The 72,089-nt window shown below is 32.1% G+C and overlaps 2 protein-coding genes across 2 annotated transcripts in view; one reads left to right on the forward strand and one right to left on the reverse strand.

The window, feature by feature from the left end:
- The first annotated feature begins 25,586 nt into the window (after positions 1–25,586).
- LOC131644691 (IQ domain-containing protein IQM3-like) lies at positions 25,587–28,871 on the forward strand. The gene is made up of 9 exons (XM_058915244.1): positions 25,587–26,075; positions 26,207–26,315; positions 26,776–26,841; positions 26,934–27,022; positions 27,259–27,346; positions 27,508–27,654; positions 27,730–27,822; positions 27,936–28,037; positions 28,209–28,871. The coding sequence occupies exons 1-9, from the start codon at positions 25,792–25,794 to the stop codon at positions 28,716–28,718; spliced, it is 1,488 nt and encodes a 495-aa protein (XP_058771227.1). The 5' UTR covers positions 25,587–25,791; the 3' UTR covers positions 28,719–28,871.
- Positions 28,872–70,271: 41,400 nt separating this feature from the next.
- The window catches only part of LOC131644692 (uncharacterized), a 12,341-nt gene continuing 10,523 nt past the window's right edge, over positions 70,272–72,089 (reverse strand). Inside the window, exons 12-16 of the mRNA XM_058915245.1 lie at positions 72,000–72,077; positions 71,742–71,914; positions 71,478–71,524; positions 70,808–71,060; positions 70,272–70,719 (exon numbers count right to left, since the gene is read on the reverse strand). Of these exons, the coding sequence (XP_058771228.1) occupies positions 70,403–70,719; positions 70,808–71,060; positions 71,478–71,524; positions 71,742–71,914; positions 72,000–72,077 (868 nt within the window). The 3' untranslated portion in view covers positions 70,272–70,402. The remainder of the gene's footprint in view (positions 70,720–70,807; positions 71,061–71,477; positions 71,525–71,741; positions 71,915–71,999; positions 72,078–72,089) is intronic.

Genomic DNA, 72,089 nt, shown 5'->3' on the forward strand with positions numbered 1-72,089 from the left:
TGATGATGCTGAACAAGATAGAATCGAGCTATTTCACAAAGAGTACTTAAATTAGAGAAGTGAGGTTCAGGAACTTACCTCTGAAAATGGAGGTCGTGAGGATGATTGAGAGCACCTGGGCTTGAATGAATGATCTCAATAGCTTCCCTGAGACTCAATGATGCTAACTGAATGCTTGTTGGAGCTTGAATCCTCCTGAATTGCTCTATGGTCCTCCCTCGATTTCAGCTTCAAGTGAACATGGAGGGTGTTGATTCTTGAGTTACAGATGAGCTGCAGCCATCTGGTTAGCTTCACTATGACCTGAGGAATGTGCCTGGATGATTGGCTTGGCTCAGAACCTCCTGAATTACTCCATGGACCTCCAACTGCAAATGCTCCAAAGTGAGAGCAACAATGGTGTTCCTCCACTTACAGAAGTGATCCAGGTGCTTGGATCACCTCAAATGACCTCCCTTGAGATGTTAGAATGCTTACTTTCCAAAGATGAGCTCTGGTTTGAAGAAAACGATTCTTCTTGCCAAAGAACTTTGAAAAACAATAAGCATGAGAAGAGAAAGAGAAAGCAAGGAATTGAGTTGCTTTGGTGTGTTTTCTGAATGAGAATGAGGCCTCTATTTATAGGGAATTGGTTCAGAGTAATTGATCATAGTAAGCTTGCTTAATGAGGTGAGTTTGGTTTCTTAGCCATGAAGAAAGTTTGAAAATATCCCAAATGCAATGATGCATTTTCGGGCTAGCTTCCCCAACCATTGATCTTGCATGATCTTAGGGAACATTTCTGATTCAGAGGAGAGTTCTAATTGGCTTAGAGCAAGATTCCTTGATGATTCACCATTTGCCATAAATTCAAAAATGCAATCATTACATAATCACATGCCTTTGTTTTTGGGAATCTTCTCTAATCCTTATGCAATGATGAATTTGAATGTATGGCATGTCTTCAGATGTATTAGAGGTCGTGTAGCATCATTTAGTGAAGCAAAATGCACAAAATTGCAAAGTTTCAAATTGTACATGACCTATAATTTCACTTCATGAGGCCAACTTTGAACAAGCATAACTCCTAGCTCAAATTGAATTTGGAGAAGGTTGAACACAATTTGGAAAGCCCTAAACATCTACTTCAAATCATTAGTTTATGTCTTCTTCAGAATCATTTGGGAAATTTGTGAAAAATGAGCCCAAAGTTGGATGAAAACTAGGTTAAAACACTTAGAAAAATTTCTAAGTGTTTATGACCTAAACTTCAAAATTTCCAAAACTTCATAAATGGTTGATCTTTTGAAAAAAGTTCCTTTGTAAGATGTTGTTTTATTTTGCAAGATCTACAACTTTCATGTTGGAAGTTTTTTGAGTTGTGTAGGTGAAATTTTGAGTTCTCACCATGCCTTCAAAAACCCTAATTCCCGACTTTTCGCTCCTTGATGAATTTCTTTGAATTTCTTTGGTCAAATGACTTTGACATCCATATATTGATGATATTGATCTTTGAAAGTCATTTTTTGACCAAAAACCTTAAAAGTCAATGATGATCCTTCACAGTTGACTTTTTCCTGACAAAGTGAATTTTTGGGCTTTTGTGTAGAAACAAGATCTTTTCCTCAAATGAATGATGTAAATGGATTATATTGAGGTAGTAGAGATTCTTGAATCATGTCTTGAGTTTTGGATTCATGCCCTGATTAAAAGTCAACTGTCTTGGTGAATTAGGTCAAAACCCTAATTTGTCGACCATGTGAAAATAATGACTGTAGACTTTGAATTGAAGTGTGATGTCCAGTAGATCTTGTAATATGAGTTATTTGAAGATGATTGATGTCTTTGAATGGTTCCCTGAGGCTTTTTAGGGTTTCCCAAAAGTGATCCCTGATTTTAGTCCTTGATAGACTCAAAACCCTAGTCTGGTGACCTGAGTAAACCTGTACTCATATGACTGGATGTCTAATCAATCATAGATGAGAAAAGTGAAGTCTTTGAGCCTCATGATTGTATTAGGGACTAATCCTTGTATTGATTGATCCTTTGCCTGAGCTTTCTTGTCTTTGAGCATCCTTGATTGGATACCAGATGGAGAAGTGACTGCTCTGGGAACTTGTCTTGACCTGATGAAAAATCCTGAAGATATGCCATCTCAGGGGGGTCAAAAATTAGGGTATGACAGTATTCTCCCCCTGAGATGTATAATCTCCCCCTGAATTAACTATTCCTATTTGTTTCTGATTCAGCCACTCCTGAGTTCTAACAATCTCCCCCTGAGATGAATATCTGAAAGGAAAGTATGCTACTAGCTTCTTGAGAAATTTTCTATTTTGCCTATTTCTTTCGGAAGATTGTAGGTTATAGCATTTTGTCAGTGCACAAGTCTTCTTTTAGGAGTTCTGACAAGAATGATGCTTAGAATACAAACTTCTTTTATCATGAATTCTTAAACATAGTTAGTGTTTTAGTTTTACTTGAGTCATGTCAGAGTCTATTATGTTCAAAAAAAATTTAGAAGATATAGTGATCAGTATACCAGAGCATGTTTGAGCTCAGATTAACAGATTCTTATATATGTATCTTTTATTCTCTGCTTAAAGTTTCAGACTTTGTCTAAATTAGAATGAGGATAATGCTTCAAACTCAAGCGGATATAACAAGGACAAGTTTTATTAAGAAATTCAGAGTTAAAGGAACAAAAGATCACATCTAAACATAAAAAGCTACACAGTCTTCTGAAATTAAAAGGTTGTCATTTTTCTGGAGATTGTGCGTCACGAATTATCTGAATAATATCAGCTGATTCGAGCAATGCAGAGAGAATCCTTCCATAAGGAATATGAGAACTTTGACCACACCTGAAGGCTATGAGGGAATCCCTAAGATGACAGAAAATGATTGCCGGAAGATTGAGAGGACTGCTACTTTCGAGCCGGTGAATCAAAAACCGATCCTTGCATGATACAAGATGAAGAAAGCTTCCTCTGGGAGTCAGGTTGGTCAGAACAAACCTGGAAAGAGCTTGTCTAAAGGGAGTCAGAAACTCGGCATTATTAAAAAGGTGATAAAAAGGAAGATGATAAAAAGGTGTTAGCCATTTATGATGATACATTTGTGAGCATGTAGGAGCAGATAAATGGTGTAGACATACGCTTAGAGCACGGAGATAGATTTTAGAGACAGCTAATAAATATGAATAGAATGTAGTAATTAATGTTAAAAACAGGGATGTAGCACATGCATGGATAATGTGACAGATAGTAGAGTAAGCAGTAATTAAACTAAATATACCGAAGAAATCTATGTACATAATCAATAAACTCATTTAGTAAAATTATAAAAGAGAGAGTTTTAGAAAGATATGACCATATTAGGTGATAAGCCTTCCTTCTTGTCTTTTTCTGAGCTTGAGCATCTTCTGATGAAGTCGTTCTGTCTTTTTCTTCTTGAAGTATCTTCATTTCTTGATCTTGATCTTGACTGAATGGACTCGATCAATCTGACTTGATTCAGCTTTGCTTGTTTATCTCCTGATTTTGAATATCTTCATTAAATATTAAGCACACATTCTTCTTTCTGATGTCTTGACCTTCTTCAGATTTGATGCTGATCCGCAAAACTTTTTATGATGAGAGATGATGTGCACAGAGTATTGAGGTCTTTGCTTTGACATCTTATGATTAAACTGAGTCATTCTACTTGCTTAGAAGATAACTTCAAAAAATCATCAAGAAATTACACATCACTTGTATATCACTAGCCGTCACATCGCTCTCTACTCCTAGAGATACGAACAACACAATTACCTGAACATCCCCTCTCAAGTACATTTTGACCTGGCCGTTATATCCGAACCTCGAATCTGCATTCTCTTCATAAATGGGAAACAACATAGTTTCACCAACATTTGCACTTTGCCATCCTTAGCACACTAAACCATCTCCTCACACGTTGCAATCAAAACACCCTGAGAAGCAACAGCCTCTCCCTCACTTGTTTCAATCTCCTTCCTGCAAACAAGTGATTAAAAAAACAAGAAAGCACTGACAGTGTTTCACACACATGTCGTGTACTAAGGAACAATATGTCAACAGTATTCCATTGTCAAACCACACTATTGACTCAACAACTTGGCCGGACGGACCGATCTGCTCTGATACCAATTGTAACACCCTAAATTCCCCGATGTTTATTAATATAAAATCAGAGTAAATTTTTCAAATAATAAACATGTAATTACGATGTCACACTTATTAAAACATATTAAACTTGCTCAACTATTTAAATAGAAACATGACACATTATGCGGATGAACCAAAATAAAACTTCATAATTCTCAACTTCCCATTTTATTAGGCAGCATAAAAGAATCACATAATGTTATCAAAATAATCTGCATCTAGCATAAACAATATTTATTCAAATAATACGGAGTTCAAAAGACTCCAAACAAACATCACAGACAACAAAAGTAACTAAGCATTCATCCCCTCGGTGTAATGTATCAGAGCATGACTTGACTCGACATAAGCAACAGGAAGATCAACATCTTCCAAGCTACTCCAAAAGCGCATTAATCCTCTTTACCTGTATGTTACCCACGTGGAGGCAACATTCAAATAGAAAGGATGAGATATCATAACAATATAAACAAGCGTATGATAACAAGTATATGAAAATAAATTCATACACAATTCACCATTTCACAACACATCAACATCATTTATCAACTAGTATACAATTATTCCACAACATACAACTCATCATCACATCATTAGTTATACAAGGATTCATCACCATACAACTCATCATCATTCATCATCAGGTAAAATGCATTGAGACCAATGACTATACAAATGCATGTGGTACCAACAGGGCATACACCCCCATCTTAATTGCCAATAAATAGAGGCAACAACAAGGCATAAGCCATCATCTTAATTTACCAATCCAGGCCATCTTACAGAGCATAAGCCCCCATCACGAATGCAATGTATGCGACTCAACATGTAACAGCAACAATTATACAACCACAAGGCAGAAGCCTTCAACATTTGCTAATCCAGGCTAACAACAACAACATCATCATACAACAACATAATTATGCAACAGCAAGGCATAGGCCTTCAACATTTGGCAATCCAGTTCATCGCTTCATCGTCATCGCAAAGCCACAACAAACACTCATAAAAAAAAGTTAACAAACAAGATTAAAAAGTCTTTCTCAAGCAATCAACTATTCCAATGCATAAACATAGCAAATTCAAGTATTCGGTTCTCATCAAAAATCGACTCAAAGGCCATTCAAACGACTCTAGTAAATTCTGAAAAATTCACCTAAATTCTTGATAATTCACTATTGTCCAAGACCCAATTCAGTTTTGTAAAAATGAAACTTCTCATGACAGAGCTCGCTAAGCGGACTCAGCTTGCTAAGCGAACTATCGATTATGCAGAAATTATGCTACGGTTTAGCTACTGCCCGAGCCACTTTCTTCATCAAAAATTCATCTTAGACAAATCGGTTTTATGAAAGAATCATATATCCATGTTCCTCTATTCATATAACATCTATTGGGATCCTAAAAACGCAATGAAACCAATAACAAGACCAAATTTCATGCAATATAAGTCATACAACACATATACAACACATAGCAACAAGAATCGTCATCAAACATGCATCAATTTATCAATTTTATGGAATTCCTATTCGACATCATTTCTCAACATATGCATATACACACATACATGTCATTTTACACAACTACACAATGATTAAATCATCTACTAGCAACAAAACTATTTTTATTGAAAAGAATATTACGCTAGCTTTCCAACGCTTTCAACGGGGACCCAAACGGAGTTATGGTTCAAAAGTTTTGAATTTTTGAATTTTTACAAAAATTTTGTTCCAAGGCTTTTTGACTTAGCGAGCTCTGCGAGTTGTAGAAAATCCTGCACGGACAAAATGATCCCTTGTACGATTCGTTCACTCAAAATATGTTTTAACACCAATTTTTATGCAATTTAAGGGATTATAACCTATATCTAACATGTAGGTTCAATTGCAAACATCAAAACATGATTCAAGAATCAATTTCATGGTTTCTCATTCAAAATCTAAGTTATCAATATAAACCTAAAATCCCATTCCTACATACAAATGATCATACCTAACATTATAGAGTTATAACCCCACCCTTACATTGGATTGAAGTTCCTCTACTCTTTTAATGGAATCCTGTCCCAAGCCTCTTTGTGCCTCTTCTCCTCTTTTACGATAAACTTCTCTTTTCATGTTCTCTCCAAATCTTTCCCAATTCTATTTTTCTCTCTTATTTTAGTTAACCCTTTACTAACTTCTACATCACTAGTGGGCTCAACACAGACACACCCACTATTCCTTATGCTAACACCATAATAGGCCCAACTAATTATTTAATCATCTATTCTATTATTATTATTATTATTATTATTATTATTATTATTATTATTATTATTATTATCCAACTATATAATAAAACTAGTAACAAATTCGTGCGTTCGCACGGATTCTGGTACGGAACACACATTTGTTTTTAGATGTATATTTTTAATAGAAAAAATATGTATATTAAAAGTAATTAACATTTTATGGGAAAAAATAAAAATAATTAACATTAAATTGTATCTAAAAATATCAGAAACAAAATTGAAAGCACCAAAATTAATTTGTGTCTAACAGCCTTTTGTAACATGAAGTTCCCGTTAATAATCAATATGTTAATCACTAACTTCATGTTCCCGTTAATATTTAATATTTGTCCTGTAACTTCGTTCCCGTTAATTTCAAAATATTTTGATCAGTAACTTCATGTTCCCGTTAATATTCACTATTGTGATCAGTATTATGAACTAAAAGTGGTGCAGCAAATGATAGAAAAGAAATATTCCTCATACTTTGATCATATGTACATGGCAGTATATATATACAATCTGCATGGAACAAGATAAGCTAATGTGGTGATACTGTATAGTAGTATAACACTAGTAACTGAATAACTGAAAACAGTTAGGGTAGTTACTATTACAGTTAAGAGGCCCCCTCAATTTGACACTTGATAAATGTTAATCAAGTTCAAATTGGACATGAGAAAGTTGAAAGGTTGTGGCAACAAGGACTTGGTAAAGAAATGAGCTAGTTGACTTTTGGAGGAAATAGGGAGAAGTTTCATAACACCAGCCATGAACTTTTCACGAACGATGTGACAATCAATCTCCAAGTGTTTAGTACGCTCACGAAAAACGGGGTTGGCCTCAATATGAAGAGCACTCTGTTTGTCACAATATAGGACAGGCGGTTTCTCACAAGTAACACGTAAGTCATGAAATAGGTAAAGGATCCACTAGAGTTCACATGTGGCAGCAGCCAAGGCACGGTACTCTGCTTCAGAAGAGGATCTGAAGACGGTTTGTTGCTTTTTGGTGCGCCACGAGATGAGTGATTGACCAAGGAGGAAGCAGGAACCAGAAATAGAGCGACGAGTATCTCAGCAACAAGCCCAATCTGCATATAAGAATCCAAGCAAACACAATTTGGAGCTGCATGGGAAAAACAAACCTTTACCAGGACAAGACTTAAGGTATCGAAGCACACAACATGCAGCATTATGGTGTGTGGTTGATGGTTTTGAAAGGAACTGGCTCAACTGTTGAGTGATGAAGGTAATATCAGGACGTGTGGTATTTAAGTATAAGAGACAGCCAATGAGTCTATGATAAGTTGGGATGTCAGGAAAGGGATCAGCATCATCAAAACATAGTTTAATGGAAGGATCAGAGGGGGTTGAGGTAGGTTTGGAGCCAAGTAAACCTGAATCCGTGAGAAGGTCTAGGAAATACTTTCGTTGACATAAGGAAATGCCCTGAGAAGAGTGTGCAACTTCTAAGCCAAGAAAATACTTCAAAATGCCAAGATCTTTGATTTTGAAAGCTGTATGCAATGTGTTCTTAATGAATGTGAATTCTTCAAGAGAATTCCCTGCACGTTGAATTGATCGAGACCATGAGAGATAATTGGAACCGGTGAGAAGAGGAGTAATTTTGACCGAGTTAGGTCCTTCGCTAGGGTGAATGTAGTACACAGAGTCAGCATCATTGTTAGATAGATGTTGATTTCGCGGAGGCGCCATGGAAATGGATCGAAGAGGAGAAGAAGAAGAAGAAGGTGCATGAGAAGCACAGAAGGAAGAGGAATAAAGGAAGAAGATGAGGAATTAGGTTTGAGGTGATACCATATTAAGAACAGAAAGTGGTGCAGCAAATGATAGAAAAGAAATATTCCTCATACTTTGATCATATGTACATGGCAGTATATATATACAATCTGCAAGGAACAATCTAAGCTAATGTGGAGATATTGTATAGTAGTATAACACTACTAACTGAATAACTGAAAACAGTTAGGGTAGTTACTATTACAGTTAAGAATCAGTAACTTCATATTCTCGTTAATATTCAGTATAACTTCGGGTTTCCATTAATATTCAATATTGTGATAAGTAACTTCATGTCCCCCTTAATATTTACTATTTTGATCAGTAACTTTATGTTTCCGTTAATATTCAATATTTTAATCACTAACTTCAGGTTCCCGTTAATATTCAATATTGTGATCAGTAACTTCATGTTCCCGTTAATATTCAATATTTTAATCAGTAACTTCAGGTTCCGATTAATTTTCAATATTGTGATCAGTAATCTCATGTATATGTTCCCCGTTAATATTCAATATTTTGACCAGTAATTTCATGTTTCCATTAATATTCAATATTTTAACCAATAACCTCATGTTCCCGTTAATTTTAAAATATCACGTAAAAAATTACTTTATAATATCCAAATTTCATGTTCCCGTTAATATTCAATATTTTAATCAGTAACTTCAAGTTTCCGTTAATATTCAATATTGTGATCAGTAACTTCATGTTCCCGTTAATATTCACTATTTTGATCAGTAACTTCATGTTCCCGTTAATATTCAATATTTTAATCACTAACTTCAGGTTCCCATTAATTTTCAATATTGTGATCAGTAACTTCGTATTCCCGTTAATATTCAATATTTTAATTAGTAATTTCAGGTTGCCCTTAATATTCAATATTGTGATCAGTAATCTCATGTATATGTTCCCGTTAATATTCAATATTTTGATCAGTAATTTCATGTTCTCGTTAATATCAAAATATCGCGTTAAAAATTACTTTATAATATCCAAATTTCATGTTCCCGTTAATATTCAATATTTTAATCATTAACTTCAGGTTTCCATTGGTATTCAATATTGTGATCGGTAACTTCATGTTCCCGTTAATATTCAATATTTTAATCAGTAACTTTTGGTTCCCCTTAATATTCAATATTGTGATCAGTAATCTCATGTGTTCTCATTAATATTCAATATTTTGATCAGTAATTTCATGTTCCCGTTAATATTCAATATTTTAATCAATAACCTCATGACCACGTTAATTTCAAAATATCACGTTAAAAATTACTTTATAATATCCCAATTTTATGTTTCCGTTAATATTCAATATTTTAATCAGTAACTTCAGGTTTCCGTTAATATTCAATATTGTGATCAATAAATTGTTCCCGTTAATATTCACTATTTTGATCATTAACTTCATGTTCCCGTTAATATTCTATATTTTAATCACTAACTTCAAGTTCCCTTCAATATTCAATATTGTGATAAGTAACTTCATGTTCCCTTTAATATTCAATATTTTAATCAGTAACTTCAGATTCCCGTTAATATTCAATATTGTGATCAGTAATTTCATGTTCCCGTTAATATTCAATATTTTGATCAGTAATTTCATGTTCCCATTAATATTCAATATTTTAATCAATAACCTCATGTTCCCGTTAATTTCATAATATCACGTTAAAAATTACATTATAATATCCAAATTTCTATTCATTATCACATTAAAAATTACTTTATAATTATAATACAACATTTATATTTTTCATGTAATATCTAATATACTATTTATTAGTCCTTTTGTTTCTAATTTTTTAATTTCTTTCTTATTTATTTTTAATGAAAGATGATATTATAAAATAATATATAATTTTTTATTTTTTATATTCCAAATTAGTCCTGCTTCTTTATTTTTGTGAAATACTTAAAATAATTTATAATTTGAGACACAGTGAATATTTATAAAATTATCTTTAATTAATGATATTTAAAATTATTCAAAAATTAAAAAATAGACAGTAATAAATATTTTTATGGGTTTTTCTAACCTATGCAACATTGCATAGGATAAGGGACTATTAATACACCACTTTTTTAATTATAAATTACCATATTGATTATTATTTATGTTGATCCATTAATTGAGTGGGAGAGAGAATATATAAAAGATTACTTTTCAAAAGAAAAATAATTAATATGATAATTTATATGGAAGGAAATAATGTATTAATTGCCCTTATCCTATGCAATGTTGCATAGGTTAGAAAAACTCATATTTTATAATACCTCATTAAAAAAAATAATAAATACTTTATACTCTTTATATTTAATCAAATTCTTCATTTTAATGACCAATCATTTTTCTTTTATAATGATTTTACCTTCCATTTTAATATAGCAAATAATTATTTGTATATAGTTATCCGTTTTTAAAATTGATTTTATTTTCCATAATTTGTTATTAATGTCAATAAGTAAAATATAATTCAGATTCGTTTTCCATAAAAGATGTCATGATTTCTTCCTATTAATTAATTGTTTAAATTGAGGGTCTCAATGCATAGGTTGATGAATCTAACTTTATCTAATAGATACAAATTATAGCATATCATATATCAAATAATAATCAATATAATAATAACTGTGTACCTTGTATATATTGGAGAGAGTGTCGGTTGAGGCGAGAGATTATGAGAGGATTACTATCCTCATTGCCGTTTAGGGTTTTCACAGTATGTTAATCGTCTAATGGGGCAACGCTTAAATAACTAAACGGTTGAGGGCAGAGACCTCTCATTGGGCTTAACCGAATGGTCCAACCCATCACGGTCCATTCAGGCACAAAGCCCAATCAAACAATCCATCAAGAATTAGTGTTTAATAACATTTGACCATAATATATTTAATTAATAATTAATTATTTCAATCCATATTTGATTAATTAAATAATTAATCTAACAATCTCCCACTTGGATGACAATAATTAATTATTAAAAATATTGATTCTAATATTAGAATACCAATAATGGTCAAAACACTAATCAATCCAAAGAGGAGTAAATTTCAACGCTGTAGAAATTGTATCCGATAGGGAAGACAAATCATACAAGTTTAAACTCACAACTTAAATCAACAACGATGAATTTAGAGTAACATATTTAAGTTAAAAGTAATATGTTATAAACAATGGCCCAAGCATATGAAAATGCTATTAATAAACTCCCACTAACCCAAAATATCATAAGGCTTACTCATGTGTATAAGTCTTGGGAAGTGATTATACTAATGAGTTTTAAATTATAGGTCATAGAATATCCACATAGGTCTACGAATAGTAATTACATATAGGAATATCCTATTACAAGAGTAATTACATTTAAGCATAAGTACATTCATAATACAATATCATACTCGATAGGAGTATGAATATTTACTTGTACTTTCATATTATGACCTGACAAGAGTGGACTATTGAAGATAGAATTACACAATATCATTGCATGCTAAGGAATTATTGTGTCTTTTCAATATCGACCCAAACATCCAATTATGATGTTTCCTGAGATTAAGAGAATAATATATATCTCAATATACTAGAATAAGACTTAGAGTTATTGTACATTTTGAAGTCTTTTTAGAATATGTCATATTTTATATTGCATAAAAGAATATATGATAATATGAGTATAATAATATATTTCTTTTTCTTTTAGATTATATTATTTTGTGTACACATGCACTCCCACTTATTCAAAATAAAACAATGGATATACATTTATCAGAGCCCACTAATATTAAATACTCTGATTATTCAATGGGATACTAATTTTATTTTTTTTCTTTTGGATTATATTATTTTGTGTACACATGCACTCCCACTTATCCAAAATAAAACAATGGATATACATTTATCAGAGCCCACTAATATTAAATACTCTGATTATTCAATGGGATACTAATTTTATTTTTAGTGCAAAATTATACAGAGAAGTGGTTGTATAATATATCATCACTAGAGTTTTACAAACTCAACCACATATTTTGCACATAAATAGAATATATCATTATAGATATAATTTCACATGAAACAATATGATGGTTATATAAAAGGTTTTCCATCATTTGAGTGACATCAAATCCATATAATTTTAAATATAGGATTATATACAACATCTTAATAATTCACTCAAAACTCAAATGCTACAAATATAATTACACACATTTGAGAAACATATTATGTTATACGCAGCGGAAAGGATATGAGACTTTAATTCAATTAATATTGAGGATATAACACAAATAGTCATGAATTTCCATGAATAACATATGACTACATTATCCTCAATATAAGTCTCCATAAAACAATATTATATTATAAAAATAATATTTATTTCTCATTTCTATACAACTGACATGTTAAATTCTCCCACTTGATAGAGAAAAATAGTTGAATTATTAATCTAAGATTTTAAAATATGTATACAAATACTCAACTATTTTCTTTATCACACACTAATCATGTCAAGTACTATCACACCGATAGGGTATGTCCATCACTTACATAATATAAAAGAGAATTGAAATCCATTTAAAAAATACTGAAAACAATACATGTCTTTAAAAGAATTTCTTATTTTCAAATAATACTTTCAAGAATATTAAATAAGAAATATAACAATGTACAAATAGTATATCACCAAAAATTCTAATACCGATAGGGTACTCGAACCATAATTTACATAATCATACATTAGAAGTACATTGAATTAAAATTACATTAGTAATAACAAACCCGATAGGGTATAAATATAATATTTATTATAATTTTAATTAAAATAATTTTAAGTATTTTAGTAAACAAAATTTATACAATTATACCCACGATAGGTGAGTTACAATCATACAAATTAAGATTGATTATATTTTACTCAAAATAGAAAAATTTGTATAATTGTATCCACGATAGGTGAGATTACAATTATACAAATTAAGTGGTATTATCTAGAATAAAACTCTCAAATTAATAAGATTTCAAATATACTCATAAGATTAAATTTTATTTATTTGAGTATATAACAAAAAATCAATTTATGATAATAAATAGAGCTTTAATTTTCACAATATTCTAGACAAATAACAATTTTATATAAATGCATATTTTATATTTTTTAAAAGGAGTACAAAATATTAGTAACAATTTTCTCCTTATATGCATTATATAATATGTCACAAAATATTTAAAAATAATAATTAAATTATAACTAACCCCTTTAAAGAGAATGTGACATTCATCTTTGTCCGAGCAACCAATAAATTTTAATGACTTATAAGATATCAAAGTGTCATCTTAAATAATTCATAAATTAATAACAAATCATAATTTAACTTTATAAATAAAATTCTTAGAAATTTTATTTACTAGAATATGATTAAAATCAATTTATTGACACATAACAGAAGAAAAAATATGTATCCAATAAACAAAGAATACACACTAAACATTATTAACATTATATTTAATTAACAAAATTAATATAATATTATTGCAATATTAATGCCAATAAAGATTAATTCAAGAATGTTACCATTTTCTTTCATCACAAATACGGTGGATTTAGAAAAACCTTAAAATTTCCTAAAATTATGCTATAAATTAGCATAGACTTACCGTCAATAAAATATGTGTATGTATCCAAATGGATTTCATGGTAGAATTATTAATTATAATAATAAAAAACAAACCTTTTTGAAAGGCTAGAATATTAAAAGATGATGGTTTTAATAATCAATAATATAAATACCAATAAATCAATAAATATAATTTATAATTAATCACACTATTTATCATATACTATATTTGACAAGAGAATCTGGAATAAAAGTAAAAATCAAGAAATACAATGATTTCTTTAATAACTAGCAAGCGAATTTTCTCCCAAATGATTTTCAACGCTACCAACATTAATCAAATCTAAGAAAACACCGATTCATAGCCAAGCATTCATGTTCTCTTAGAATTGGCAAAAATAATACAATAAATTTCAGGCTGAAATTTTGAGAATATGACCCAAAAAAAATTATATTCTCGAATAGAGTATTATTAAATATTTATATATGTCACCAAAATTCAAAATAATAATAATATCTCTGAAATAATTTTTTTTTGACGAAATAAATAAAATTTGCACATAACCGACATGCTCTTGAGCGCAATCTTTTTGACCCGTTCAATTTATATTATATCACAACTTAAAGCATTGTCAATCCAACTAAGAAAATTCAAATCGAAAAGAAAACTGAAGTTTTGCAAATCTTTTACATAAAATGCAGTTTCTTCATTTTAATTTATTTTATTATTATTATTATTTTTAATAAAATAAATGTACAAAGAATTGACAGAAAAATATAAGATGAAATTTTCGATCTTCCCAAATCATAAAGTGATTTCGAAAAACTATTGTGTACTATATCATAGTAAAACAAAAGACATGATGCAAAACAAATTTAATTTCACCTTTTCAATTATTCATAATGCATAGACATATTTCAATATCGGTGATATATAATCTCAAATAAAATCAATGGCAGATTGATATGATACGAAGATAGCCATAAAATGTATCTAATCAGGCTCTGATACCAATTTATGAATCTAACTTTATCTAATAGATACAAATTATAGCATATCATATATCAAATAATAATCAATATAATAATAACTGTGTACCTTGTATATATTGGAGAAAGTGTCGGTTGAGGCAAGAGATTATGAGAGGATTACTATCCTCATTGCCGTTTAGGGTTTTCACAGTATGTTAATCGTCTAATGGGGCAACGCTTAAATAACTAAACGGTTGAGGGCAGATACCTCTCATTGGGCTTAACTGAATGGTCCAACCCATCACGGTCCATTCAGGCACAAAGCCCAATCAAACAATCCATCAAGAATTAGTGTTTAATAACATTTGACCATAATATATTTAATTAATAATTAATTATTTCAATCCATATTTGATTAATTAAATAATTAATCTAACATAGGTATGTCATAGTAACAATTTTTTTCTTCTGCAGCAAAGGATGTCATGATTTCTTCCTATTAATTAGTAATTATTTAAATTGTTGGTCTCAATGCATAGGTATGTAAGTAAAAAAAAAATTAAATTGTGGGTCTCAATGCTTTTTAGCCTTTGTAGGCCTGTCATTGAAGTAATCATTTTTTTCTTCATACCTATCACATAATAATGACAACATAGAACATGACATTTAAGAATATAATCTATGTGCTATTAAGCAACTACAAAATCATCATGACTAATTTAAAAAATATTAGAATAAGGAGAAGGATAATTAGAGACATGGCTAAAATTATAAAAAAAAAACATTAAACAAAATAATATGAATGTATATGTTATTTTTCTTAATATCAACATAGATTAGTGACAGGGTACAAAATGGAAAGAAAAAAATAAGTGAAAAAGACGTTTAAACATGAAAAAGAGAAAATAAAAATTTATGTTCAAACTTACATAGTTTTTTTTACGGGTCAAACTTACATAGTTGAAGAAGAAAGAAAAAAACAAATAGAAATGAGAGAGAAGCAGCAAATAAAGAGAGAAAATAGTGAAAGAAAAGTAGTTGGAAAATAAAGAGAGAGAAAATGAGTAGTAGGTAGAGTAGAAAAGTAAAAAAATGTTGAGATAATAAACAAATCGAAAGGAGGAAAGTTAAGCCAGCCACGTGGCAGGCTGTGTGACCAGTAAGGGCAGGTTGGGAATTTCTATAGCCTATTCTTTTCTTATATGATAGATAGCATAAATACCCATAATTCAAAAATAAACCACCATTTCATCAAATAATTCACAAACATCAAATTAAATAATTAAATAAATAAATGGGTGTTACACCTTTGCTTCTAAAAACGCGACTTCTTAGAAAGAATGCCCATTGCAGGTCAGATTAGAAAAGGTCCCTAGTGAGTTTGAGGGTTGCAGCTTCATTGATGGATCTTATAGGTCTAATCCCAAGGCCCCCTTCCTCAAATGGTTTGCAAACTTTGTGACATGCTACTGTAATGCTCTTTCTTGATAGAATATTACCGGTCCATATGAAATTTCTTAGCTAGAGGTCTATGACATTAAGAAGAGAGATTGGCCATGTATAAACTATAAAGTTGTAAATCAACATACGTGGAATTACACTTCTAACCAACTGCACTCTTCCCTCCATTGAGAGGAGAGAAGTTTTCCAAGCTGAAAGTTTGGACTTAATTTTGTCTGCTATAGGTTAGAGATAAGCAGTCTTAGGTTTGCCTTTAAAAATCGCGTACATTTGCTGAGTTTTTGCTTTGGCTTGTGTCCAATTGGTCTTGCTCAACAAAACACAAAGATACGACCACACCTAATAAAAACGCATCATTATTCATCGTGTTCATCTTACCTTATCACAAGCTTCATACTACGCACATTATAACATCAAGATCATCATAAAATCATACATCAATTCACAACAAGGCATAGTTAACTCGGTTCACGATAGAAACCACGCTTCTTAGTATATGATCACTAAGCGTCATTATCTCATCATAATATAACTCCTAGAAATCTGAGTCCTATGGTTCATTTTATTTTAATAAGTTATAGATTACTACTCTAGCTTCGCAACGCTTCGAACGACACGTCAATCGGAGTCCTGAAACTCAAGTTATGAATTTTACAAATTTTTCTGATTTAGGAAACATTTGCTCGACAAGCCCTCTCATTCGCCCGACGACTAAACCCAGTAGCCTCTGCCTCCACTCGCCTCCTCTTTCTCCCGGCGCGTCTTGGGCGAGCTCATTCGCCCGGCGAGCGGGTCGATTCGCCCGACGAATCTGTGCGAATAGGGTTTTTCTGTTGAGATTTCCTGCATAAAACCAGTCTCAATTCTTGCAATTCCAACATATTATAGGTCCTAAAACATCCCTTAAACACCAGGCCTCATCATCTAATAATATCCCTATGTATTCTATATTATGCGTACTATTCTATCGCAACTCAGCACTTCTAATTCATCAACATTCATCACATTATCATCTAATCCTCATAAACAAAATCCCCAAAGCAATCCTGCAATTATATAACACTTAAGCCAATTATAATAATCAAAATAAACTCCCCTAACATTATATTTGGAGCTTGATTCTAATTCCTCTTTGCATTCTACAAATTTCTCCTTTAGTTCATCTCTATGCCCTAGCTTCTCTTCACAGTGTTTCTTCCAAAAATCTCACGATTGCACAAAATGAACTCTAACACACACTTTTCCTTGGTTAACCCTTGGACCTCTAATATGGCTTTCCTCTTTTTGCCCTCACTTAGCCCTTTGAATTGACCATTTTGCCCTTATCATCTCTAACACCAATATTATTCTATTTTACTAATTAAATTAACTTCTACTAGTTATTCTAATTATTCTAAAATACTCTTAATTCCCAATAATCCTCATAACACACATGAACATCACATAAATCACCAAAATATCACATATCATCATCAAAATATCAAATACCTCATAAGGACTCATATAATCATGTAAATCAATTAAATAATTAATTAAATAATTAATCTAGATTTTTGGGGTGTTACATCAATCATATCCCAAGGAATCACATTTAAAGGTTATCAAGCGCATACTTAGATACCTTTGTGGTGCCTCAAAGTATGGGCTTTTGTTCTTCATTCCATTCTCATTTGCATCCTCTACCTCTCTCACACACTACTTCACAAACCCTAAAACCTCATTCCTCAAATCCTCTCAAGTGTTTCCTCTCCATGGCTTCATCAAGAGCTACAGGCAAGATAACCATAAGGGGGAGCTTGTCTCGGTCTCATATAGACATTCCACTAACTGCTCTCTCTTTACTCTCTGATAATCTTGTTGAAAGTTATGAAAAGAAAATGAGTAAGAGGTCAATTGTTAAGCAATACGTGTTGTATACTAGAACGACTAAATGCATGCATATTCCAGAGAATATGGAAATGCTTAATTTTTCAGAAATTTAACCTGTTTTTAGAGTGTGATACTAAGTATAATCAGGATCTGATTAGGATGTTTTATACCAGCATTCAAGGGTCTTTTGAAGGTTATAAAATCAAGTATAAGATAGGGAATAAGAATTTAAAGTTTGATTCAAATGTCTGGAAAGATCTATTTCAAATGTGGCCACCCATGTCTCCTATCCACAAGGTATCTGACACCACCTATGCTCCTGGATACAAATTCAAAACGGATTTAAATTCAATGCTGAAAAATACCCATCCTACTGAGGTTGTGGATAGTGACCTCTTTCCTAAGGCGATTACCATTGGCTGCTTGAAACCTCTTGACCAGAACCTACAATGGATTGTTTGCCATATTCTACGTCCCAAGAAGGGAGGCTACTCACGGGTTGACCAACCTGAAGTGCATTAGATCTATATCATGAAAAATAAGATACTGATTCACTGGCCACACTACATTGCTAGCATGATATTTTCTATAAAGGTATCCGGTAGAGGTACTGTTGGAACAAGATTTGGTTCTGCAATACATCTCTGAGTTTTGATGATAACAATATGTATGAAAAATTTTGTTATTGTTATGCTAACATTTGTTATTATTGAGTACTTAACAAAGAGGTTTGATTTTGATGAGAAGGCGTGGCCAAAACATCATAATCCATCAGGTTATGTTTCCGCGCTACAAAGTTCTGATGAACAGTAGCAACAACTTTTGAAGCAAAAGCATATGATGATAGAAGTTCTGAAGAAGACAGTTCTGATTATCAAGTGCTAAAGTCCTCTAAAGACGTGGTTTTGAAGACTCTGAAGACTTGAAGCTCTGAAGACTCAAGTTTCTGAAGACAAAAGGATTCTTAAGAACAAGTGCTGAAGACTCTGAAGATGCGGTTCTAAAGACTCTGAAGACTTGAAGCTGTGAAGAATTCAATGTTCATTATTTTTCTTCCAACTCATGCTGAGAGCCTTTGAAGTTCAAGAAGAAAAAGTTAACGTTACACTGTAGTACAGAAGTACAAGTTACAGAAGAATGTTTTGCTCCACTCCAAGAAAAGGACGGAGTCACTTGTGCTTGGACTCACTTGTTCAACAAATGGCATCAGAGCCTAACTCTTGTTAAATACTAATCGTCCCAAGAGGAAAAATGACTTCAAGTTATTAATTAAACTAACCTCCATCCTTTAATGAGAAGTATATAGTCTGTGGAAACACAAAATTAAGTTTTTCATAGAAGGGATGGTCCGTGGTATTTGGAAACTTTGAAGGAAGGCCCATTTTTACTACACACGATGTCAACAGTGTTGTAATGAATAAAACTAAAAAGGATTTGACCAAAGATGATAGAGAAAATGTGTAGTGCAGTTTGAAGGCGAGAATTGACGTCACTATCGCTCTCGGTCTTGATGAATTTTTATGAGTTTCTCACTGCAAGACTGCAAACCAAATATGAGACATCCTCCAAATTACCCATGAAGGAAATGATGAGGTAAAAGGGCATGGCTGAGCACATTTACTCACGAGTATGAACTTTTTAGAATGAAACCTGAAAAGAACATAAATTAGATGCAAACACGGTTTACCCATATCGTTAGCCATATGATAACTATGGGAAAAATACTTTCAAATGAGGAGTTAGTTGCGAAAATTCTTATTATACCATTTGAAACTCCTAGTTGTGTTGGTTTTTGTGTATGAGGTTCTTGTTGTTCTTCTTGTGTTGGAAGAATGAAATTTATAATAGGAGGGATGTATCCACTTGTTGTAGAAGAACCAACACGTGTATTGTTTCTTGTGTCACTTTTACTTGCCATTTGCCTCAATCTTCAATTATCTTTAAAAAAAGTAGTAAGAAAACTAAATTTGACCATAAATTCAATAAAGATGTGTGAAATTAAAAAATAAAAAGTAAGTAGCAGAATCACACTAAAATGATGACAAATTGAATGAAAAGTATATAATGTATACAAATTAATAAACCAAAAACGTTATAATTTTAAATAAGATAGGTGACAAACAAGATATATCATGGAGTTTACTGAACTAAATTAAAACAAAAAAATAAAAACTAAAAAAAATCTAATTCTAAGTCAAAAGTCTTAGTTAAATAATGATATATAATGATTATTTTGTAGAAAATACGGTGTATTCATATTATGCTAAATCCATTAAAAAATAATCACAAGGAGTTTTTAATGAGTTAGCTTCCATTAAGGAGTTGCTCTTGCATTTGAATAACTATAAATTTTATTTGACAAGGCAACTCTAGAAAAAAAGTATTCATTTAATTGAGTGGTGGCATGTTACTAAAGTCCAAAATCATGGAGATATTATGGTGCAAACTTTTAGAGAAGTTAACATGTTTAAGTACCATCTAATTTATCATGTCAAATAAAACAATAAGATGTAGAATTATTCATAGTAAATTTGAATTATTAATAATATCAGAGATATAATTTGAAATAAGAGTGTAGAGTTGATTGAGACACCAAGAATCATTGAAACATACTGGTACTGCATCCATACTGAATTATGAAAGCAAAAGGTCAAATAATATATATTAAGACATATAGTTGATCACATTTAACTTATACAATCCCGATACATATTTTGAAAACTTTATAAATTACTTTTTAGAATAATAAATTAAATAATTGGAAGTATAAAAAACTAAATTAAATGTGGGGTAGTTAAGAGATACAAATATTAATTATGAGATGAGTTGTCAATATTTTCCTATATTTCATTTAGGAACGAGTAAGTACGTACTTATGATTTGAGTATCTTGAATAACCATAAAATCCTCTTTATTTATAAATGACTCATTACATGACTACAAATTATACCAATACATAAATTTACCATCACCAATCATGTGACAATAACCATCCTTTTTAACATCTATTTGACCTTAAGAATAGAGTTTCAAAAATGAGATTCATATAACCTACCACAGTTTTAAAAAAAAATCATCATGGAGATATTTATATTTAATCATGTTAGGCTTGTTATTGTCTTATTGAATATCCCAAAATAAAATATTGACATATACCTCTAAAAAATTTTAAAAAATTATTTAGTGTCTATCATAAAATTATTTACACAATCTCTTTGATAAAGAATACAAATATATCTCAATTAAACTATTTTTTGCTATTCGCACCAGTTTCGACCCACCACAGGTGGACCACTAATCCGGCTCGTGCGTAGAGGCATGCGCACTGGCCAAGCAAGATTGTTCCGCCTGGAAATCGAATTCGGTATTCCCCGAGTACGTCCTTGGACGGGGATCCTTGCCAATGGAGCTCAACCGCCTGGTTTCAATTAAACTATTTTCCTAAATATCAAAACTATGAAGAAATTATGCTTCACTACATTCATGATTGTACTTTTTCTATGAGTTTAGGAAACCCTTAGGACTCATGGATGTGAGCTTGTTCATCTAATTGAATATGAACGATTGACTAAAAATAAATACCACTACAAATTATCATTAGTGTTTAGCAGAATTGGAGATCTATACATTACAACAAATTGTACATTTCGTAACAGACTCTTACCTCTACCATTTATGTCATTGAGGTAATATTTATTCATTAGGCACTTTTGTTTTTTAATTTTTAAATCCCTTTTTCCCCATAGTTAAAATTAACAACCTTGGTGAAAGGTGAATGAGGGACACACTTTAAACCCCAACACCATCAATTTTGTGTTTTATTCATTACAAAAATGGTGCGTTCCCTTTATTTTTATTTTAAAATTTAAATTCAACAACTTTTTACCATGGTTGAAAGTAATAACTATGGTGAAAAGTACCTCAGGAAAATGCTTTGAAATGTGTCCCTCAGTGACATTTTCTCACAGTTAATACATTCAACAGTGGTGAAAAGTTTTCTCTTACTTTTTTTTATATTAAAATAAATTACATATATAAGCAAAACTTTTTTCACTTCTGAATAGTACAACACCTTAGCTTCATAAGTGAAACCATATCCTCTCACGCCTTATCTCAATCTCCATAAACCTAGACACATCATTTCTTCGCAAACCTCTATCAAATCTTCTCAAACTCGTATATATCAAGGAAAGGTGACACGAAACTTGCAAATAGGAAACACGAAACTCATTTCTTTGACTTCTTTTTCACATTTCTGATACGTGAAACATTTTCACCATTGATGTTATGAGTTATTTATTGTTGTTCAAACTATTCGTCCTTTAGGGTTTGTTGTTTTTCTTGTTGTCGAAACTCTAAATCTTATAGCTTTTATGTTGTTGTTTTTGTTGAATCACGTTGTTGTTTTCATTGAGATGATAAAAAGTTTAGTGTTATTGTTCTTGTTGTTAAGATGTGATTAAAAATTTTATGTTGTTGTTTTTGTTGAGTCATGTTGTTGTTTTTTGTTGATGCAAGTAAAATGTTTGAGTTCTTGTTGTTATTTTTGTTGAGTTATGTTGTTGTTTTTGTTAATACAAGTAAAATATTTGTGTTCTTGTTGTTATTTTTGTTGAGTTATGTTATTGTTTTTGTTGATACAAGTAAAATATTTGTGTTATTGTTGTTGTTCTTACTACTTATGTTGTTGTTTTTGTTGAGTTATGTTATTAGAGTTTGACCTAACTCATCCTTACAAAACTGGTTGGTAAGGTGAGGAGTGTCCCTCTATATATATTCTTTCAATGCTCTATCTCCAACCAATATGGGACTTTAGGATCTTCCTAATACACCCCTCACGCCCACCACTCTTTTGGGCTTGGTGCGTGGATATTAACGGTGGGTGGTCCATGGTCCGATCGATAGGCTCTGATAGCATATTAGAGTTTGACCTAACGCATCCTTACAAAACCGGTTTGTAAGGTGAGGAGTGTCCCTCTATATATATATATATATATTCTTTCAATACTCTATCTTCAATCAATGTGGGACTTTAGGATCTTCCTAATATATGTTGTTGTTTTTGTTGATATAAGTAAAAAATTTGTGTTGTTGTTGTTGTTTTTGTTGAGTTGTGTTGTTGTTTTTTGTTGATATAAGTAAAAGATTTGTATTGTTGGATTATGTTATTGTTTTTGTTGAGATAAATAAAAGATTTAGTGCTATTGTTATTGTTTTTGTTAAGTTATGTTGTTGCTTTTGTTAAAAGTATTAAATTCCTTTCTACATGCAAGGAGATGACTAAAATTCTTATAAGGTAGTGGTATCAATAGATGATTTTGTGTCGGGTATTGTTCAATATTGTAATTCTATGGTAATATGTTAGATTTATGCAACAAAAAAAAAAAACATCTTCCATCACTTTATCGCGTTATTAAAATTTTGTGCTTAGCAAAATGAAATTTATTTGAATCAATAAATATTTGGTTTTTTTAATAAATTTAGTTATATCGTAAAATCATAAAAATTTGTTCAACAAAAAAGAGATATCATCATCTAGAGAAGAATTGAAACATAAAAATAAAATGGTAAATCGGGTGAATTTGAAAAGGAAACATAACTTTGTATTGATGGAATACAAAATGTTAAAATATAAAGTTGTGTTGCCTAACATTTTTTCGTAGTATTGCTCAATACTAATTAATAAAAAATAAAAAATTATTTGATTTATTTTACTATTCATATTTTCATTACATTAAAATATATTTATGTTATTTTTAATTTAAAATTGAAAATTAAATTAAATTAAAAATTAAAAATTAAAAATTTATTTTGATTTTATACTTTTTATAATATTTAATGAAATTTAAAAATTAAAAATATAAAATGTATTGTTTTTTGTCAAAATAAAAAGATAGTATAAATTTTATTACAAAATGATAAAAATAAAAAATAATAGAATCAAAAAAATTTCAATTGAATATAATTAATAAGAAATTATTCTTGAAAAATTTAAAGGGAAATATTAATTGTGAAACGAGAGAAATAAATATTAAAAACTAGAACAAATAAAATTAATATATATATATATATATATATATATATATATATATATATATATATATATATATATATATATATATATATATATATATATATATATATATATTAATCTTTAGTTATTCATATGAGTGCAAGTTATTGATTCTTAGTTTATTCTCTAAAGATAATATTTATTTATGTTGATATATTAATTTGTGTAAATTTATATATATATATATATATATATATATATATATATATATATATATATATATATATATATATTAATTTTTAATTATTCATATGAGTGCAAGTTATTGATTCTTAGTTTATTCTCTAAAGATAATACTTATTTATATTGATATATTAATTTGTGTAAATTTATATATATATATATATATATATATATATATATATATATATATATATATATATATATATATATATATATATATATATATATATATATATATATATATATACTAATTTTATTAAATATTACAACTTGAATCAACTAATTTATTTATTATAAACTAAATTATAAAAATCATTTGTTGTAAATTAGTTTATTATGGGAATAGATTTGTTACTTTTGAATTTCTATGCCTTTCTTACTTTGTCTGTATTTTTTAACAAACAATTTTCCCATGTTTAAATAGTTTATTTTATTTATTCATTTACAATCATTTTGTACTAAAGATACCAAAAATGCAACGTAGTCAGTTCTACCGCGTTTATTACATATCTCATATGGTTAGATTTAGTAAAACAAAACCAATTTCTTAATTATATAAAAAGGCTAATTTTAAATAATTAAAAAAGGTAAATAATTAAATTAAATACCAATTTTTTAAATATATAAAAAATATAATCTTAAATAATTAAATTAAAAAATAAAGTAAAAATTAAAACAATTACTTAGTAAAACATAAAAAAAAAACAAATCAAGTTTATTCATTCAAACAGTCCATCTTACTTAAATGAAAAAGTTGAAGTAGTAAACAAAAATACCCGAAGCGACTGAATTGAATAACATTTATCTCTTACAACTATAACGAAATGAAAAGGAAGAAGAAGGCGAGATCAGAATTAACTGCAGTCGGCAACTCACCACATTCACTACTCATCTATTTTAAACCATCTGATTAAAATCGACGGTCCTAGTTACACAGAGGTATTTTCAGAGTTATAAATAAAAAATTAAATCTATTTTTTACAAACTCTCTGATCAAAATCGGACGGTCATTGATGTCATAACTGTGTGAATGCATTAAATCATATTAAAGAATGCGAGTGAGAAGCGAGTCCTAAAATAAGCGCGTAGCGGTAGATAGATAGATAAAAATAGAAAACAATAAACACAAATAAAAATAGTAAAAAAAAGTGGACAGTTGGGTTTTCTCTTCACCCCATATATAAAAACCACCTTAGCTGGTACTATCTCCCCTCCTCACATTCCATCTCAGCTTCTTCCTTTCTTATAACAACTTCAAGAAATCAACAATTTTAGTTTTGTGACAACACAAAAACACTGTTTAGTCCTACTCTTCAAAAACATCTTCAAACTTCTTCAAACTATCTGGTGTTTGTTTGTTTTTTGAAAATGGAAGTTGAGACTCACTCTGCCTTTGATCTTAACGCGAATTCTAAACCTTATGACATTCACCCGTCGGGTTTTCGGACCTCCGAGTACCCGGACCCGACATTCCGTCTCTCGCTTCACGATGAAGCGCCGTTATCCGAAACTTTTCAGTTGTCGGAGGAGTTGCACGCGCTTGGAAGCGCGTGCGCTGAGTCCAGCGCTGCTGTTCGTGTTCAGAAGGTGTACCGTGGGTACCGTACGCGACGGAGGTTGGCTGATTCCGCTGTTGTCGCTGAAGAACTATGGTGAGACTTGCCTACAATCTGCATGCAACCTCTCTCTCTTTGTTTATATGTTACCGTAATTTTTTATTTTATTTTTATTTATTTATTTGATGTTATTATATTTTAGTGATTTGGTTTTGAAATTTGTGTAGGTGGCAAGCGATAGATTTTTGGAGGTTGAATCGCAGTACAATTTCGTTCTTTAATTTGCCTGAAACGGCAGCGTCTCGCTGGAGTCGGGTCACACTCAATGCTTCCAAGGTCTCTCTCTAATTTCGCATTTTTTTTCCTGTATTTTTTATAATATTTTCGTAATTTTTTATTTGGATGAGATGATAAGAATCTTTTCGTTCTTAAAGGTTCTGGATTCCAGGGTTAAATTTGACATTGTTAAATTTTTTCGAAGATATTTTTTTTCCTTTGATTTAATCTCTCCAGTTGCATGTAGAAATTATCTTGATTTCTACCATAAAAATTTGTGTATAAAATAGTACTTGTACACGGCTGAATTTATATATGGTGCTTTTATTATCATTTGCTTTATTGAATATTTGGTCCCGAACCGTTCACAATAAAACTCAAACGGTTGTTGAGCGTTCTTCACCATAGTCATTAGATCGAGATCAAACTGTATGGATTTTTAGTTAGGTATTTTTATATTGAAACGGTCTGATCTCAATCTAAGGGTTGAATTCTAAAGTCAACAATTTTTTTGGGACAGGTTGGTAAAGGACTGTCCTTAGACGCCAAAGCACAAAAATTGGCTTTTCAGCATTGGATTGAAGCTGTGAGTATGATTGTTTTATTTTTTTTAATGCATGATTAATTATTAATTGTTTAAAGTTTTTCAAGTTTAATTGGTCTTGACATGAATTGTAGATTGATCCACGCCATCGCTATGGACACAACTTGCATTATTATTATGAAGAATGGTGCAAGACTGATTCTGGTCAGCCTTTCTTTTATTGGTAAGATAATTTTTAATCTAAAGCTTGAATAGGTTGTGACTTGAATAATCTACTATTGATATTAGCGTGTGTTTGGTTCTGGGGCGAGGAAAATTGATTTTGAACGGGTTGATTTTGTAAAATTGATTGATTCTGGTTAACATGCAAATAGGACTCTGAGTAAATAATAAGTGCAAATTCAGAGGATACAGTGTTCAGTTTCTTTAACTTAATTTTTCTTTCTATCTGTTCTACAGGTTGGATTTGGGAAATGGGAAAACTCTCGATCTTGAACGGTGTTCCCGATCAAAGCTTCGAAAACAATGCATAAAGTATCTTGGACCTGTATGTGCATGCAACTTCTGATTGAATTTAGTACTTTTTTTTGTTTTGCTTGTTGCAGTTTCTTTATACTATTGACATATACTCGTAAGGTGCATAATTTCAAAAGTTCAGGCATGTTCTGCTTTTCTTACTGATTTGTTCTTCATAATTTCGTATACTAGCAAGAGAGAGAGAACTATGAATATATTGTCTACGATGGAAAGCTTATCAACTACCAGAATGGAGATTTTCTTCATACCAAGAAAGATTCTGAAGATGCTAAGTGGATATTTGTAATGAGCACTGAGAAGAAACTTTATGCGGGAAAGGTAACAATTAGTTCAACCTATGTTATTGTTTCTTTTTCAATTCAGTCCTATTAATACATTGTTATAACCTCGCAGAAAAAGAAGGGGTTGTTCCATCATTCTTCTTTTTTGGCTGGTGGAGCTACCGTGGCTGCTGGACGGCTCGAAGCTGAGGATGGGATTCTAAAGGTATAATTAACTTGGTAATGTTGCATGATCGATTTTTTTCACCGTGGTGTATATATGACTATGCATGCCGTGTTATATTTCAATGTTTGATTCTTAGTTGTTCGACTTTTCAGTCCATCTCTGCATATAGTGGACACTATCGGCCAACAGATGAAACACTCGACACGTTCTTATCATATCTCAGGGAAAATGGTGTCAATCTTGACGAAGTTGAGGTAAATGATTACCTTCAAAACATGTTTATGACTTGACTAGTGTTATCATAGTTTTTTGCAAAATAGTTGTTAGGTCCTACCTTTGTTGCTTTGATTTTTGCCTTCTATATCTGCAGATTCTATCCGAAAAATCTCATGCATTTCCTGCTGCTTTGATTTTCTTGTTTTTAGATACGAAAACCAAATGATGACCTTGAAAATTATGAGGAAGGCAAGCTTGGCGAGAGATCCTTAACAACTGAAATCTCTATCACTTCCGAGATATCTGAGGAAACCAAAACCGAAAACACTCCGCCTCAAGATAAGGAAGACCCTCCTCAGCCTGAAACCACGGTTGGTAGTTACAAAAGGACTCTATCAGGCGGTCTTCAAAGTCCACGCTCAACCGAGGTGTCCAAGACTGCTATATTGCAAAGAATCAATTCCAAGAAGGGTTCACAATCCTACCAATTGGGACATAGCCTTTTGCGTAAATGGTCGACTGGAGCCGGACCTAGAATCGGGTGTGTTAACGATTACCCTGTGGAGCTTAGACTTCAGGCATTGGAAATGGTTAACCTATCTCCAAAACTTCCACCATCTCCATTGACATACATTTTAAGGGGCGGTCTTGTTTCGCCTACAGCTCCTCCGACACCCAACACGGTGCGAATTAACAACGATGAGAGTCTGGTTAATTGAATTGAAGTACTACTGATCTTAGGATTAAGCTTCCAGCTCAGTTTAGTTATGCTTTATATAAATAAAAGTGATGCTTTAATTTTTCTTTCTTAAATGTTGAGGACTTGATGTTGTGTATTAAAAATCAAATCAAATTTTATTTTCTTCTTATCATTACATCATGCATGTTTTCCTCTTAAAAGGAGATGATTGAAGATGTGTTTAATGTGACCCTTAAGGTAGTATAGATTGGTTGAAAAATTGAGATCTAGCCACTATTTTGTGGCCAAGGTCATGTCATGACACCAAATTGAGATCTACCCTTACCATAATTTTCATGTACTATCAATTAGCTGGTTTACCACTTATCTGTTTCAATTTGATTTTGAGAGAGATAGATGTGATTCTTGAAGTACAAAATTGGTATGTATAATTTGAGTTCAATTTGGACTAGACAAAAAATGATTTTGTAAGTTTAAAATTAATTTTGATTTGATAGGTGTTTTTGAGTAGAATTAGTTTTACTTTCATTATTGATTCAAATTAATTTGAAGTCAAGGTTTGGAACTTTTGCTTTCAAAAATAATTCTAAGCATAATTTATTTTGAAGTTATTGTATAAAAAATCATTTTAAATAAAATAATAATATTGCCCTTTAAAATTATTATTCATCACGGAGCACTTTAATGAGATTCATAGAATCTCTTTCCAATTAAATTGAATTTTAAAAATACAACAATATTAATTTTCTTTAAGAATGTATTTGATGCCCAAGAAAAAATAGAAGCATATATAGTAAAAAAAATTAAATAAAAATATGATATGATAATAATATGATTAAATTAGACAAAGTTATCGATACACTTAATTTAAAATAAAAAATTATTAGAGATATATATGGGTTGGATAAACTCAATAAACTCAGAGAAGTTCATCCAAACTACCAAAAAAATTGGATTGAATTGGATTATTTGGTGAATATGATTTTCAATAATGAAAAACCATTTTAAAAAAATTTGGTTATGGTTAAGCTCACACCCAACCCACAAAATTCATGAGTTTTTGAGTTTTTTTTTTTAATTTGACGAGTGATGATTTTGACGTCTTTAATCTTAGGTGCGTCAATTATAATTTTTTGAACATATTTTATTTTATAAGTAGTGATTTTAACTTATTTAGCATGCCGCACTTTAATTATGTTGATGTTAATTCTTACCGGTTACAAGTATTTTATGTCATTCTAAGTATTATCATAATTTAACTTTGATTTTTGCAAATAAATTTATGATGAATTTTATTGTGCATTGACACATCATTTATAATTATATAAAGACAAAAAAAATTGGATAATCCACTACCCAACCTATAAATTTGTGGTTTCACCAAATTGACTTAATGATATTGTGGATGATTATTTTGTTTTACTTCTGATGTAACCTTTATAGGTTGAGTCATTGTTTTGGCTAAATTTAAACCAGACCGACCCCTCCTAAAAAAGCACCATTGTAAATAAATTGTATATATTTAAAAATTTATTTTTAAAATTTTAAATTTAATAAAAAATTAACCAAACTAAAAAATTTAAAAGTAAATAAATAAATTTAGATATTTTTAAAAATAAAAAACTAATTTTAGCTTTAGAACAAATGTTTAAATAGATCATTTTATTAATATTATTATATGTGTGTGGGCATTTGACAATTTAATATTCAATCATATTTTTAAAAAGTTAAGAATAATAATTTTAATTTAATATGTTCTAATTTATATATATATATATATATATATATATATATATATATATATATATATATATATATATATATATATATATATATATATATATATATATATATATATATTTGAAATTTCAATATAATATCAAATTTATCATATTATTTAATAAATTAATTTTTTAAGAATACATTTTTTTATCAATTATATTGTTTATGATCTAATTCAAATTTAAGATAAAAAATTTAACTAGAAAAACATGGTAGAATAATTAAAATTGAATACAATATTTTATTATCTCATTTTTTTTAAAATAATTGTTAATTTATAAATATTAATAATTTAGTTATATTAATTTAATACTCAAATATAAATAAATGCAGAGTCCTAAATAAACATTTATACATATTTAACTCAAATAACATTAATTTATTATCTAACTAAAATTTGAAGAAGAAATAAGAGATATTAAACACAACGATGTGCATTCCACCAAATTATAATAATATTTTAAAAAGATTTAATAAATTAATAATTTTTTATTAGACAATCGTGTAATATTTTTTGGGTCATGCTAACATGTGCCCTTAGGGCACATGTTAAGGATATTATAATTAGAAAAAACTAAATCTAATTAAATGCAATAAAGTCATATTTAAAGTTCCGATACATTGAATGCACGCGTTTCAAGAATTTTTTTCTATAAATATCTAATTATCTTGTGCCCTTGGGGCACATGTTAGCTTTTCCCATATTTTTTTTAGACCAAAGGAGCATCTAATATATAAATATTTTGTTATATCTCTGCCCAAAAATATATGTTTGTACGTAGAACAAAACATACTTATAAACATTTACTTTGATGTCTCAAATTTAGGACTACACAAATTTTTTATAGCAAGTTCATAATTATATATGTGTATGCTTAAATCATCAATAGATCTGTTTATTTTTGCGGTGAGAGCATCAATTGATATGTTTAAAGTTTGGGGGACCATTAAATTTTTTTTATTGAAAACCACACACACCTCTCATGTCAGCTTTTACATGACATGTGTTTTAATTAATAATTTCCTTTGTACAAAAAATAATTTTTATTTTATTTGAATCATTTGAAGATGACCTGAAATTTGAATATTGAACTGAGTGTGGACTTCCAGCAAGTAGCCAAAGTACAGAAAAGGACAGTATATTACTATAACATAATGATAATATTAAGGGTTGAGGTGGCAATTGCAATTAGATTGAGATTTTAGACCCGCTGCTCATCGAATATGTTTCGAGTATTAGTTCAGTCCGTTCAATTTTAAACTCTTTTTTTTAAATTAATTTTTGTAATTTTAATTTTTGATGGTTTTATTAATTAATATATGTAATATTTTTTAAAGTAAAATTTGTTAAAAATTATTTTCATAAAAAATTATTTTAAAAAATAAGTGAAAAATCTAATTAAAATATAAAAAATTATTAATCAATTTAAAAAATAAACAAAAAAATAAGAAAAATAGGGGGACAAACTCGTCATCCGTCAACCCTCCATCTTAGCCGAGCAGACTAAATTTATATGCTCATTTTTATCCAGATGACCCGTTTTACCACCCTAATTAAGAGTTTATTTGTGTATTATATGTTTTTGTTGAAATTTTCTAAAATTAAAAAGAAAGAAAATTTCATTTTAATTAAAGTTTCCTCAAGAAGCTGCCCACATATATGACTGATTATATTTATGAGACAAGCTGATGTTTGTCTTGTTACTTTTATGATATTTGCCTAATGTGGGAGTTTGTCATCTTGATGAGAATGTTTACCTTTTCTGCAGCAGTTTGATTTACACGAGTTTTTGAAAAGTATAATTATGTTTATAGGTTGTAGGAGAACAGCTCTTCGTGACGAGTTTTTGTTTTTTTATTTTATTTTAGAAATCATCTTGGTGATTAGTTGCTTTCAGGTATTGAATATTTGTTTTAAGGTGTGGTTCATGAGTAGATAGATAGGTATCCTAATTATTTTTTTTAAGAAACAAAAGGTAACATTGACTACCAGAGCACAAGCTGTGCTAAAGACAATACACCTGAGTCCAAGATAACACCCTGTTACCAAAATCAATACACGAAATCAATACAATCAGAACCAAAAAACACCAAAAACCAGTATACACTCTACTACTAAAGGAATACTATACCACATACAAAAACCAGCAAAGTAGAACACATGCACTACAACGGTCAAGGGCTACTAAAGCGTTTTTTTTGGGCTACTAAAGCGCTGCCAAAGCCAGCGCTGCCGTAGGTAACGACAGAGCTTTTGAAAGCGCTCTCGTAGCCCCTCCTATAGCAGCGCTTTTATCCAGAAAAGCGCTCTCGTATTCCCCTATAGCAGCGCTTTTATCCAGAAAAGCGCTCTCGTATTCCCCTATAGCAGCGCTTTTTCCAGAAAGCGCTCTTGTAACCCCCTATAGCAGCGCTTTTTCATGAAGCGCTTTCGTAGGTTGCGCATTTTTTTTATTTTTTATGTTTTATTTTTTATCTTAAGCAGCGCTTTTAGTTAGAAAGCGCTTTGGTAGGTGGGCCTTTAAGAGCGCTTTTAAAAGCGCTGTCGTTGCTAAACGCAGTATTTTAAAGTGCAACCTATAATTTAAGCCTCCCAGTTCGACCTGTAATATTTCGACCTGTAACATATTTTCAACCTGTAATATTTTCAACCACATGTAGGACAATATAATACCTTTATATACCATGGACAAAATACCATTGTATACCAAAATAAAATATATATATATATACCATGGATAAAATACCATTATATACCAAAATAAAATATATATATATATATATATATATATATATATATATACCATGGATAAAATACCATTATATACCAAAATAAAAGATATACACCATTAATATAAGCCCGAAATTCGTGTCCTCTGCATAATCACATGTTTACTAACAGATACATATATAACTAAATCATCAACAGAATATAAGCCCGAAATTCTCAAAATCCGCCGAGCGCACTGTCCTGGTCCTGCAAAGTATGAACAGAACAATACGGTCAATTAAAACAGTCCCCACAAAGTTTCAAAACAGTCCCCACAATCTTTGATGTCGGTGAAATCAAAAAAAGCGTAAAAAAAAGAAAGTTGTCGGAATTGAACGAAATTTACATGGCTATAGTAAAACGTCCTCACGGACTCAAAAATGAAGTCGGTTTTCCAAAATTCAGACTCTAAGCCCGACTTTTGATTAGGGGCAGAAGCAAAACCGATAAAAAAAATAGTCCCGAAATGTAAAGATAAGTGCATGAGCAGCTCCGGAATCGTCAAAATAGTATAGTTACATGTAAAGAAGTCGACAGACGGATACATGGTTCAAAAGTTATGTACAAAACGAAAATATGCACCAAAATTGAATAAGTATTGAAAAAAACTAGACAAATTGAATATATAACAATCGGTACAAATTGAATAAAGCACATTAGTCGGAATATGTATACTATTACCTTTTTCACTAACGTCTCTTTCTTTTCTTGGTAGGATTGTGTTCTACGCGTCTCTTAACAACGCGGACGGTTGGATTGATCCAAATACCCTCATTATAATCATTTCTAGTGCAAGATTCATTCTCATTTTGATCGTTTCTTGTACAAGATTCAATGCCAACACCAATATCACCTTGATCTCCAATGTTTTCATCAACTATTTTGTTAGATAAAAGCACTATAGACCATTTCGTATTTGTCGGATCATTGACATAGAACACTTGTTTAGCTTGAGAGGCTAGAATGAAAGGCTCATCTTTGTACCCCACCCTATTGAGATCCACTTGCAAAAATCCTGACTTATCCATTCGTATGCCATTATTATTTTCAACCCACTTGCAACCAAATACAGGAATCTGAAACTTCGCGTAATCAAACACCAAAATGCGCTCGATAACCCCAAAATATGACAAATTTGCAAATTTCGGATTTAAGTCATTCGCACTTGATATGTGCATTGCTTCAGCTACCAAGGTAACACCACTATTTTGCATAGTACTTTTATCATCCTGTTCTTTGGTATAAAATGTGCATCCATTAATTGCGTATGCGCTATAAGAAAACACAATTATACTTGGACCATATGCTAAACATCTCAACCTTTCTGTTACTGAAGCAGGATCTGAACGATACTTTGAATAAATATGTTCCCTAAACCACGGTATGAAACTTCGATTGTGCTCTCGTATTATCCAATTCTCATTTCTATTCGGATTTAAATCTCGGAGAACAACCTTGTGCATTTCAACATACGGCTCAACCTCAATCTCATTGTGCAGAACATACAAGTGCGCTTGATCCCGCTCGACCATTGATACTGTCACAAATTTATTTCCAATTAGCCTTTTTCCTTCTTTTTTTTCAACAATATGAGATTTGGGGAGTCCAATTGATTGAACATTTAACAGAAAATCAGTACAAAACTCAACCACTTCTTCAACAATGTATCGTTCGGCAATACAACCCTCCGGTCGACTTCTGTTTTTCACGTACCCTTTTAATATTTTCATATAACGTTCAGCAGGGTACATCCATCTCATATAAGCTGGTCCGCACAATTGTGTCTCTTTCACAAGATGAACGACTAGATGAACCATTATGTCAAAAAACGAGGGAGGAAAATACATTTCAAGATCACATAAAGTAACAACTATCTCTTTGTAGATGTTGTTGATTGGCTGTAATTTTTGGTAAAACTCATTGTGATATTATCATGTCAAAACTGATGTCATGACATGCATTCTACTGTAGTGAAGTCTTTATTTGTGCAGGCCTTTACCTGATATCAAGGCCGATGTCATGACATCCGTAGCTGTTACATCTTATTCTGTTACTTATTCTGTTTGTGTGATCTGTTAAGATCCTATGCACCTTACTTGGAAATATTGGACTGCGCCTTACTTGGAAATATTAGATTATGATCTGTTTGATCTTTTCAAGGACGTCTTTAATTGCTCTTATTTTGGTTCCTTGATTTGTGGAAATTAGTTTAATTAGGTTAAAGACTAATTTGGATCCAAGGCCCAGCTGTTGCGTTTTGAAGGCTATATATATTATGAAGAAGCTGCAGCCCGTGGACAGTTTTTCCAAGAGAAGTTTTAAGAGGTTTTCGTTATTAGGTTTTTAAGTTCTAGCTTTCTTGTGAGCCAAACAATCATCATGATGATTGTCTTGGTCTAGGTGTTTTTGTTTGAGTTGTAAGAGGTACTTGAAGCTTTTAAGCAAGAGTATCATTGTACTTGATTGAAGCTTTTAAGCAAGATCAAGTTTTGTCCTTGAAGTGTGTCTTCTATTCATATTCGTTGAGTGTTATTCATCACTGCTGTGATTGAGGGGGAGTGAGTGGAATCTCTGATCTAAGTAGTATTAGGTTGAAGTTGCATTGGGTAGATATTAAGTGAAAGGTGTAATCTTGAACTGTATTACTCTAAATTGATACTACTTATAGTGGACTTCCTCCCTGGCTTGGTAGCCCCCAGATGTAGGTGTGTTTGCACCGAACTGGGTTAACAACTCTCTTGTGTTGTTTGTTATTTGTTTGTTTCTTTCTTGTTCATTGGTTTAAAATTATTCAGATAGTAGTGTCGTGACATCCTATTCGACATCACGTATCTGACTCCAGAATTTCAATTGGCATCAGAGCAGGCACCCTGCCTGTTTTTCTTACTGGGTGAGATCTAGGGACAACACTTTCTGGTACTATGGACAAGGAAGGTGGTGGATTTGTGAACAGACCACCCATTCTGGATGGATCTAATTATGATTATTGGAAACCTCGTATGGTGGCTTTTCTGAAATCCTTGGATAGTAAAGCATGGAGAGCTGCAAACAAAGGATGGGAACATCCTGTCACTACTGGAAAAGATGGCAAGTCATCCCTCAAACCTGAGGAGGAATGGAGCAAAGATGAGGAGGAGCTGGCTCTTGGCAACTCTAAAGCTTTAAATGCTCTATTCAATGGAATTGATAGGAATATATTCAGACTAGTACACCATTGTGAACTAGCCAAAGATGTTTGGGATACCCTCAGAACTACTCATGAAGGCACCTCCAAAGTTAAGATGTCAAGACTTCAGTTGCTAACTACAAAGTTTGAGAATCTAAGGATGAAAGATGATGAAAGTATTCATGAGTTTCACATGAATATACTTGAAATTGCTAATACCTCAGGAGCTTTAGGAGAAAAAATGTCTGATGAAAAGCTAGTGAGAAAGATCCTTAGATCCTTGCTGAAGAGATTTGATATGAAAGTCACAGCTATAGAAGAGGCACAGGATATCAGCAATATGAAGGTAGAAGAATTAATTGGATCTCTTCAAACCTTTGAGATGGGGATCAGTGACAATACTGAAAAGAAGAATAAAAGTCTAGCTTTTGTGTCCAACTCTCAAGAAGAAGTAGAGGAAGGTAGAGAAGAAAATCTATCTGAATCTATAGCCATGCTTGGAAGACAATTTAACAAGATTATGAGAAGAATGGATCAGAAGTCAAGACCAAATGTCAAGAATATCTCATCTGACACTAACAGATCCTATGACTCTAGCAGAAAGGTAAAACCTGAAGAAAAGTACAATCAAAGCAGAGGAATTCAGTGTCATGGATGTGAAGGATATGGACATATTAGAGCTGAATGTCCCACTTATCTCAAGAAACAAAAGAAAGGACTGTCAGTCTCCTGGTCTGATGAAGATTCTGAGAGTGATTTTGAAGAAGAATCTGCCAAACATGTCACAGCCCTTACTGGTGTTTGTGTCTCTGATGAAGATTCTAGTGAAGATGAGCTAACCTTTGAAGAATTGGCAGCATCTTACAGGAAGCTATGTAACAGAAGTGCTGAAGTCTGTCAACAAGGTGAAAAGCAGAAGAAATACATAGTCCAGTTGGAGGCTGATAACACAGGGCTTCGTGAAACTATATCTGGTCTAAACAGTGAAGTTACCATGCTAACATCCAAACTTGATCAGATGTCAAAATCTGTCAAAATGTTAAACAGTGGTTCTGATATGTTGGAAGAGATTTTACAGATTGGAAAGGGTTCAGGAGATATGTCTGGTATAGGATTTGTTGGTGCAAAGAAACATCCTCAAGCTAGTAGTAATGCTAAACCAGAATCTAAGATGTTGAACCCGATGTCAAAACATGTGACTCAACATCATGACAAAAGTAAAATGAAGAGGAAATTTCAAAGATGGAGATGCCATTACTGTGGTAGATTTGGACACATTAAGCCCTTCTGTTTCAGATTATATGGATACCCAGACCAAGCTCCATACTACAGACCCAAGCAGATCATGCCCATCAAGAAGCAACAGTGGACACCTAAAAATATGGCTTTAATAGCTCATACATCTCTCAGAGTATCAACCAAAGAAGATTGGTATTTTGACAGTGGATGTTCCAGACACATGACTGGAATCAAGAATCTATTAGTAGATATCAAAAACCATTCTACTAGTTATGTAACTTTTGGTGATGGAGCTAAAGGAGAAATCAAAGGGGTTGGAAAACTAGACTGCTCAGGAGTTCCAAATCTGGAAGGTGTCTTGTTGGTCAAAGGCTTGACTGCTAATCTCATAAGCATTAGTCAACTTTGTGACCAAGGATACCAAGTTAACTTCACTAAAGCTGAGTGTGTGGTTACTAATGAAGGAAAGGAAGTAGTAATGAGGGGAGTCAGATCCAAAGATAACTGTTACTTGTGGGTTTCTCATGAATCTAGCTACTCAACTGTATGTTCTAAAGAAGAAGAAGCAAAGTTGTGGCATCAAAGACTTGGTCACCTTCATCTAAGAGGTATGAAAAGGATTATTTCTATGGAAGCTGTGAGAGGAATTCCCAAGTTACAAATTGATGAAGGAAGAATATGTGGTGAATGTCAGGTAGGAAAACAAACCAGGATGTCACATCCAAAGGTTAGACATCTGACTACTTCCAGGGTTCTAGAACTGCTTCATATGGACTTGATGGGACCTATGCAAATGGAAAGTCTTGGTGGAAAGAAATATGCCTATGTGGTTGTGGACGACTACTCCAGATACACTTGGATAAACTTCATCAAAGAGAAGTCAGATGTGTTTGATGTATTCAAAGACCTGTGTCAAAGAATTCAAAGGGAAAAGGAAAATGATGTTGTGAGAATCAGAAGTGATCATGGAAAGGAATTTGAGAATCAAAAGTTTGCTGATTTCTGCTCCTCTGAAGGAATACACCATGAATTTTCATCTCCTATTACTCCACAGCAAAATGGGGTTGTTGAAAGGAAAAATAGAACCATTCAAGAATCAGCCAGAGCTATGATTCATGCTAAGAAACTCCCTATTTATTTCTGGGCTGAAGCCATGAATACTGCCTGTTATGTTCATAATAGAGTTACCTTAAGGAAGGGAACCTCTACCACTTTGTATGAGATCTGGAAGGGAAGAAAACCCACTGTCAAATACTTCCATGTGTTTGGTAGTAAGTGTTACATTCTTGCTGATAGAGATCACAGAAGGAAGATGGATTCCAAGAGTGATGAAGGGATTTTTCTGGGCTACTCTACAAATAGCAGAGCCTATAGAGTTTTCAACTCAAGAACCAGAATAATCATGGAATCCATAAATGTAGTGGTTGATGATGTTCACAAACAAGCAGATGTCACAGATGATGTTGGAACATTCTGGGAACCCGCAGCTGAAGGATCTAAGAAAGAAGATGATTGCAGTCCTACTGTTACAGAAGCTGAAGCTGAACCCTCTAACAAAGGACCCTCTATAAGAGTTCAAAAAGATCATCCTAGTGAACTTATTATAGGAGATCCCAACAGTGGAGTTGTTACAAGGTCAAGAGAACAGGTCTCAAACTCCTGTTTTGTATCAAAAATTGAACCCAAGAATGTTAAGGAAGCATTGACAGATGAGTTTTGGATTAATGCTATGCAAGAAGAACTAGGCCAGTTTGAAAGGAATGAAGTATGGGAGCTGGTTCCAAGACCTAAAGGTACAAATGTCATTGGAATAAAATGGGTTTACAAGAATAAGTCAGATGAACTGGGAACTATTATAAAAAACAAAGCAAGGCTAGTTGCTCAAGGATACACTCAAGTTGAAGGAATTGACTTTGATGAAACTTTTGCTCCTGTTGCTAGACTTGAGTCAATTAGATTGTTGTTAGGAGTTGCTTGTATTCTAAAATTCAAACTATACCAGATGGATGTGAAGAGTGCTTTCTTAAATGGATACTTGAGTGAGGAAGTTTATGTGGAACAACCTAAAGGCTTTGCTGATCCAAACCATCCTGATCATATGTACAAACTAAGAAAAGCTCTTTATGGCCTGAAACAAGCTCCTAGAGCTTGGTATGAGAGACTAACTGAGTTTCTTACTAGTAATGGTTACAGGAAAGGAGGGATAGATAAAACTCTTTTTGTTAAAGATGAAGGAGGAAAGATCCTGATTGCTCAAATCTATGTGGATGATATTGTGTTTGGTGGGATGTCAGACAAGATGATTAGACATTTTGTTGATCAGATGCAATCAGAATTTGAAATGAGTCTAGTTGGAGAATTAACTTACTTTCTTGGGCTGCAAGTTAAACAGATGGAAGACTCAATTTTTCTCTCTCAGAGCAAGTATGCCAAAAACATTGTCAAAAAATTTGGGATGGAAAATGCTAGTCACAAAAGAACACCTGCACCTACTCATTTAAAATTTTCCAAAGATGAAAAGGGCACTAATGTTGATCAAAGTTTGTATAGAAGCATGATAGGAAGTCTGCTGTATCTCACAGCTAGTAGGCCCGATATTGCTTTTGCTGTTGGGGTGTGTGCTAGATATCAAGCAGAACCCAAGATCAGTCACATAAATCAAGTCAAGAGGATTCTGAAATATGTGAATGGTACTTGTGAGTATGGTATGCTCTACTCTCATGGGTGTGAACCAATTCTCACTGGATATTGTGATGCAGATTGGGCTGGAAGTGCTGATGACAGAAAAAGTACGTCAGGAGGCTGTTTCTTCTTGGGGAATAACCTTATCTCATGGTTCAACAAGAAACAAAATTGTGTATCCCTATCCACTGCAGAGGCAGAATACATTGCAGCAGGAAGTAGTTGTTCTCAGCTTGTTTGGATGAAACAAATGTTAACAGAATATAATGTCACACAAGATGTCATGACATTATATTGTGACAACCTAAGTGCCATTAATATTTCAAAGAATCCTATCCAGCATAGTAGGACCAAGCACATTGATATTAGGCATCACTTCATAAGAGATCTTGTTGAAGATAAAGTAATTGCCTTGGAACATGTTGCTACTAACCCTCAACTGGCTGATATTTTCACAAAAGCTTTGGATGCTAATCAATTTGAAAATTTGAGAAGTAAGCTAGGTATTTGTCTTTGTGAGGAATTATAGCAATTAACCGTTTGTGGGGCCAATAGTATTCTATTCTCCAAATATTTGTTATCATTGCATATTAAAGTGTATTTTCCCCCTCACTTTCACTCCTTCCAAACGGTCTCTATTCCCAAAAATCCTATTTTCTGCATTCACTCTACCTCACCGATTTTCTGCATTCACAAACCCTTCCCCATCGTTTCATTCCTTCTTAGCATGTCTCAGATTTCTCCTTCAAAGAAGACGACTTCCCGCTCTGAAACAATATCCGATTCTAGGGCACCAAATATGGTGAGTGATCAGGATGTTGTGATGGATGTTGTGCCCTTGAACACGGTTCCGGCTACTGATCCTGTTAGTAGTATACCAAGAAAGATGCATGCACGAAAATCGACTGGTGGGTCCGTTCCAGAAACTTTTTCTGCTAGGGATAAAGAGGGTTCTGCATATGTCCACAATGCGATCGCAGGTCTTGTCACGAGAATCTTGAATGAAGGTCACAAGGTAGAAGGAATATCTGTTCCTTTAGCCCAAGCTTCTGCTCCTGAGAACAGCAAAGACGATCAAGTTGATGCTAGCAAAGATCATGTTGATGTTGAGACATCTGAAGCTAACAATGTTGAGACTTCTGATGCTAAAGATGTTGAAACATCTGGAGCTAAAGATGCTGAGATTCTTGAAACAGAGAAAGCTGAAGAGGTCACTGCTACTTCTCCTAAAGAGAAGCTTACTCGCCCTTTTGACAGTGTAAATGATGTGATGGATCTGGATAATCTAGATGATCCTATTGACATTGCTGATGATGACCCCATCTCTAGCATTTCTAACAGAGTCAAGGCTCGAAGGGGACAGCTGGTTGATGATCAACATCTTCCCAAGACTAAAGTTGCTCCTCTAAGGAATGCCACCAAAGAAAAGATCAAGAAGGTCCCTGCTGAATCTTCAAGAACTGGGAGCAAGGTTGCTGTTAAGAAGAGGAAAGAAAGAAGTGTTTCTGACTCAGAGGACAATGTCCTAAGTGATGTCCCTGACATCCCTTCAAAGAAGAAGATTGCTGTCACCAAATCCTCCACAAAGGTTCGTGATGTTCCCTTGGACAACATTTATTTGCACTATGCTTCAAATGCTATCCAGTGGAAGTTTGTTTATCAGAGAAGACTGGCTCTGGAAAGAGAGCTTGCAAATGATGCTCTGGAATGTCAAGAGGTCATGAAGCTCATCAAATCTGCAGGTTTGCTTAAAACTGTTACTCATCTTTCTAAATGCTATGAAATGCTCGTGAAGGAGTTTATAGTAAATTTGTCTCAAGATTGTGCTGATGGGAAAACTGAGGATTTTCATAAGGTGTATGTTAGAAGAAAATGTATAGATTTCTCCCCAACTGTTGTCAACCTCTATCTAGGTAGGGATGATGAGGCTCAACCTGAGCTTGAAGTGACTGACAATGAGGTGTGCAAAGTTATCACTGGTGGTAAGGTTAAGAAATGGCCCATAAAGAGTAAATTGTCTGCTAGTCTTCTTAATGTCAGGTATGCTTTGCTGCACAAAATTGGTGCTGCTAACTGGGTGCCTACCAATCACACTTCTACCATTGCTGTTGGCCTAGGTAGATTCATATATGCTGTGGGAGCCAAGACAAATTTTGATTATGGAACTTACATATTTGATCAAACTATGAGGCATGTTGGTACCTCTGCTACCAAGCTACCCATTGCTTTTCCATCCCTGATATGTGGGATAATCCTCAAGCAATACCCTGGAATTCTGAAAGCTAAAGACTCTGTGTGTAAGAGGGAGAGTGCTTTGTCCTTCCACTATAAGCTGCTCCAAAGGTCAGATGACATAACATCTGCTGGGACATTACAAACCAGCAAATCTGTGAACAAATCCTCTCTTATTGCTGAGCTGAAAGAGACTTGTAAAGAGTTGGACAATTGGAAGATGAAGCTTGCAAAGCTCATTCAAAGACTTGAGCAGTCTGCAGATGATGATCATGCTGGTGGAAGTGATGGTGAAACTAATGATGAAGAAAATGGTGCTGATAGTGGTGATGATGAAGAGGCTGAGGATAGTGAGGGTGCTGAAGAGACTGGGAGTAGTGATGCTGGTGAAGAGACTGGTGGCTCTAGTGATGAAGAGACTGGTGGATCTGACAATTAGCCCTACTTCATTTATGTTGTTTTCTCTTTTGACAGACTTGGTGTTTCTCTTTTTGTACTTTTGTTTTGGTTTGGCTTCCTTTTGTGGCTAAAAAGGGGGAGTAATGGATATTTTCTGGTTTCTGGTCTCTTTGACAATGGATATTGGTATTCTGTAACAGATGTTTAAATAGCTGTTTTCTGGTTTTTCTGGTGATTAAACAAGCTGGTTGTTGTTTCCCTTTTGCTACAGAATTTATTTTTTTGTATTCTTGGTGTTGTGATCTGCTGCTTGTGCTCTGATATTATATGGTTACATCTATTCTTGTTTTAGCCAAAAAATTTCCAAAGTTTGCAATGTTGGTAAGATCGCGGGATCGATCACCTTACTGCAAATTGACCTGAAGAAAAAACACAGTTTAGTTATTGCGTTTCTTACTTTTTCTGGCAGAATAGAACGTATACCTATTGGTAAAAAATGTTGCATTATAACATGGCAATCATGCGTCTACAAACTCTTTAACTTGAGGTCTTTCATGGACACAAGTCTTCTAATATCCGATGAGTAGCCTTCTGGAACTTTAACTTCACTAAGGAACTTACACAATGTTTTCTTCTCCTTTCTAGATAGAGTGTAAATAGCAGGTGGCAGATATATTCGTCTTCCTTTCGTCACGGGTCCCAATTCAGGTCTCATTCCCATGTTTACCATGTCCTTCCTTATGTTAAGGACATCCTTAGACTTTCCTTGTATATTGAGTAACGTACCTATAACGGTGTCAAATACATTTTTTTCAATATGCATAACATCGAGGAAATGTCTTACGTACAACGACTTCCAATATGGAAGTTCAAAAAAAATTGACTTCTTCTTCCACCCACCCTTGACAAGTGAATGTGCAAAAGGCTTGCCAAACTGAGTGCTCACATCTTTCACCTTTTCAAAAATTTGATCACCTGTCAAAAAAGGCGGGGCTGTACGTTGTTTGGCCTTTCCATTGAATGCTTTTCTCCACCCACGGTAGTGATGATTAGAATTTAAGAATCTACGATGGCCAAGAAAGACATTCTTCTAACAAAGATCCAATCGTGTCGTATCGGTTTCATCTTCACAAACAGGACACTCTTTTTGACCTTTATTGCTGTAGCCGGATAGATTTCCGTATGCTGGAAAATCATTAATTGTTCCAAACAACATCGCCCTCAAGTTGAAAATTTCTTTCCTATACCCATTGTAAACCTCCACACCGTTCTCCCACAAAAACTTTAAATCTTCGATTAAGGGTGCCAAGTATACGTCTATGTCATTCCCTGGTTGTTTAGGCCCAGAAATTAGCATAGATAACATCATGTACTTACGCTTCATACATAGCCACGGAGGTAGGTTATAAATCATAAGAATCACAGGCCAGGTGCTATGCGAGATACTTTGAATGCGGGTTCATTCTGTCAGTAGACAATGACAAGCGAAGGTTTCTTGCTTCTTTTCCAAATTCAGGATAATCAGTATCAACTTTCATCCACTGTGGTGAGTCTGCCGGATGTCGCAACTTTCCATCAATAATTCTTTCATCTGCATGCCAAGTCAAGTGTCTTGAATCGGTTTCCCTATGATACATGCGTCTAAATCTATGAATTATAGGAAAATACCATAAGACTTTGGCCGGAGACAACTTTTTCTTATATCGAGGGGCACCGCATTTAGGACACACATTCAACGCTGCATACTCGTTTCGAAACAAAACGCAATTGTTTGGACATGCATGTATCTTATCATAGCTCATGCCAATAGAGGACAACATCTTTTTGGCTTCATACGTTCAATTGGGAAGAACATTATCCTCTGGTAGCATATCTTTCATAAGGGCTAATAACTCTGTGAAACTTTTATCCGACCATCCATTGTCCCCGCCTTTAAGTTGTACAACTTTAACACCGCAGACAATCTTGTGAATTTTGAACAACCATCATACAACGGTTTCTCTGCATCGCTTACCAACCTCTCGAACATTTTAGGACAATCCTCAAGATCTTCTTCAAGCGCTTCTGCAATCTCTTCGACTCGATCATAATCGTATGTGTCTGTGCAATCGTCGTTTGAAGCATACTTCGTATTACACCTCGAATCAACATTCCCGTTACTTTTCTCACCATGCAAACTCCAAGCTGTATAACTTCTATCAATTCCAAACCGTAGTAAATGCGATGCCAACTGATTCCCGTCAACCTTACCCCCATAACAGCAACCCATGCAAGGACACGCCATTCAAATCGGGTCTTTGCTATGCGCAACCGCAAACTTAACGAATTCCCATACCCCTTTCTCGTACTCTTTCAACAATCGGTTTGAATTCATCCATGTCTTATCCATGTCTTAATTAAGCTAAAAAAAATGATCAAACTTTCACTCTTCACAAGTAACCCCTATAGCGAATTCAATTCACAAAGTTAGTAAGTTCATCACTTAACGGTTAACGAAATTGACATCAAGAATATTTGAAATACTAACTTTCCTTTTAATTTGCAATCACAACTATACAAATATTTTGTAGCCTATCTAAAATTTCGATAAATGCATGAGATTCTCAACTGTTTAAATTTAAAATCGGGGCAGCAACTACGCATGGCCGATTAACTTTCCAACATCCCACCCCATGGCCGATTAACTTTCCAAGATCCCACCCCATGGCCGATTAACTTTTCTACTTGTAAAAGATGGCGACATTTTGTGGCTTAATTGGAATACTTTCATTAAATAGTATGCCAAAGTTTTCATGTAATCAAAATAACAGTAGAACTTCAAAACTTATACTTTTATATAAAACCTCACGAAACATAGTTCCAATAAGTCAACAAAACCTGAAGCATAACAACCTAACTTAAGTATACTTAAGTATAGTTAAGAGCACAAACCTGAACTAAGGAGAAAGAAGAGTGGTGATATATTGGGAACAAGGTTAAGCAATTTTATTCTAGAGATTCAGAATCTGCAGATACAAAGAGACAATCATAAGTCATCGTATAATAGAATACATTACTACTACCTTAGATACTTAATACAATTGAATAATATATGAATCTTGCTAAGATTAAAGGATGAAGTAGTTTATGTTTTAAGTTAAGATTGAGAAACGAAACGGAAATAGTGGATAGAAGCATAGCTGAAAAGGAATAGAAAGAGCGCATTTCTATGTCAACATCATTACTTATATTTTTGAATGACAAATGATTATAATTAGTTGATGATAATTACATATCAATACCATTGTCATCTGAATAGATAATTGAATACTTAATGTCTTACAAATGGATGATAAATTTTTAGAAAATAAAAATGGATGATAAATTTAAATTTTGATACATGTACAATAAAATAAAAAACTATATCACACTTAATCTTTTCTCAGTTCAAGGAGAAATCCGCACACACGCACACAAACAATCATCTCAGCAATTTACAAATGAAGTCTATGAACAATATACAATTAACCTTCAATAAATTTCTGAAAAACAAGCTAGTCTATTACCTGGGAAAAATATCCTTGAAATGCAGTCCCATGTAGTTTTGCTGCTGCCAAAACAGTTCCTCAAGCTAGTCTATGAACAATAAATAAACACCATAATATACATTTAATCATGAACTGTGAAATAGTATCCATGATTCAATTCTAAAACATGAACTGTGAAATCAACATTTTACAAAAGACTGAAACGTTTTGGTACTCCGATTAACAACCATGCCCCTGAGTTGAAGAGCGTCGGAGAAGAATAAGAAAAATTTCTAGGGTTTCAGCGCCAGAGAAGAAGAAGAGGAACTGAGAGGGGCAAAATATACATACCGTGTCAATGAGATTTGTAGTTTGGCGGCGTGATGGAGAAGAAGGCAATACGAAGTGGAGCTGAACGGCTATGCCCGTGAGTTGAAGAGCGTCGGAGAAGAAGAAGAAATTTTGGGGTTTCAGCGTCGATAGAGAAGAAGAAGAGGAACTAAGGAACTGAGCAAAACGGGTTTTTGTTTTAATTTGTTTCTAAAAATTTAATTTTAAAATGACCTATGCCAGCGCTTTTCAAAAGCGCTTTCGTAGGGAACCTATACCAGCGCTTTTTTACCCAAAAGCGCCTTCGTAGACTACCTCTATAGCAGCGCTTTAAAAAGCGCTCTCATAATCCCCCCTTTAGCAGCGCTTTTGAAAAGCGCTCTCATAACCCTCCCTTTAGCATCGCTTTTGGAAAGCGCTCTCATAGCCCCCCCCCCTTTAAGAGCGCTTTTTTCCATTGTTTTTTAATTTTGTTTTTTGCGAAAGCCTACAGAAGCGCTTTTCTTAAAAGCGCTTTCGTAGCTATGCTGCTAAAAGACAAATTTGGCGTAGTGATGTGAGCAGCTTAGCAACATAAAATTCAACCAATTCACAACCAAAAACCATGCTAACTTCAGTCTACGTGCGCCTCGCAATCTGATCACTCAACTACACTTTTTGAAGCCGAAATGCCTCTGAGGCACTGCATAGCAAAACCTTCCAAAACACCTAGACAAGATGACGAGTTGAATCGAAAGAAGGCTTACACAACCTTAATGCCTAGGCAGGCTAGAGGGTTAGACCACCAAGCAGTAATGTCGTCCGAGATCAAATTAGCTTTAAGTCTGAGCCACTTCCATGCTGAGATCTTCTCCGCTTCGGCATTGTTCTTAATTTGAATTTTCTTATTTTGGAACACTTTAGCATTCCTATCTTTCCAAATATTCTAGAGGCAAGCACACCATATAACCGACATCTTCGCAGTCTGAGAATTTCCGTTGTCGAGCAGATTAGCAAACTGATTCTAATGCTGCCAGCCTTCATTGAAAAGGATAGACTGCACTCCCAGCCATCTGCACATGAGATTAGGAAGTCTATAAAATTATTTTTGTATAACGCTAATAGATAAATTTTAAGAATCAACGTGTTTATAGTTTTAGAGACTTGTTTTAGGTTTTGAACCGGAAAAGTTTGTTGAGTCCACCAAGGAATAGCACAAAAGTATACAACCCAAGTCAATTACATTAACATTCAGGATTTCAAGTTGCCCAAAATGCATAACAAGTCACTCCGCTTGTTCAAGGAGACAGGAAATTGGGGGACGACTCCACTTGTGCTTGAGCTGAGCGTTTGAGTTTGTTCGTGAGTTATCTTTCTGTCCGTGTATCTGGCCCGAGCTTTCCTTTAAGGACGTGCTCATGGAAGAACGAGGGAGTTTTCCGTTTGTGTTCAACTAAGCGTGTTCGGTATTTATTTTCCTCGAACAGGTGTTCTGGGTGCTCGTCGATTTGAGCTACTCGTGAGATGTTTGTTTGTGATTTATTTTCGCTAAGTATTAGGGGGATCTTACTTCGACAGTGATAGTGCCCGACACTATGGAGGACTCGTCGGGCAATTGGAGTTGGTTTCGGACTGATAATTGATTCTAAGGCCTCGGTCGAGATCTTAGGTTCCGCGACGTGAACTTTCCATCGCGAGCTGGGTTTTCTGCCGATATGGTACAACAATGGAAGAGCTCGGTCGAGGTTTCCCCGTCGATTTGAGCTACTCGTGAGATGTTTGTTTGTGATTTATTTTTGCTAAGTATTAGGGAGATCTTGATTCGATAGTGATAGTGCCCGACAGTATACTGAATGCGTCGGGCGATCGGAATTGGTTCCGGACTGATAGCAGATTCTAAGGCCTCGGTCGAGATCCTAGGTTCCACGGTGTGAGCTTCCCATTGTGAGCTGGATGCTCTGCCAAACTGGTACCGCGATGGCGGAGCTCGGTCGAGGTTTCCCCGTCGAGTCAAGAACGTGCTTGTAAAAGAGCGGAAACTTGCCTTTACTTAAATTTGGGATAATGTGCTTGTACCCGAGCATGCCTCCATGGTCGGGGTGTACCCTGACGTCGTTTGAATGGGGTACGCCGACTGTCAAGCCTAACTGTAATACTATTTCAATTTTTTGGCATTCCATGGTCGAGCAACTTCTTCCCCGTATAGATTTTCTAGGTAATAGACCTTGTTTTTCGTCTTTGTTCGGACGCGATAGGAGCATTCCCAGTTTGCGATGAGTTTGCCCTCACGCTAATCTTTGTGATTTCTTCGCAGGACTAAGCCGCCGATTTTGAATTCTCGTTTTATGACTTTGGTGTCATGTTGTATCATTATTCTTTGTTTTCATGAAGCTTCTCGGAGGGTCGCTCCCGATCAAATTTCTTCTACGAGGTCAAGTTCCCCTCTTAGCGCTTCATCGTTCATCTCCTCGTCGAGATGCGAAGTTATCATCCCTCGGGACTTTGGCTCTCTCCTGGTATCGTGAATCCTGAGCACAATTAGCAGCTTCTCTCTCATTGTACTAGATATAGGCTTGGGCCTTAAGGAGGAAGGTGTCCAACGACGCTGGCGTTTCAATGCCGACCGCTTTAGAGAAGTCACTGCGGGGGAGTAGTCCCTGCTCGAGCAATTATTTCTTCGTGTTGTCTGTCGTGGGGACCTGGACGGCTTCCCGATTGAACCTCTCGATGTAAGCTCAAAGGAATTCGTCTTTTCCCTGTATTATCGCTTCGAGTGTTGCCTCAGACTTAGGATGGCGGTGAGAAACTGTAAAGTGCCTCAAAAGTTGTTGTCCTATGTCTTTCCAGGAGGTTATTGATTCGTTAGCGAGGATCTTGTACCAGGACAAGGCGCCCTTTCTCAAGGTAGTGGGGAATAACCTGCACTTTATGGGACTCTTAATGTTGCGGTAGTCGAGCATAGCGTTGATGTTCTCGAGTTGTACATCGGTGTCAGTCATGCCATCGTACGTCCCCAAGCTCGGTGGTTTTTCCAGTCCCTTAGGCAAGGGAGCATCCATGATGGCTCGAGATAATGGACCGCGGGGGTCGTCTTCATTACTCCATAACGACAACGGGGGGCGGTCGCCCCTTACTCGTTGAGGGATTTTGTCGTGTCACAACGGTGATTTCCTTGGTCAGCCCTTTGTTTAGGGTGGAGGTGAATGACGGTTATCACCCCGGTTGATCGCCTTGCTCTTCTTGACCCCAGGGAGTATCGATCCTCGCAGGGAGGAGAACGGTCGTGTTTCTTATTCGTCGCGGGTTGCGGTCTCTCCAACTCTGGGCGGCGGCCACGTCTTCGGGAATCGTTGGGTTAATGTCTTTGCGGAGGAGTGGGTGAACAGCGGCCCCCTCTAAGGCTCTGATCCTTTTATTCAGCTGGAAGATCACAATGTTGGTCTGGTTGAGTGCCACAACCAAGACCATCATGGTTGGGTCAGCGTTGGGCGGCCCCGGAATTGCTTGACACTTCTCTAGTGTCTTCTCCGGACCTTGGCGGGTCTCTATGATTTGGACAACATTTTCACTCATGTCATTGGAAAAGGGGGAAGCAGGCTCTCTATCCCTCCGTATTGGGGAGCCTTTCTCTGTGAACGATGTCTCACCGCCGTTATCGGGGTTACGGACGGGAGAGATGACAGTTTTGGTACAACTGGTGATGTTGTCGCCTGAACCGGCCATAATCAGTTACTATGAATTTTTGTCTTTTTTCGTTTTTAGGGGTGAAAGACGGAGAAAACAAGAGTTTCCCACATACGGCGCCACTGATCTTACTGGGCTCAGAAAGTAAGGTGTGACCGGCAAGCCGGCGACGTCGTAGAGTAGATGCAATTATCGGAAGAAGGGGGGTACCTGCAGATAATCCGATGCCAAAGTCAGTATCGGTCGTAGAGGCACAAGGTTTTAAGGTTAGAAAGTGAATACCTGACCCACCTGTAGATATGGGTATTTATAGTGAACCCCCAACGTAGGGCTAATGGTCTCTATTATGGGCTGAAAGTCCAAGCCCATAATGGATGACTGTCAGGATTTCCACGTGCACGTGGGGGTGAGCAGCATGTGCTCACCATCCTGGGTCAACTGTGTAGATAATGGATGACTGCCAGGATTTCCACGTGCACGTGGGGGTGAGCAGCATGATTTCTTGCTTTGAAATAAAAGTCTCTTCAGATCTTGTAACTTGGCTTGTTAATTTTTCTGTGTTTTTACTATTGTTTCTGCATGCGGTTCGTTGAATTTCAATGTCAAACAAAAGTTGTTCTATTATACTGGAACCTTACCTCCGATAAACAAGTAATAATCGAGTTAGATAACTCAATTAGTAGGTTAGTGACTATAAATAAAATACGCATAAATATTAACGAATGTAATCAAAATACTTAAAATGATAAAAACCATCACAAATATAAACATAATAATTAAAATGATAAAAACTAACATCAATCCCCGACAACAACAACATTTTATTGCAGCAAATAAGTGTAAGTTTTATAATTATCATCTCCATAGGGATTGGTTGGTTTTCAAATACCGTTTAATAGTTTCTATTACTTTAAGTTTGGCTTATCTCAATATTGATTGTTTAGTGAATACTTGAAAAGTAAAATAACAAAAAAATAGACTTCCAGTCTTTCAATCAAGTCCTAGAAGAAAAAAGTTGAAAAGCATCGGTTGACGATTCCTCTGACACCGCTTTCGTCCTCGATCTTCCTTTCTTATTCTCTCTTGCTGTGATTTGTGGTGTGAACCTTGTATCACTAAGGAACTACCTCAAATTAATCGATATCTCAAAATGAATTACATCATCCAGGTTCTCCTAGCACGCTTACTTTCTTCTAGGTTAAGTAATGTCAACTTACTTGCAACTTACTTTTGCCACCTTAACTCGCTAAGAGAGGTCCAAAGCTCACTTCTCACACTTACTTTATTCAACATTATGTTATGATAACTCATCTAAGTGGTTGTTGTATGCCTTAGCATGCTTAGCACGCTCAAGATTACTTAGGGAGCCTTGTTGCCTATTCTTGGCTTAGCCAGCTTGTGTTGGCTATTTCTGGCTAAGTAAGCTCTATAGTCTGTTTCTGGTTTAGCCAAATTTAGCTTCTTATTTCTGGCTTAACCAACTTTGATGCTCTAATAATGCATTTTTGTATATTTTTGGTGTTTTTTTTAGTTCTTTTTGTTTGTACTTAATAAATACACAATTAAAAAGTGCATACATATGTTTTTATCTTATTTTCTTGATAAATTGGATTTATTTTTCATTGATTGCTTATAAAATAAGTCAATAAGTACCTATGTATTTTGTATACTTTTCGCACTTATCAATGAGTAGGTATAGGTGGTCAAGTTGGCTCATTATTCTTTATAAGAGGGCTTTAGAAAGATGTCTCCCTCATCACCGGTACTAGAAAGGGTGACGTGCTTCCGAAAAGAGGCCACTCTTTCCGCATATATGTAGTGGGTTTCAAAGTCCTCTACGCCCGTATGCTTGGGAGTGTTGGTCGTCATTGACTGATGTGAATTTCGTGGTAAAGAACAAGAAGAAAGAGATTCCCTATCACTACTAAAATCATAGGCGCTCTTATAATTCTCTATCATCCCCATTTCTAAAAATTCTATAGTTGATTGTCCCATCAACTTGTTCACCATTCTTCATATATTATAAATACCACTCTACACACTCCATACCATTAAAGGGTTATATCACCTTGCCAACATCGTCTAAATCCCTAATAATATCCATAACTAAAAAAGAAAAGGGTGAAGAAAAAAGGAGAACATTATATATGTAGGCAGGTATGGATAAAGGCTTTGAGTTTGGAGAAGATGAACAAATTTCTCTGAAAAAGAATAGTTTCTTTGAGATAGTCAAAGATAATCTTGGGAAGATTTACGCATATATCGCAGGAGAGAAAGAATATATGATTTTTGTCTTCATTTTTAAGTTCTTCAATCTCATTTTCCCTAAGACAAAGATTTGAAAGGAGAAATTGAAGCCAAACTTTAAAAGTAGGTTGAAGGATTATTAAGGATGAGGACTCAGAGTAATGTTCATCGAGTGCAGAAACCGACGAATAAGATTTGCATCAAAATCATAGTTAAACAAATGATCATTCACAGACACACCAAGATCGTGACATTCAATTGCATCAACAATTTTTGTCCTGGTGATCCTTACAGAATGTCCAAACACTGAGGAGTGAATTTCATTTCCTTTGAAATGATTAGAAGCATTCACCCATAATTCTTTCACAAGGTCAGGAAATATGGATCCCTTGAGCATGGCAAAGTAGTTTTAACATTCTTGAGTTATTACCTGCCTTATGAGGTTGTAGACTATGGCTCTCAGTTCTCTGAATTTGAATCTTTGTTCATTGATGACAAAGAGCAATTGTTCATCACCTTGGAAGGTTCTTACTGCCATGATGAGTTTGAAAGGGATAGAGAACAAGGAAAATTGAATTGAGATGAATGGAAAGGATATGAAACAAGTGGTATAAATAGAGGGATAGAATGGGTGGAATATGGAATGATTATGTTTCAAGAAGGAAATTTGCGCAAAGATTCATAATGAAAATAATGACTGAAGGAGAAGTCATTAATTTAATTACGATTTACAAGAGGCTCGTGATGAGATGAATAGGCTAGGAATAGGAATTGAATTAAGCATGTCAAGAATCATTATTCCCAAAAAAAAAAGTAACCCAATAAGTTTTAATTCAAGATGATTAAACTTTATATGTTACATGATTGGGAATTAAGACATTTATTATATGAAGTGATCTTTTCAGTTTCCAAAATATCAGACAATAATTATGAGAGATTATGGATACTTCAAAGTAAGAGAACTTCATTAATAAAATGCATCATGCTTAGAATTTAAAATAGACTAACGTACCTTAAAATCCCTTTACTGAAGAATGATGGTTTTAGGAAACATCATTTCTGATTCAGCCAATGATCTTAAGAGAGAAGATCAAAAAATCGTGTATCTTTATTTCATTTCTGATTCCGCAGTCTTTTCTTTGGATGACATCTTCTATGATTCTGACTTTTAAAAACTTGTTGAGCAGGATTAATGCCTTTTGATTAACTTCAAACCATTTATGCATGACCTTGGGAAATGAGCATTTACTCTTCTTTACACGAAAGAGTTCCTTATGAGCAATCTTGAAAAAGTCAACAGTAGACAGAGTCTGATTGTTGAAAACATCCCATACTTAAAAAGAATTAACTTTCTGCAAACAAGATTCCTTGCTTCCTGAAAATTCCTTTTGCATGTTAAGCATTATCTTCATATTTCAAATTCTAGTCATGGACTTGAGTTCTTTTTCTAGTGAAGAAATAATGGCTTAGAACATAAATAATTTCTTTCTTTTGATTTTATAGTAGTCAAAGGTTTTTCTCAAATTGGATCTCTCTGCACGGTTAAGTGTTCGATTCAAAAATCAATAACAGAGTCGGGCTCTGATACCAATTGAAGGTAGATGGAAACACTAGAAAAGGGGGTTTGAATTGGATTTTCAAAACTTTTCTCTTTTAGAAACATTATTCATACAAGATAAATAATAACGAATGCAATAAAGAGAAAGACGACACATTCGGTTATCCAGGATCCCCTTAGAAAAAGGTTAGTCTTGTCCATCCACCAAGGTGATTTTGCCTTATAAAAGGATTTAATTCGGTAATGATCAAAATGATTACAATTGCACAGGCCAACTGTCGGTGACTAACAACCAAAGCATTGATCAATTTGTTTGTGATCTCTTAAGAATTATGACCCAACTAATCCCCTAAGAGATATAACTATCAATGACTCCTTTAAGAATTCTAACCCAACTGGTCCCCTAAAGGAGATTTTTCCACAATGAAAAACTGTCAAATTCTTCTTGAGTATACAGACTAAGACTAGTCACTCAAGGAACAAAGAACTAATTATTGCTTAGAGTTTGTATTTACATGGTTGCTTCTATTAAGATGATTACACAAATGTTTAAGTACTAAGATAACACAAAGTGTTAAATAAGATATGAGCAACAACTCCTTGCATTTACATGATTCTACAAAGATATATTTGATAAAAGTTTGGGTAGCATCTTGTAGTAATCTTTTTTCTCTTCTTTCTCTTCATTTTTTATCCTCTTTTTGTTTGGCTTCAGCTTTCATATTTGCTTGAGTATTTTGACTTGAGCGGCATAAGCAGCTTGAGCATCATTTGCAGCCTTGGCATTCGCTATTAGCCTATTACAGAGTTCGCTACCTTTCTTCTGAAATCTTGATCTTCTTTTATAGTCTTCAGAGCAAGGGACATTGTGAGGATAAAAGAGTCATTTCTAAAAGCCAACGGTTACTTCCCAATGGATAGTTCAAGTGTAGATGTTTGATAGTACAACACGTTACTTCCTTAGCCTGTAGCTTGCAGCTTTATCATGATAGCGTGGGAAGACAACTTCTCAATAGTACGAACATATTGGGAATAGTGGATTTGTTCAAGCATACCGTTGTACTTAAATCTTCTTGATAAATTTTCTTGATCTTATCTTCAAATGATGTACTTATGATTTGAAGTAATAAGCTTGGAAAAGATCAACTTCTTATCTTTGTTCTACTGATGACTTATTTGATGAGTAGTTCATAGACTACTTTGTTATGATAGCATGAAAATATCAGAGTGATTTAGGAACAGAACTTATCTTTTAGAAATAATAACAACATCTTTTCTGAAGTATGACACATGACTTCCTAGATCAAATATATGTATGAAGTAAGATAACTGATTTGAGAAGTGCGAAAGAATTCATATAACTTTACGTGTAATAGTGTCAGAGTCTTTCAAAATAGAACAATGTTTTCAGATAAACAAAGCAAAAGCTTTTCTAAAGACAAGTCTTAATATCTGAACTTGAGTCATGACAACTAATATGTATTTCTTATTTTGACCTTTATCATCTGATCTTGATTATGTCATCAGAGTTGAAAGCAACAACTATTCTGACGAACATATCTTGACATATGATCTTTTGAAGCAACAAATTGTATCTAATGTAGACTTATTTTCTGATCTTAAGATACTTGAAACTTCTGAAGAACCAGCTTATTAAGAAGTACACAAGAGATCCTTTTTCTGATCAACATTCAATATTCTTCAGAACTACAATTGTTTCTTTAGAAGTGGAAGAGAGAAGTCTTTTTGACGACAACATATATGATGATTCTTTAGACAACAGTCCTGAATCATAAAGAGCTTCTGATCTGCACGCTCAAGAAAACATTAGAAACAAACTTGTTTACATATAAAATATACGTACTGTTATCATCAAAACTTAGATATAAAGTGCAAAACCAAATCTTGTTCTAACACATTTCAAGTTTAGAAATGGGGTTACTAAAATGGAGGGATACCATTAGGCTGTTGAGAATAATTGGAAACACCCTCTGAATGAGATATTAGTAAGCCATGGGGTTACTAGAATGGGAGACCAGGTATACCATATGGAAAAAACTACAAAGACTCCAAAAGACCTTAAGAGATATTAGTAAGCCAATTAATGATACTAGAACACATGTGGAGACAATGAGAAGCAAATTAGCATAACCCAAGTCCAACTTATCCAGGACAAAATGAACATCAACTACATTGAAAAGGTGAAAAAATACATTGAGGAGGTGGTTAAGTGGAATGTTATAGAAGAAGAGATGAAACAAAGGACCAAAATAGATTGGCTAAAATATGGTGATGGAAACAACAATTTCTTCCATGCTTCTCTTAAGGCCAAGAACAAGAAACTTAACATAAAAGCTCTTACAATTGATGATGTTACCAAGGTGACCAAAAAAGAAGAGATTGAGAGAGAAGTGCTGGAGTTTTATGGCAATTTGATGGGAAAGGCAGAAAAAAGACTGGAGGGTATTGAATTGTGGCTATGAGAATGGGAGACCAGGTAAGCTATGAAGATACCAAAGAGCTTACTGCCCTTATTACAGATGATGAGATCCTCAAAGCTTTGAAAGGAATTTGAGATTTGAAAACCCCTGGTTTGGATGGCTATGGAGCTAAATTCTTCAAAGCTTCCTGGAGGATTGTGAAAGAGGACCTTAAAGCGGTTGTACTAGAATTCTATGAGAAGGAGAAGATGTACAAAGCTGTGAACTGTACCCTGGTCACTCTCATCCCAAAATCTTCTGCAGCTATAGTCCCAATATCCTGTTATATTGTCCCTTATAGAATCATTTCTAAAATTATGACAAATAGACTAGGTAAGATCCTGAGCAAGATTATCCACCATAGCCAGGCCTTTGTGCCTGCGCAGCATATTCAAGACCATATCTTGCTGGCCTATGAGCTTATCAGAGGTTACACCAGGAAAATTGGGACTCCTAGATGTCTTATGCAATTGAACATCCAAAAAGCATATGATACTGTTAATTGGTTGGCCCTGGAAAGTATTTTAAGAGAGATTGGGCTATATAGAAGATTCATTAGATGGGTTATGCTTGCAGTAACTACTGTGTCCTATAGATTCAACATCAATAGGGAATACTCCCGGATTATGAAGGCTAAAAGAGGGCTTAGACAAGGGGACCCCCTTTTAAATACCCTGGTGTTCCCTTCACCTCAAAAAAGCTTTATGTTTGTAACTGCATGGAATTGGTTGATATAATTATGACAAAGATCCGACATTGGAGTGTGAGACTCCTTAGTATAGCTTGTAGAATGCAACTTATAAGGAGTGTATTATTTACTATGTCTAATTTTTGGATGCAGAGCTTTCCCCTCCCAAAGAAATTTATTCAAAAAATTAATGTTGCGTGATAATTGCTTTTAAAATAGTGGCAACAAAGATAATATAGAAGAAAAGATTATTAACAACATAATCTATAGGTTGTGGATCAAACAAAAACTTAGAAGTAAACTTGCTAGACTTATGATATAGTTGCGTACCTCTAGTTTACCTAAGTTGGTCTTTTGTCTTTTGAGTTTGGCTGGATCACTTGATCACCTTGTATGTATTCAATTGTTTTTGATACTCAATAAAGTATAATTTGATTAAAAAAATAGTTTTGTGGGTAAAAGGATATATGTGGGAAGAAAAAAATAAAGACTCAAATAAAATAGATAAATTTTAAAATGAATTTATACACAAATAATATTGATTGTGAAAATATCAATTCTCACTTACAAACTAACTTATAAATATAAATTAGATTTAAGAGGGTCGATTCAATGGTAAGGTCAAGGTGATCAAAAGTAGAGTTGTTAAAATAGGCTAGTTCATATGAGTCGGTATGTCAGACCCGAAAAATCCTAGTGCTTGGACTTTAAAATTAAAAGGCTTAGTTGCAGTTTTAGTCCCCCTGTTTTCATTTTTTGAATTTTAGCCCCTTCATTTTAAAATTTGGTTTTTTGATCCCTCTATTTTATTTTTTTTCGAAATTTTAGTCCCCCTTCCAATATCAGGTCCAATTTCAATGACATGTCAATTAAATAATCAATTTAATGATGTATCATTGCCATGTGTATATAAATTGATTACATGTCATTTTTTAAATTATTTTTAATAGTAACTTATAAGTAATTTTTATTTATTAATAATAAATTATTATTATATTACTTAAAATAAATTTGTAATGATTTTTTTTTTAAATAAGGCATAAAAGAAAGATTAATACCATATACTATTTAATTGTTATTTCTAGTCGCCCAGAAGATATAAAGCAATAATTATTTTATTTTGATTTATATTTCCTTAAATCAATTATTAGATACTAGTTTTGAGAAACGACAAAATTAATGGGATAAATAATTAATGTTTATCAAAATTTTAAAATCAATTTTATTGTGATAAGTAATTAATGTTTACGATTAATTTTTAAAATTTTAAACTATTAAATTTATTTTATCATTTTTATTCTGATAATAATTAATGTTTATCAAACAAGTATATTTAATTTCTCACGTCTAAACAATTTTTTAAAATAAATTTATCAAGCAAGTAGTTTTAATTTCTCACTTCAAAATCGTTTTTGTAAAAAATATTACTGAGCCAGTTTTCTCTTTTTCTATTTTAAGAATTGATTTGTAAAAAAATCATTAAAATCATAAGATCATAGTTGTTATATCTACTTGTTGACTGCAGTTGACAACAACACAGTTTGGCTCAAATGGTTGACATGTTGCATTTTGCTTGCTATCCATAAGTACAGTTTTAAAATAAGCTAGTTCATATGGCCGCCCGGTCCAAAAAATTATAGAGTTTGGGCTTTCAAATTTGAGCTCATATTTTTAAGAGTTTTTTTAGCCCAACTTTAAAAAGCCGGTTATCCATTAGAGCTATCCCATATGGGCCATGGGTAGCCCATTAGCCCCACATTGTTATAAATTTTAAAAAATTATATTAATTCTTATATTATATTATATTACTCTAATATAACACATTGATTTTTCTCACTTCACTAAATTTTATTTCTATTTTATTCAATCTTTCTTTTTTAAATATTGTACATTAATATAATTAACACTATTTTCTTATATTTTATTAGTTTCTCTTATCTTAAATATTTTGAGTATTATTTTATACAATTTAGACATGTATTGTATATAAAAATACATTATAATATTTAAAAGATAATATAGTAGTTAAAAATGTATTATATTTAGAATAATATAATTTTTTATTTATTTATAGTCAATATTATGGATTTTTCATTTTAATTATTTTATTTAAAAAAGCTTTTTTAGGACCGAGTAGTCCGAAGTCCATCTAGGATCGGACTCGGATAGTAATTTTTAAGGTCCATATTACCATAAGGCTTTTTTAGCCCAGCCCTAAAAAATGCAGTCCCATGAGGGCCAGCCCTAATGGCCGCGTAACCCATTTTGACAACTCTACCCATAAATCAAGGGTTCAACCCTCTTAACCACATACTTTTATTCTACCTATTTATATTTCAATCACTTCCAAAAAAATCAATATAATTATAAAAAAATATTGAAAAAACAAAATAAATCAATACAAATTAATAGTATAATTTTTTAAATTTTATTTAAAAATTTTTAAAATATTATAATTATTTATATTATTAATAAAATAAAATTACTTAGAAATTACTAATAAAAATAATAAAAGTGGCATGTAATCGATTTATGTACTTGTGACAATGTCATATCATTAAATTGATTGACATGTCATTGAAATTGGACCTAAAATTGGAAGGGAGACTAAAATCACGAAAAAAATGAAATAGAGGGACTAAAAAAATCGGATTTTAAAATAAGGGGACCAAAACTAAAAAAATGAAAATAGAGGGATCAAAACTGCATTTAAACCGATAAAAAATTAATAAAAAAAGATTTGAAATTAATATTGCACATGTGAAAGTGACACGTCATCAAATGGACTGTCATGTCATTAATATTTTATTTTAAATTAGAAGGGGAAACTAAAATCCAAATTAATATTTTATCTTAAATTAGAAGGGGACTAAAATCTAAAAAAAATATGAAATTTAGGGACAAAAATCCAGATTTAAAAATGGAGAGATTAAAACTAAAAAAAATAAAAATAGAGGACCAAAATTATAATTAAACCAATTTTTTTTTGTATTTGAAATTGAAAAAATATGTGATCTACTAGTGTAAAATAGTTTAAATAAACATCCAATAAAACATAATAAACATAATGTATTTTGTCAAATTACACATGTATTTTAAGAAAATAAAGATATGACATGTCACTGTGACAATTTCTATTAGAATGCAATTAATAATCTTAAACAGGGGGCTTTTCTTTTCCTTCTAAATGTACTCTTTGCTCTACTTGTTATGAAACAACCGATCATCTTTTGTTTGACTGTCAGTTTGCTTGTAATTTGTGGAGATGGCTGACTAGCTTGTTTGATTTAAACATGATGATCAAGAATATGGAGGATTGTAAAAAAGTGTTGTCTCTGAATTGGTCTCAACAAGCAAAGGTTGTCATTCATGCCTGTATTGTTGCCATCTTTTACCAAATCTGGAATGCTAGAAATCGTGGCAGATTTGAAGAAAAAACTGTGTTTTGGCAGTCTTGTGTTTCTATGGTAAAAGCTCATGCCAGGATAGTGGGAAACTCTTCCAAAAGGGCCTCTAATGGATCCATAACAAGTTTTACTCTCTTAAAGCAGTTTGACATCAGTATTCATCCTAGTTCAAATGCTAGATCTTTGGAAGTTATTTGGTCTCCTCCATTATTGGGATGGATCAAGTGCAATGTAGATGGTGCTTCAACTGGTTCTTCGAACAATGTTGACCGTGGGGGAATTTTTAGAGATCACCATGTTACTCATATCATAAGCTTTAGCTCCTACTTACACGATGAAACTCCAGAAGCGGCAGAACTTATTGCGGTTATTCAAGCTTTAGAAATGACAAAAGAGTTTTTTTTGATAAATTATGGATTGAAACAGATTGTAGTTTTGTTGTTCAAGCTTGCAACAATCATGCTATGGTGCCTTGGAAACTCCGGTCTCGTTGGCTCTCTTGTTGGAATTACACATTGTCTATTGATTTTAGGATTACTCATATCTTTAGAGAGGCCAATTTTTGTGCGGACATCCTGGCTAGCATTGGTTTAATTTCCAAAACTACAACTACTTTTAACTATGTTTATAGAGATATCACTAGAGATTACTTGTTAGACAAGCAGGGTACCCCTAGGATAAGAATTTGTAATTAAGGGGTCTTGGTTTGGTCCCCCTTGTGTATTTTGGTATCTCTTTTTTATTTATGATATCTTATCTTTTTGTTTAAAAATTAAAAACACACAAAAAAAATAATAATAGTTTTTAGTAATGGCAAAACTGTAAAATAATTCTCTTTTTTTTTTAATTTTTTTTAAACATGAATATTTGAAATGTCAAATATATATATATATATATATATATATATATATATATATATATATATATATATATATATATAAAGAGAGGAGAGATATATTTACTCCAAGAATAAGTTATCAACACTTACTCCATATCTTAACCATTAATTCTTTTCAATCTAATGGTTAAAATTAATGAGTAATTAAATATGAAGAGAGAAAACTAATACTCATTAATTTTAACCATTAGATTGAGAAGAATTAATGATCAAGATGGGGAGTAAGTGTTGATAACTTACTCTTGGAGTAAATATATCCCTCTTCATACATACATACATATATATATATATATATATATATATATATATATATATATATATATATATATATATATATATATATATATATATATATATATATATATATATATATATATAGGGGACGACTCAAGTGAGAACACTTGGTTATTATGAGAAATGAGAACAATGAATCACGACCATTAAATTTTGATTTTGTTGATTTTAATGGACTGGATTGATTTCTCTTTCTATGTTGATTTAAAATAAATACTAAGGATCATAGAAAGAGAAATCAATTCAGTCCATTAAAATCAACAAAATCAAAATTTAATGGTCGTGATTCATTGTTCTCATTTCTCATAATAACCAAGTGTTCTCACTTGAGTCGTCCCCATATATATATATATATATATATATATATATATATATATATATATATATATATATATATATATATATATATATATATATATATATATATATATATATATATATATATATATATATATATATATATATATATATATATATATATATATATATATATATATATATATATATATATATATATATATATATATATATATATATATGAGCGTATCCAATGAGAACTTATATTTATTATGAGAAATGAGAACTATCGATATCAACCATTAGATTTAATTAACGTTTAAGATTTATTGATTTTATATAAGAAAATACCTTATTGAATTATTATTTTTAGTTTGTGTTAAGAGTCTCACATCGGACAATATATGGCCTAAACATGTGCTTATAAGTGGGGGAAATCCTTACCCTACTAGTCGATTTTGTAGGGTTGAGTTAGACCCTACCACATTTCTTAACATGGTATCAGAGCCTCGTTTAGGATCCAGTGGGCCACCTATGTCCCACATCGGACAATATATAGCCTAAACATATGCTTATAAGTGGGGGCAATCGTTACCCTACCAACCAATTTTGTAGGGATGAATTAGACCCTACCACATTTATTAACAGTTTACTTAGTATCTAAAACTTCCATAACCAAGAAAATCATATCAAAAATATTTTTCTACATCTATAATTATGTTTACTATTTTTTAAAACTGGATATTTTTCTACTTTCATAATTATTTATTTGAAAGTTCTTAACATTTTAAATAAAACACATAATTAATTTATTTTTTACTTTTATAAAAAGTATATTATTGATTTATCGCATACAATTTCATTTGATTAAATACATTGAAGAATATGAAATTATTACATATATTTTAGTTTGGTGGATTTTCTTATTTGCATGTTCAATTTTTTATTTATTTTTGCAAGGTTTAATATTGTGACTGTTTTAAATAAAAACACATTATTAATTTATCACATAGATTTTTTTTTATTTGAATACAAATATTGAAGAATGTGAAACTATTATTTATTTGAAAGTTTTGAAATTTATTGTTTTATAACCTATATTTTTATTTGACTAAAAATATTGAAGAGTGTGAAATTATTATTTATTTGAAAGTTTAAAAATGTATTGATATATCACTTATATTTTCATTTGATTTAAATATTGAATAATGTGAAACTATTATTTTTTTGAATTTTTGAATTTTTTTGGTTCATCACATATATTTTCATTTATTTAAAAATATTAAATAATGTAAATTTGTTTTTGAAAGTTTAGAAACTTTTTATTTTTGGATGAAAATATAGATGATAAAACAATAATGTATTTTTATTTAAAATTGTTCAAATAGAACTTGTAAGAATAAACATTTTGGAACATGCAAATAAAAAAATTAACTCAATAAAATATAGATAATAATTTTACATTCTTTAATATTTTTTATTAAAAGATAAATGATAAATCAATAATATATTCTAATTAAAATAATCTTGGTATAGTAGAACATGCAAAAATAAAAAACTTCTAAACTTTCTGAGTAAATAATTATGGAAGTAAAAAACATTCTCTAATAATTTAAAAATAACTAAATATATTTTCCTTCACGCTAATTATGTAGTGACTAGAAATTATTTTTTGTCAAAAAAAAAAGGCTTGGCAATTTCATAAGAACTGACAATATATTTAATTCTATAATGAAATATCACTTTTTTTAAAAAAAATTGAAAATCAATTTACCGTTTTCTTATTTTCTATTATTTAAATCAGTTTTTCAAATTGTGAATAGTAAATGATTTTCTTTTCTTTAAACAAATTTTGTTAAAATTATTTTTAAAAAATAGAATTTAAAAAACAAAAGTAAAACTCATTCAAACAAGTTCGAAGACACTTAAAAAAATTAGTTTATTCAAATAGGCCATAAAAAATGTTTTTCCAACATACCAAATCGGTCTATTTAAATAAATTAAATAATATTTTACTTTTTTATTATTATTATTATTATTATTATTATTATTATTATTATTATTATTATTATTATTATTATGTGTTAAATTTTATAACTTTTGTTTATGTTAATTATTCTACTTTGCATATTTAAATTTATTTTTATAATTAAAATATGATATTGCACACGAGTTTATTTTTTAAAATTTCATGTTAAATATTAAAACGTAATTTAATTTTGTTGATTTATTAATTCGTTAGTGTTCTTAATTTCATGTTAACTATTTAAAAAAAATAATTTTTTATTATTTTAAATTTAATTGTTTGTATAAAACTATTAGCATGTCCTTTATTTTGTCTCATATCTTAGATAAATTAATTTCATTAGACATATTCATTTGAGGGTTTATTTGGTGGAATGAAGCTCCTTTATCTTGTTTTTGTTGATATAGTTCGAAATTGGCTAGACCTTCCTTTTTTTAAACAATAAAGATAATATGTAATAAAAAAATTGATACACAAAAAAGTGGGAGACTAAAGCCAAAACTCACTCAAAAATATTTAAATCTAAAGAGAGGCAATTCTAGCCTATTCTTTACCTAATCACCTCTAATCCCAATAGGTAAAGAATAAAAAAAAAAGTTAAGGCATTACTTTAGCGGCCAAAGTTAGCAAAAAAAATCCTCACAACTATTAGTATTATCATGTTAAATTTTGTATTTCCTTCTAACAAACAAACACTCAACACGAGCACAATTCAGCGAACCCGCGTATAGGTACGAAACCAAGCTACAAAAAAATATGAAGAATGATCGTTTGAGAGTCTAAACCAGAGTTTTAAAACTGGCGAATAAACTGCGACATCAACACGAAAATGATCAGCCTACCATTAACTTCCTGCTACAACAACAACGAGCATACAAGTCATGTCGTGCATAACAGTTTGCCTTCAAACAAAAAGAGTGCGCTAGATAAAACTGGGATTAGAAGACAACAACCAATTCTACCAGAACAGAAGAGGAACCGAAATTCAACTTATAAAACCTGAATCACCACCTCCATCCAGAAAGATATGAAGCAACACAACAACTCGACCTTTGTCGGACCTTGAAGAACACCGACCACCTTGCACATGTCGGCGGCAATAGGTTGGATATTTGAGTTGAAGTTTGACCGCCAGAGAGGAGAATAGGGAATCTGACTCATGAACAAACAACAACCCAGTTCCTCAAGAAACCCATAACGCTCAACACAAATAAGAATCAAACCACTCAAACAGAGTTACAAGTAAATATGGTGGTGTCGGAGACACTAGAGACGTATTGTGCAACCCCGACAAATTGAATAGGTGATAACCTCAAAGGAGATTGAGGGTAGAACCGTTAGAGAGGTGTAGCACCATCAAAACTGAAAGCTACATGGGTGGCCGATAAGTTTAGCTTTGAGGATTTCGATTAATAGCCATTGTATCTTTTGACTTTTTATTTATAAATTGTGGTTGATTAAAAAATAGGTCATTAACATTCAATAGTTTTTGAATATTTAAATACATTATTTTAAACTAAATTTGAAATATAATTTTTTATATTAATAAATTCTATAAATTATCAAGTTAAATATTAAATAACATATAGACAATGATATCTGTTGTTTTTATAAGTTTTTTTAAATAAATAATTCACGAATTTATGTTTTTAAATAAGCTTAAATAAATTAATCTAAGCAAATCAACAATAAACATAACTAACATTTGTCATTTCAAAATATAAATATATAGTTTTTCATATTCTAAAATGTAAGAAATAATTAAATTAAAACTTTACAATTTTATTAAAATATTATTATAACCTTTAAAAGGGTTATTTAATGTTGAATGGGACCTGTCATAGGTTAAGAAAACACACTCCCAACATAGACAGATTAAGCAATTTTACAACCTTAAATAAGCCACCAGATTATTAAATTAACGTGACAATAACCATGTGATTCTTCAATTTTTATGTCTCTAGATTGAATATTAGCATTAAAACTATTGAAAGATTGTGCAACAACCTCTAGTTTATCAACTTTCATGAAAAAGCTACACTTTAAAGGCAGAAACAAACTCACATGTATATTTCTTTGGTGCTTTTTTATAAAGATTATCAAAATGTTGGTGCGTGTTAATTAATACAAAATATAATACTACTACTACTACTAATATTAATAATAATAATAATAATAATAATAATAATAATAATAATAATAATAATAGTAATAGTAATAATAAAAATAGTAATAATAATAATAATAATAATAATAATAATAATAATAATAATATTTGATTCAAAATATAAATAATTTTTTGGCTAAATTTATTATATTTAATATTGTCATTTTATGATAATTTTTATTTAATTAAAATTTATTTTTATAATAATAAAAATAGGAATTTTAATTGATATTCACTTTATAAAAATAGTTTATACTATATAATCGTTAAATTTTGCAATTGTTTAATTTTTATTTTAAACATATCTAAAATATCTTTTATAAAAATTGTATAAAACTTTTACATTGATATTGTATAGGAATTAATTTTTGAGGTGGGTGAAATAACCCGACTTATATTTATTAGTTAAATTAAATGAGTAACAACTTATTTTCGATTCAACCTCTTGAAGCAATAATATTTATTAAAAAAAATACATATTTATTGTAAGATAATTAATATTTTAAGTTTATGTCTGACACCTCAATTTTTTAAAAATAAATATTTGGGCTGAAATTATTGTTTTAATATTTTTGAATTTTTAGACGATAAAATTTTGATCCAAAATTGTGAGAAAGAATAATGTATGTTTTCCTATAGGACACATATTTATATATTCCGTCATAAAATAATGATCAAAATGTTTCGTTAAATTAGTTTAATTCATATTTGTGTATATAAGGGTGTAATAAGTCACGTCATCTAATACTGACGAGCTTACAATTTAACCTCCACAAGTCAAAGTTATATTAGATTTATTTTTAAATCGAAAAAAATTTAAATTATTTTATAAATCTATTTAGTAAAATAAACTATACTACAAACTATAAAAAAAACTTTTTAAACCTATCAGTTTGGTTTATTTTAATAAATATAAATAAAATTATTATTATTATTATTATTATTATTATAATATTGTATTTTATATTTATATCAAAATATGAAAGTAAAATTTAGTTATTTTAAAAAATATATAAAAAAAATAAAAATTTATGCACAATATCATAAGTTATTTTCATATAGACCCAAATTGCCTATTAAAAAGAAATTTATTTTCATAAGTTCTTACAAATCTCACAAAATTTAGATAACTAAATAAATTTGGATAAGTCAATACAAACAAATATTTAGGGTCTGTTTGTTTCAGCTTTAAAAAAATGGATTTTTTCTTTGTATTTTTTAAAATAGATTTTTCAAAACCGTTTTTCAAAATATTACAAGTTTTTTTATATTTGTTTTTTCTAAAATAAAAGACTAATTTTGACATCTTATAACATAAACATAGATTATTGAAGACCAAAATTTAGTCAAAATCACAATTTTTTCAAAAAGTTGTATTTCAAAAATGATTTTTATAAAAATCTATTTGAAAATTAAGTGATTTTTAGAAATTTTGATATCCAATTTTTTTCCATAAATAAATTTTAAGAATAACTATTCAAACAAAATTTTCATTTAAAATTTTTATAAAAAGTTTCTTTGTAAATTTTTTTTTATAAAATTTTATAACACTATAAAAATTATTTTTAAAAAAAAACAAAAACAAACGGATCCTTAGTCTCATTATTCTTTTGATGTTCTAATATATTTAAAAAATAGTTGAATTATTTATTTACACATGTCAAATTAATATAGACATTTTAAATAGGTTAATAAATAAATTTAAACACGCAAAATTTCACTTATTCACCTTCAAAATGTAATTTTCCAATCACTAGACTACTTAAACAAATCATTCAAACTACATTTCATGATAAATAAATATTAATAAAATAATTTTGAACAAAAATGTGTCGCAAATTCTATCCTAATTAATTATGGATTTTCTATCACAATTTTCGTTTTTAATTTTAAAAATAAATATATAGGGATAGTTTGTTTCAAAGTTAGAAAAAATATTCCCATGAATAGTACCATGAGAATTCAATATTCTTATGTTTCATTCAAGTTTAAAAAAATTATTTCAAGAAATTTTTTATTTTAAGGAATCTTATTTACACATCTTTTATTTTTATTCTAAAATTTAAAGAATGGGAATAAAACATTCTCATTGGAATAAGTTCAACCAACATAACTTCCCACTACAAATCAAATTTATTTATTTATTTTATTTTAAATTAAATAAATTTACAATTATTCCTAGAAAATCTTAATTTAAATCAAACACATAAGTGAAAATGATAATCCTTAGAACAATTATCTGGGAATATTATTCCAAGAATATAATTTGAAACCTTAAACCAAACAAATCCATAGTGAAAGTATTTTAACTTAAATATGATTTAAGAATTTTATAGTTTTCTTATTAAATTGATATTTTTTTGAATAAAATTTGTTAGTGGTTTGAAATAATCTTAAATAGTTGTTCAAGAGCTTCTTCTATGGAAATTCTTTTTATTAAAAATGATTAAATTTTTTTATAATTTTCTGCAATTGTTCTCTTTTTTTTCTTTCTGAAGTAGCTCAAGATCCAACTAAGAGCCTATATATATTAAGGGTGACTTAAGTATTTAAAGTGTAGTATGTTACATTAAATATTACGAAAATTTATCGTTTTTTTTTTCTGTTTTAGTTTTATTAGTTAAACTTAAATTTGTGATAGTTGAACATTTTTTCAACCAAACATTTGGATATTTGGGCTCGTGATAAACAAATTTCTTTAAAAAATGAAAAAATTTGAGGAATATCGAGTTGGATGATTTTTTTTAAAATTAGGTATTTGAACCTTAATGGCGCATAACTTTAAACTGAATGCAAAACCTGCTTCTCACAACTTGGTTTTTACATGTATATCATTTTTTCCATTAATCTCCTTGATTATGAAAATATTGTTTCCTACAACTAATATTTTTTCCATTAATCAAGTTCAATTATTCAAACTTAAACACCATGATTTTGTTTTTAAATACCAAGCAGATTTTAAAAAAAAAAAAAAAAAAGGCATTCGAGCCTTGATGTTACATAACTTTAAACAGAATGCTGAAGCTGCCTCTCACAACTTAGTTTCTACATGTATATTATTTTTTTCCATTAATTTCTCTAAGTACGAAAATATTGTCACCAACAACTAACTAATTATCAAGTTCAATTATTCAAACTTAAACAACATGGTTTTGTTTTTAAATACCAAGCAAATTTTTAAAAAAAAAAAAATTTAAGCATTCGAGTCTTTGGATTACCACTAGATTTTATTCTTAATTGCTTTATATTCAACTTGAATACAAAATTTTGAAATGAAATTGTCATCCAACATCCTTAATATATTTTCCAAATTGTAGGATTAGACAAATTAATTAAGGCAAAACTCAAGAATATTGCGCCTAAATTCCCATACCTCTAGCCCAATACCCTAGCTCCTCTAGAACACAAAACTCTTACATTCAATGGCCAATACATTTTTTCCAATCAACTCTAAACCAAGCTAGAAACACCATCACCACTTCAAAAAACCCAAACCCTACGAGCTTATACATAATATTACTCATACTCAAAGGGAAGAATGTCGTGGTCAAGATTTGTGCTACATTTGTAATGGCCAAAACTGTTACTAAATCAGAAGAAACTTGTTTCCAACCACCCGCAATTGCTTATCAAGACTTCATAACTCATCTATATTCCCGTATATGGAATTTTTCACCACTTGGACTTCTATAAGAATACATCAGGGTTAATTTCCCAAAACGTCAAGGCTCTGCTCTGCACTTAATAATAATAATACATATAACTTCAAATTATAAATTGAAATTTTACATATTGACATAGTCATATTGACTCTAATTATTTCTTAGCTACATATTCACACTTGAAGGCCTAAAATTTACGTGTATAAAAGATTAAAATCTTTTTAAGGCCCTTTTCTTATCAACATCAGTGAAAACAATTTCCTGACAACGTACAAGTCCATTAGCTCCTCCAAAGCACAACCATCTCTCACTACCCTTATTCAAGTTCCATCTCACTTTATGCAATGCTGTCTTTTTGGAAGGAAATACTTCAGGTATATTCCCAGAATCAAGCTTTTCATTATCATCTCCAGGTGTATTCCCATCTCTAGTAATAAGAGCCGTGCTTTCATGCAGTTTCTTCTTTCTGCTACTACTCAGTTTTGGTCTTTTGGGCTGTTGTTCCGGAGAGTCGCCGTCAGAAAGGGCTGCAACAAATTGAAGGCTGGATGAATATTCTAAAAAAATCAATGACAATGAACCACTTAGAATCACATCATAATTAGCAAGGTTTACCTATAATCTGTGAATCGTTACTAGAAACTTTAGTCAATTGATTATTTGCACTTCTGCTTAAATTTGTCTTTGATAATAAGTCTCGGAAAGATTGGGCCTGGTGGCCTTTATCTTGCACTTTCTTTATTGGGAAAGGAGAGCTTGATACTTGAGTGTTGATAATGATGGTTGATTCCTCTTCAGATACCGACCCACATAGAAAGAATGGAGTTCGATTGCGGAAATGTTCGGTCTCCACTGCTTTAGCAGTAAGCTGAGTACATTAAATATACTCTCATTAATAATTATTTTATTTTGGGGCAGTGGAGAATATTCATGTGTATAAGCATTAATAGAGGATTATGTTACAGCTGCAAATTTGAGTCCTCTTAAATTTGTGTTCCGTAACCAACGCAAATCATTTCGGACTCACAGTTATAAAAAAAAAGAGGATATCCCTCAAAGGATTGAAAACTGTGTCATAAGTTAAGTACCTTATTTCTTTTAAAGACTTGCACCGTCATTTATTTTGTATTTCTTAATTCATGTAAAAAAATGTATAGTTAAACTTAAAACAATGGTATGCAAGGATTGAAATTTTGACTATTTTGGTCATGCAAAGTTATAATACCATGTCAGAAGAGAGATGCTGGTAATTGCAAGTATATCTATAACAAAATGTTACTATTACCTGAAAACGGAAAGCGGAACCATCTGCTCCACAATATGCAGCCATGCCTGACATGATAGAATAAACCACAACATTTAGTTAGTATTAAGTAACAGTAATACACTGTTTAACTAGATAGTTTGTTTACTGAGAAAAAATTAATCAGATGCTTTTACTCCATTTGGTATTTTCATAAAGCAGTTTTTTCTAAACCTAGTTTTGTCTTAAAACCAACAAGATCCATCGCGATAACATCACAGAAGAAATGCATACCAAAAAAAGTACCTGTTATCGGTGACACTTGAACACTCCAAATGGCATAAGATGAATATGCACTACCATGCATCCCTGGTTGTCTTTTTCCATTGTATATAGTTCCGGTGACAGGGAGGTCATTTGCAGACTTCGGCAAGCTAATGGTTTTCATTGTTCCATCCTCAAAGCACATAATGATACAACTACAAAAACATAAAATATAAATGAGTTTAACTATAATGATGACGAGCTCAGGCATCATTTGATCCAGTTACAATTATGGATTACCTTGGTTTTGACAGCCAATCCAAACTGTATATGATTCTCTGGGAAGGATTGAGGAGCCTTAGAGGACGGAATGGATTACTGCAAATAAAT

Source organism: Vicia villosa, linkage group LG1 (assembly GCF_029867415.1).
Source record: "Vicia villosa cultivar HV-30 ecotype Madison, WI linkage group LG1, Vvil1.0, whole genome shotgun sequence".
Lineage (NCBI taxonomy): Eukaryota > Viridiplantae > Streptophyta > Magnoliopsida > Fabales > Fabaceae > Vicia > Vicia villosa.

Excerpts from the sequence above, each read along its gene's own strand:
- LOC131644691 (XM_058915244.1), top strand. The coding sequence starts at position 25,792 with ATGGAAGTTGAGACTCACTCTGCCTTTGATCTTAACGCGAATTCTAAA. Across the intron at positions 26,076-26,206 it reads GTTGTCGCTGAAGAACTATG|GTGGCAAGCGATAGATTTTT; the intron begins GTGAGACTTGCC and ends AAATTTGTGTAG. Across the intron at positions 27,347-27,507 it reads GCATAAAGTATCTTGGACCT|CAAGAGAGAGAGAACTATGA; the intron begins GTATGTGCATGC and ends TTCGTATACTAG.